This window comes from Triturus cristatus, chromosome 3_2 (assembly GCF_964204655.1).
Source record: "Triturus cristatus chromosome 3_2, aTriCri1.1, whole genome shotgun sequence".
In the NCBI taxonomy this organism is placed as follows: domain Eukaryota; kingdom Metazoa; phylum Chordata; class Amphibia; order Caudata; family Salamandridae; genus Triturus; species Triturus cristatus.
The window spans coordinates 736610246-736682334 of record NC_140584.1 but is presented as its reverse complement, the minus strand read 5'-3'; the positions used below and the strand labels follow the sequence as shown (position 1 = coordinate 736682334).

The window sequence follows — 72089 nt, the reverse complement described above, 5'->3', positions numbered from 1 at the left end:
CGGTAGGAGGAAGATAGTTGGGCAGAAGACGGCAGTAGGACGATGGAAAAGAACCCCCAGGGACCGGCTAGTTGGATTTCAAAGGCAGCGCTTGCTCGGAGAAGTGCGCTCGGAGAAACGCGAGCTGTGCCTCCTCGCTCTCAATCAAACGCCCGGCCGCTCCTCTCGCCTCTCCTGCTCTGCTCCTCTCTCCTGCTCAGCTTCCGTCGGACGATCAGCATACAAGTTATATGATCATACTGTCCAGGATTTGCAAGCTCAACCACAACTGTGCCTTCCCCTGGATTGTGTATCCATAAGGCATCCGGTGAGCAGTCTTGTTGCCGGGATTAGAGTAACAGCCTCCAGGCTCTAGGTAGGCCATTGTTGTTCAGAGGCCGCTGCCTGGGTGGAACTCCACTTCCACAACCTGAGAAACACTTCCCACTTCACTGGACAGTGGCCAATCACTCTTCTGCGAATAAAGAAACTCCAGAGCTTCCGACAAAGGTGACTACCACAGGACCAGGCTGCCCCCCCCACCTGAAAATGTGTTAACCATCTCGTCTTGTGACACAAAGAGTGCTGCTGTAATGATTTAACCTTAAATGTAATTCCACTTCCTTTCCAATTCTGATCCCTTATTCGAATTTAATATAAAGGGAATCTCTATTGCTCACCCAAAAATAGATGTGCACAATCATTTGGAATTTAGGGGTGTGCGTTTGATGTTAAATATCACAGTTCTCGTAAATGATAATACCATGTGCTTAGAGCAACCAAAGAGACCGTAAAATCAAGCTGCTTCTCTGATTCTGTATATTCACACAGACAACAATTCTAAGTGACGAGGGGCTAATACTTCATTCTGGCACCGATGGTAATTTTGGGGGAGTTCTGATTCCTCTCCCACCCTGGAAGGGGATTTACTCTTGCCACGTCCTTCCTTTCGATAAAAGAGTGTGCAAGGCAGAACATAAATTGGTTCACCACATAAGCCCAAATCCTGCCTCTCCTAAATCCCGCACCTCACAAGGTCAAAGAAGGCAGCTGGAAGTTCAACATATGGTTATGAGTGGCGAGAATCAATTAAAATGTAGCCTAGATCATCAGGCTTTTTCCAGTGGTTGCTACTTCTTACCTTTTTTTTTAAATGAACTGGTGACATTTTGACTGATCTATAAAGAAAATACTTTAAGTGTGGAGGTCCTTTCCAAACCAAACACTAAGAATTTTTTTTTTACAATGAAAAGCTTTGGATGAGTATGACAATGATGTGTTGCAAGTCACGTTCTGTGTAGATGTTTGTCTTAAAAGGGAACCATAACTTGTTGGTCATCTCAGCAGAGAGGGCAGGGTATGGAAATCCATGTTACCAATCTGAGCAGGCACAGCATACACTGGTTGGAAGACGCTGCAATACATATAATCGGACTGCTGCAAAACTACTCAGGAAGGTTGCCTCACTCTGAATGGGACAGAGCCATGATCTCAACATTGCAGGCCCCACACTTCTTAGCAGGGCTACTGAACTTTGAAAGCATTGGCGTGTGCACTTCTAGCAGGGTTGCCATACTCTCGTATGTAAGAAAATAGCGATTTCCTAATAGTGATTCCTAAAGATTCACTTTCACAAGTAGGTAATCGCTATTAGGTAATAATACTCCATTCGTTCCTATGGGCCCATATGTGCTAATGATTTTGCATTACCTAAATTGCGATTACCTAACTGGTAATCGCAATTTAAGTAATGCAATAGCAAGGGTGCCTGGGAGCCTAAGGCACTCCTGAAGCACACCCCCCAATGCACACATGTAAAGTGCACACATCTACATGGCACTTTGAAAAAAGCATTTTAGTGCATTTTTCACAATTTGTACATGGTTACCATCAACTTGGAGTCGATCATAATAGCATTTCCTAAATGCACAGTCCGCATTAAAAACATTCTTGGTACACGTGCTAAGGGAATCGCAAATTGTGATTCCCTATTTGTAGTCGCAAATATAGGTAATTGCAATTTTGCAATTGCCTAAAATTGCGACTACATTGACTTTCGTACATCTTAAGAGGCTATTCTGCATTCGAAAATGGGCCAAATTACCGTTTCGCACTTTTTGTGAATGCAGAATTATGTGATATATGTGGCCGTTAATCTTTAAATTCATCAGTATCAGGATTTGTAGGTTGCATATAAATCACCTGAAAACAAATAAAATACGCGTTAAAAAAAACAGGATTTCTAGGTAGTGTTGCTATAGTACAAAACTGATAGTTGGTACTTTCAGAAAAGAACAATATTTGAATGGGTGTTGAATATGAATCTCTGGTGTACCCTACTCCCCTTATTTCAGTAGCAATGGGATGTTGAACTCAAGGCAGCGCATGGCAAGGTTTCTACACCACACACACCCTCTATCTCATGCTCTCTCTTTCTCCATCTCTCTTTCTCCTTCTCTACAGGTAAAGTACAGGACACAGCAGGATAATATGACCTCCAGAATAATACTAATTGAGTAAAGATACTGGTATTACTAAATCCTGATTGTGTAAAGTATTCCATTCACAAATTAAAAAGAGTAAAGATTAAAAAGGAAAACGCGATCCAGTTTAGTTTTTATCGTGCCGTTTTATAGACATTGAGAAGAAAAAACGGGCATTACTTAGTGGTTTAATTTGTATCTCTCTGAGAGGGGAGGCATGCACCAGCTGAGCTGACCAGTCTACAGTACGATGTGGGAGCTATGGGATTTGATATGCAGATTTCTGACAACGTAGTGTAAATGGCACAAACATTACCTATATTGACTGTCGCCTTCAGCATGTAGCATCGCCTCGAGTCACGCACCAGCACAGTGGCGTAGCTAGGGAGGGCGGGGGCGGGGGAGTGGTCCGCCCCGGGCGACACGAGTTGGTGGGGGGCAGCCTCCCCTGCTATCACCTGCCGTCTCGGGGCAGCAACAGCCACCCCCCGCTCCTCAATGTGTTTGCTGCGAGGGGGCGGAAAACTGAGAAAATACTCACCAGTAAATCCCCCCCACGCTCTTCACTGCGGCCACCGTGGAGTCAAATGCTGAAAACACAAGTGTTCTACCCACCAACATTGCGAACTCTAACAGAGCATAATAGATGTGAGGTGAGGTCTGGGGAGCAAAAGGTGAGCACAATGAGAAATAAGAGAAGGGTGATTTTGCTGCCAAGTGTAGAGACTACTTTGTCGTACGTTGCAGGCCCCCTCTGTGCCTTGACTCCCCAAGCAGCTCTCCAGCTTTCTCATTTGCAGAGCCAGCCCTGAGAGGCTGCTGTGTACAGGAATAAATGTCTGACCATGTCCAGTGCAGTAGGGTCTCAGAGAGGCGTTCGGGAATGCAAACATATGTTTTTAGATGTTCAAAGATGCCCAGGTCATCCAGCCATGAAACACCTCAGTGTGAATAAATGCATTCACGAATGCAAAACCAACTTTCAGGAATTACAAAAGTTGTTCTTTGCTCCTAAGTGAATCTATTTCCAGGTGTAAGTCAAATTTCCATATGTCCGTAGCTTTGTGAATGAGGTCCGTGGTAAGGAACATTAGCTAAGAATGAATAATTTGCATATCATGCACATCTTTTTATCATGTACATTAATTCACAGTGAGTGGAAACCATCAGTTTACAAAAATGTTCGAAAAAGAAAGTGTCATTTTAGTCAATTTCAAACATTGTTGAAGCAAGCAATGAGCAAAAGATTATATGAGATAAAGTACCCACTTCATAAAGTATAATATATTGCAAGACACCAACGACTTCGATGACCATATAGAGGACCAAGGCCAGATGTTGGGTTCCCCTAAGGGAAAAAAAATCCGAGGTGAATTACAATATCCTTTTAACGTACAGAAAGGATATTTTATTCCTTATAATAGAAGGTCACACCATCACCCATTCCATAAACTCCTTTAAACTTTGCTGTCTTGCTCTTTCATATGAAAGAGATAGTATTTTTGCAGACGTGAACAATGCAAGAGCAATCTCTACAGTGAAATTAAACACACCAAAACATTCATTAATTTGTTGCAGAAAAAGATATTAGAATCGGCCTAATGTAACCTAGATAAAAATGTTGTAGCTCAGAATCTGTAGAAACATGCAGAGATATTCTGTCTGTCCTGCAATGACCTAATTTCTGCTGATCACTGTTCACTTGAGTAAGACATCAGAAGAAGGAAAAAACGGTTCTAGTTTTAATTGTTTGTATTACACCTGTAATTATGCTCTGTGACCTTGCCTTTCACTGTGCATGCTGGCCCTGGCAGAAGGCATTCTGAGGATACAACTCAACTGTAATAAGTTATTCTACTATTTGATCTTGGGTTGGTCCCAATAGACGAGATCATAAGCGCTAGACCAATTATGTATTGGAAGAGGCTGTGGTCCGTCCCAGAACTGGCTGACTATCGAGCTGAATTTTTGGAGATTTGGCCTACACTTAGATCTAAAGTGATCCCATGGCTTCAGCACATTAGTGCAGTTTGCATACGGCTAGGCATCTCCGGATTATGGGATACTCCGGAGACTAGCTGTACAGGGATATCTAAGAATACACTCCTTTCTCATATGTATATGCTAAACCACCAGATGTTAATGAGATCTACATCATTAGGTAGGCTGTCATCGGAGTTCCTCCTAATAAAAACTGAGCCTAAGGCCGAGGATTTCATGGACTTAATTGAACCTCCAGCTGCCCGTAAACTGTAAATTCAGTTAAGATACGGCACCCTTCCTATCAGATCTTTTACCTCTAAATGGATTAAATCGGACACTGTAGCTTGCCCCGCATGCACCCATATTATTGAGAATATCTCACATGTTCTGTTTTTTTGTCCCGCTTATTCTGTATATAGAAAACGTTGGTTGATCCCTATTCGCAGAAATCTGGGATTCTTGCATTTTACACAGGCATGCAGGATACTGACCTACGATACTCATCCTCCCATTGTGTTTGCGGTTTCCCGCTACCTGTTGTATATGTGACGCACTAGGCAGAACCTTTTAATTCAATTGTCTTAATTCTTTTACTTATTGTCTTTTTTAATGTTTCTTGTACTTTTTATGGTCTTTTTGACCGAAATAAAGTTATTACAACAACAGTAATAAGTTATTATAATTGAGCAGCTATATCATTTTATTAATACATCATTTTATTAATACAGTTGACTAGACTTTATTAAGGAAATTAGAGACAGGTTTTTATACAGGGATGACAGGCTCCCATGTATACTGAAGTAATTACTTGCAAATCTGTCTGCACAGAGCACCTGATTTAGAGTTTGTCAAACGTGTATTTCGTCACAAACTGACTGATATCCAGACCTGCCAACTCACTCGATGGCGCCATATGACACACCATATTGACTCCATCCCCATGGTCACCAGTTGAGGAGCTGAAATCCCATGGTGGCAGGGAAAATTCGATGAAAACCACTGTAAACAATGGTTTTCAGCTCGTTTTTTGGAGGCTTTGCACTGCCGACATTCATTGATGGGTGTGAAAACACCCCAGGACGTCGGCACCAGCCTCAGGAAGCATGTGTTCTTTTTTTTGCGAGGAGAGGATTTGGGGACAGATAAGGGGGCACAAGTGCTTCTTAGGTGCTTCTCAGGAAAAGGCCTGACCTTTTCACACAGTGCAATTTTCAAGTCGAGCATCAGTGCACATGTGCTGTCTGCAAGACCTCGTACTGAGTATAATCTCACCTGCTGCTTGCAGTTGGTTCAGTCCTACACTTGTCTTTCCTGTCTCCTTATTCCTTAGTGTCCGTCACATCATTTCAGGTTTTATGGCGAGGAGCACCAATAAATTGCAGTTTCCTTACACACATAAGTGTTGTGTGTTCTTTGGGGACTACTTGTTCTTTACTGTTTTTTGGAGGGGTGGTCAGTGCATTTTAAGGACAAAATAGCATTTGCAGGAAGCTTTGAGAAGCTGTGCCTCAGCATTTCAAAGATGAGCGCACGCTTCATTGCCGAGGCATGATGCTTTCAAACCACTTTTGCTAAATAGGTCACATAGTCAGCAATTACTCTTTCTGCACCGTCTCCCTTATTCTTGCATCTTCAAACGGCCTAGCAGGAATGAATGCTACAAGCTGCATTCATTGAACCCAAACAGAAAAAAGAGCCTCTACTCGACCACTCGCTAGTTTTCTTTATTTCTCTATTTTTTTGCAGCATCAAACAATATATTGCTACACATCATACAAAAATATTTGAGTGAAGGTTAGATTTCCCAGGACTCCTCAGTTTGGCAACGATTTTGACTCTTGAGAAAGTTCTGACGCATTGACAGAGTTGACTTCTCGCGAAGTCACATCTTGCAGTAACCTACTGTTACTGTAAACAACTTTAGTTTTTAGGTCCAGCCTGGGCAATAGCTTAACTCTCGCAAATGCGAGACCTATTGCTTGTTGATTTAGTTGGCAGGTCTGGGTATCCCATCCGCCTGATTGCGAGTGATTTATAAAATAATACCCCGTATTATACTATAAATAATATCCTTCGCCAATCCCTGAATCAGGCCCAGACTTTTTTCAGTAATGGCACCAAAGTTTAGCTAAGTTATGAAACACACACACTCTCCCTTCCTCCTTCGCTTCCTTTGAAATACAGTAAATTTCATAAAACTTGGCTGTTTTTCCTATGAACTGCCTGTTAAATGCTTTCGGTGTGGTGCGTGGGCTGCTTTTAATAGCGCCATGAAAGGTCAATGAACGAAAGCTTTATGTGTGATAATTACATAACTAACATAACACACAGAACCACCAATGCGTGAAAAGAAGCCATGCTCCACAGTAATTGAGACAGTTCTAAGGAAACATGCTCTTTTCTTCAAAACATATAGCAGCCGCTAATCATTGCCAAATATTCAGAAACATATTAAACAAAAAAAATCCACGTGCGGCATTAGGTTTCAGACAGAACTATCAAATGACAGATAATCCAGTGAGGCTGTCGCTCAATAAATTCGAAAAGGCATTTCCAACAGACATGTCTCTGCTGCCCTCCACAGTACCTTTGATGACAGGCCAGGCAAAGGGCATGAAGTGTATTTCTCACAATCAAAATATATTTTAATTTCTTACATCAATTGAAATAATAACGTATTTTCCATCAAACTCGTCAAAATAAAAATAAGATGTCGCCTTTATAATGGACGCAAAAGGCAACCAGTTGCACTTTCATAGAGATATAAAATTAAGTATCGAATAATTCATATGCAGAGCACACACACCTAAGGCCCTAATAGATTCTGTAGTTTGCACACTACGCATGGGAGAGTTATCCAGTCAGAGGTGAGAGTGCATTTTACAAAATGCTAGCCACGAAAAATAATAAATTTGAGAGTGAAATGCAATGGTGTCATAAAGGTTGTGGTGAATTAAACATTATGATAACATAATGCAATTCACCGAAGGCGATGCTGAATGCCAGCATTTTTTAACCTCATAATATTGCACCTCGAACCATGAAGCTACTTTAGCGACACCGAATATTTAGACATAATTTAAAAGTAGCAAAAATCAAAGAAAATGCGTTTACATTGTGCACATAGATAGAATATTGCAAAACTTCTCAATTAGCAAAACTACAATTAACTCTTCACAACCACCCCCCTCCGGCCTTGACATTCAAGTACCTGACAGATTCTGGCTGATTCACACACTGTCAGATATAACACGCCCTGACGTGCGAAGTTTTAGTTACTAAAAAACTTGTGGCCACGTGTCCTGAATGACTCTTCGTCCTCCTTCCTTTAAACCATTGCAACAGCCATCCAAAGGACCCACGACAAAATCATAAAGTTTCACAACATGTTATCACCATTCAGACCACCATTCACACTCCATGAAATGACGTGTCTAGAGGGTTGATGGAAGTTCAGTCAGTGGTTGATGTAGGCAGGTCCTAGGTCTTGGAGGGCTTTGTGGGCGTGCGTGAGGATCTTGAACTGGCATCTCTTCTGAATGGGGAGCCAGTGGAGGTATCTCAAGTGGGATGTGATGTGGGTTCATTTGAGGAGATCCAGGATGAGTTTGGCTGTGGCGTTCTGTATGGACTGGAGTCTTCTGAGGAGCTGGGTGGGGATGCCGGCATAGAGGGCATTGTCATAGTCGAGGCAGCTGGTGACGAAGGCTGGGGTGATGGTTTTTCTGGTGTTGGTTGGAATCCATCTGAAGATTCTGTGCAGCATACGAAGTGTGTGAAAGCAGGAGGAGGTGACTGCATTGACTTGTCTTTTCATGGTCAGTTGCTGTCAAAAATGATGCTGAGGTTGCGCGCATGATCGGTTGATGTGGGTGTGGTCCCATGCGGAGGTGTTCTTCCCGAAGATCCATACTTCAGTTTTCTTGGAGTCGAGTTGGAAGCAGTTGTCTCTAATCCATTTGGCTATGTTGGTCATTGGCATTACAGAAGTTGGTTTTGGCATTGGAGGGGTCCTCATTCAGTTGAGTGTCATCTGCGTACGACATTAAGTTGAGTCCATGGGATCTGACCACATCTGAGAGGGAGGTCATGTAGATGTTGAACAAGGTGGGGCTGAGGGATGAGCCTTGTGGTACGCCTCAAAGGATGTCTTTGGGTGTGGAGGATGCTTTGTGTTCGTCCTATGAAGAAGGAGGCGATCCACTTCAGGGTGTCTTGCTGGATGCCTATTTTGTAGAGTCTGTTGATGAGGGTGTTGTGGGAGACCGTGTTGAATGCAGCGGAGAGGTCGAGGACGATCAGGGTCTCAGTTTCTTCGTGGTTGAGGTATGTTCTGATGTCGTCTGTGGCAGCAATCAGCACGGTTTCAGTGCTGTGGTTGGCCCGGAATCCTGATTGTGAGGCATCCAGTAGGTGGTTTTCTTCCAGGAAATCAGTGAGCTACTGGTTGATGGCTTTCTCAAGTACGTTGGCCGGATATGGGAGCAGAGAGATTGAACGATCATTTTTGAGATCGCTGTGGATGACGGAGGCTTTCTTTAGGAGGGGTCTGATGTCAACGTGTTTTCATCGGTCGGAGAAGGTTGCAGTGGAGATGGAGGTGTTGAGGATGCTGGTGAGCTGTATGCTGATTGGGTTAGTTGTGAGGTTGTAGATGTTGTGGGGGCAGGGGTCGGTGGGTTCCACGGAGTAGATGGAAGATATATTGGCTGCGTTGGGCTGGGGGGGTGAGCAGAGACCAGGTAGTGATGATTTGGCTGCTGTTCACTGGATGGTTGATGTCATTGAGGTTGAGGGTGGTGGGTTGGAGGTAGAAAGTGCTGTAGATGTTGGTGATCTTGCTGTGGAAGTGGTCTGAGATGGTGTTGCAGAGTTCTTGGTAGGGGCTGATGGTGTTCTCTGTGGTTGTTGGGTTAGAGAATATTTTGACTATTTTTAAAAGTTCCTTTGTGTGGTTGGTAGCGGAGTTGATGCGGGTGGTGATGGCTGCTTACTTGGCTCCGTTGATGTGCCTGTGATATCCGCTGAGGGCTGTTTCGTGAGCTGCTCTGTCAGCGGGGTTCTAAGTGGCACGCCATAGTATTTCCAGTTGGTGATAGTAACGCTTGATGGTCCTAGGTTCTAGGGTGTACCAGCTGGCATGTTTGGTGGTCTTGTTGGGTTTTGCACGTTTCAATAAGGTGACTCTGTTGGCACAGTCTGTAATCCAGGCGGTGAAGTTCTGGACAGCCTGGTTGAGGTCTGTTGAGGCCTTGGGTTGGAGGGTGGTGACGGCCTGTGACCACTGAGTTTTGGTGATCTCGGTCCAGCTGCGGTGGGGGGGATTTGACGCCTGGTGATGGTGTGCGGGGCATCAGCCATGGTGAAGTGTACCTTAGTGTGTTCAGTCGAGATGAGTTCTGTGGTGTGGCTGAATTAGATTTTGTTGCTGTAGGTGAAAATGGGGTCGAGTGTGTGTCCTGTGACCAGTTGGGTGTCGTTGATGTTGTTCAGGTTCTCATGGAGTTGGCGTCATTGGGGTAGTCAACATGGAAGTTAAGGTTGCCAAGCAGGATGTAGCGGTGAGAGTTGATTGCTATGCGGGAGATGCAGTATCTTCAGTGACTACCTGTTCATGGCACGATGAGATGAATTATTGAATTCAGTCAGATTTGGAGGGTGCACCAGGGACCTCAAACATTATCCAATTGACAAAGAGGATTAATGCCCTGGAATGTTAAATAGGAATAGCTGTAATAAATAAGCACATTTTGAGATGCTTGCGAAATGTTAGGGGTTCAGTTAGAGAGTGAAGACATCTAGGGGCAGGGGTGTTCACGTTCCAATGTTTTGCTCTCAAAAAATAAACAACTGTGGCATTACACCTGGCGTTTTCATTTTTCACTATGACTAGTTGGTGAGCGGAGGCAGAGTGGAGATTTCCAGAAGCAGATCTGAGGAAAGAAGGGCCAGAGTAAGGAACATGTTTCATTACAAATGTACAAGCATTTGAAAACTGTCCATTTTTGGATGGATAGCCAGTGAATATTGGAGAACATGTATGAACATAAAGTGCATTTGAGGGGGGACAAGTGATCTGGCAGCTGTATACTGAATGCTCTGAACTTGGCCCAAAGTATGTTTGTAAGGCACAGGTTAATTGAGTTATCTTAATCTATGCAGGAGAAGAACTATGCCTCATTGAAAGTTTTCGTAAATCCAAAAGACATCTAACAACCTTAGATACGGTCTGATGCACAGAGAGATGAAGGTTTCCATCTTAGCCACCATGAGTTTAAGGGGAAAATTCCTCTCAGTTATGATATAAGTATACCGGCTGAGCTGCAAAGATACTCATGATCTCCTGGCTGATTCTCTGACTTGTGTTCGTGCCATCTGATAACGTTTGTTTAGGGTTTCTTCGGGAGAAGCAATTGCCCAACATATTTAACCGATATAAAGATTGTGTAACTTCAACTTAAAAAAAGGGTAAACATAGCTGTGAGAAAGTTACTTTTGGTCAACCTCAAAACAGTGGTTTGATTCCTTGAAGAGCAAGTGGAGATCCACCAACAATGCTACGGCCATGAGTGCTTCATGGAAAGCAGAGGATTTTTTGACCCATATGTTTGAAAATGTTAATAGAAAAGAACCTGTAAAAGAGTAAAAAACCTCTCTGTGCCAAACCAACAACTCAGAGAGTATTGGTACAAAAGTGCTCATGTGGCCATTTTCCAGAAAAGCAGAGTAGGAAAGGAGAATTTATGATAACCTTGTCATTCCTGTTTGCAACTGGGGAGGAGAGTGGGCAAACCTAAGAGGAAGCAATTTTAGGTGCTGCGTCTTTTTAGGTCTTGCCTCGGCAGGGCATGCGTGCGGTCTCTTTAAGACATGCTGTATCTACAATACAGGCTTCAGACACTGCTCATCTTTTTCATTGGTTCCTCTTACTGTCCTTCGTAAATTTTGGCTTTTGATTGGTGAAATGGCTCTTTAGTCCCTCCTTTTGGGCTTCTGTAACCTCCCATATGGACTGCCCCTGATACATGTGCTCTTACTTTTCATGTTATTTACAATACTTTTGGAGCACTCTATTTTTTTGTTGACCTACCTCTGCTTTTGTTTTTGGATTGTAGTGAAATATGTTTCTGTTTACTTCATACACCGTCTTGTTTTGTTCATGATGCAAAGCGCTTATGTGCGCTCATGCTATCTTTTTTTCTAGGTTCCACAGCGGGTGCTTTCAATTTGGCTGTTTATGCTTATGTGTGCTCATGGGATGTTTTTTTATAGGTTCCGCGGTGGGTGCTTTGAACATAGCTGTTTACACTTATGTGTCCTCATGCAATCATTTATTTAAGGTCCCACGGTGGGTGCTATGAGTGCGTCTGTTTACAGCGCAGGGCTCTTGTTGTTCTTAATCAGGCATCAGCGTGCTGGAAGCTTCAGCTCTACAACCCAAAAAATAACTTGTCCGCTCCATAGAATGTGCACACATATCTCTAATTGAACCATATTTATTCTAGTTTCTATGGAACCATATTTATTCTAGTTTCCATGGTGGGCAGTTTGAACATGGCTCTAGTGAGCCATGTGTGCAATTGGACAATGTTTGGTGCATAAAACTGACTTCAGCCAACAGGACTGTACTCTACCTTTGAATACTTCACTGCTCCGATGCCCTCAGAGAAGTGACACCTACACCTCAACTTCAGAGGACTATTCTCGTACTTTCAACTGGACTCCTGGTCTGAAGCCCCTAAGTATAGGGTCAGAGTTAAGACCTTTACTAAACTGGTCTGCAGCTTTTATTTATCTTCTTATGTCACATAAGCCTAAACGTGCATTTAAGCCAGAAACAAAATGTGAGGTATGCACCTGGAATAATTTGTATTCACTGCTAACGCTTGTAAATAACTTAGACCCTCTCTTTAAAGCACTGCTGATGAGTAGTACTAGAGAAGCTGGCAGTGCCCGTCGTCCTATATATTTGATGCACTGTGCATTTAACTTTAGCTACAGGTGGTTGCACTGCACAGCACAGTGCTGTGACACCACCAGTAGATGTTGTAGCACCCAGGATAATATGCTGCATGTCTAAACACTTATAAGGTCCTGAGGCGAGACCTATGCTTGTTATTGTAACAACAATTGCGGGCCTGCTTTGGGACTCTCACTCCAACTTTGGGAGTTTGTTTTCAAGAACAAAAATGTTTGGTGAGCGACCACATGACAAATAAAGGCCAGTCAGCAAACTTCCAGTGCCCTGGCAGTGTCCCTTTTGAATGCATTCAGATACCTGCCAAGCAGGCTGAGAATTCTAAATATGGTGGACAAGGTTCTGACATTTGTGTCCTGGTGGATGGCCGATCACCTTTTGTGGCTCTAAATAATTATTGCTTTTGAAAGACATTAGGCATACTTTGCAATCATGAAAATGACAGCAAAATGTTTAAAAATGGATACCATCAAAATCAATTTAACTACATGCATACCTCGCAACACTTGCTACCTAAAGCATGCCAGAAATCAACTATTCACATGGTATTTGTTGTAAGAAAAGATTATGCCCTTGCACTTTACAATTTTATATAGCGCGAACGTGGCCCAAGGGCATTAGACTACTTTAGATAAGAACCAGACGTTTTACGTGAGAACCTCACATTACGATATTTTTTTGAGCCATGGGGAAATTAAGTGATTTGCCCAGAATCACATGATGTTGAGCTATGATCGAACCTGGTCCCCCAGTTCCAAAGTCATCAGCTCTAGCCGCTAGGTTAATACTAGGGTACAGTACATGAAACCCTGAAAAAAAGTTTGAAAGCCTGATTTATTTTCTTGTCTCTGCAAAGATGTGACATCACTAGTCAAGTGCTTTTGTAAAACTGACCTCCCTACTGTACTGTAGAAACAGAATTCGGACTGCAATTTATTTAAACCAAAATAAAAGAGCTAAAAAATAGAGGTTCTACGATTGTGGAGAGTAGTGCATGAAATCAGACTAGCTGTGGCATTTTGAACCAGCAGTAGTCTCTTTTAGAGCTCGGCAGAAGGCCTTATATAACCAAGGGGTATATTTACAAAGAAATTCCAGAGTGTGGAGCTGCACTTAATTTGCTCAGATTTTCCAAAATGCAGGGATGCGCCATATTTCTAACAATACAGTGCACCCCTGTGTTTTCCCTAACGCTAGCGCTAAAAGTAGCTGCCTAGCACCATCACAGGTACCCTTGCACAATAGTGCAAGGGTACCTGTGTTACAGGGAATGATTGTTTATATGCAGGAAGGTGCCCCTTCCTGCACATTAACAATCCATAATAATACCCATTTGTTACTTACACATAGAAGTAGTAAATTGTCATTATGTAATGATTGTTCATGTGCTGGAAGGGACACCTTACTCCACATAAACAATCATTAATGGCATTTTACTTTTTTTATGTGTGCTGCAGAATGCACATAGAAAAAGTATTTCTCCTCGTTGCTCCATTCTAATGCCTGCTCTTGCATGGCCTACATTTTAGGTGCTGCCTCCGATTTACACCTCCATGTAAATCTGGGGCAGCATCAAAAAGCAATGAGTGTTGCAGAGGAACGCCCCCAGCAACACCCATTGCATGCCCCTTTCACGCAGATACCTGCGTGAAAGGGTAGCATATTTACAAAGCAGTGTTAATACACAAAAAGTGGCTTAAAGCCACTTTGTAAATATGGTGCAGGGCAAATGCCTCCGAATTGCTGTAGTCCAATCTAAATTGAATGGCTGTACTGACCTCGGAATGGGGTGATCTTTTTGAATATACTGTACTATTTGTTTTAGAATTTTGAGCTTTATAAAGAGCAGGAGGAGACCTTGTCACTTGGGTGTTCAAGTAGAGGGTGGAGTTAATGTAGATTTATAGGTTGCGTATCTGCTTCAAAGATTTTAATGGCGGGTTGAAGACCTCTGACCAGGCATCCTGGCTCCATTTGATACGTTTTTTGTGATAACTATTTGTGTTTCATTTGGATTTAATTGAGAATGTTGGTAACCACCATCCCCCCCTACATCTGACCATTGTAAGACTTGAAGACATGGATTTAGCTTTAACATTGTTGGATAACCCAACGATTAGTTAGTATGTTCAGCATCCGTGTAAAATTTGAACTGAAAAGCTAAAATGTAGAAGGTAAAATTTAGGGGTGATAAATATATTGCTTGTAAATGTCATAGGCACACCCCCATGCCTCAGGAGGCAAGATCCAGCTAATTTCATGCAGATTATCTCCTACATATCATGGAGACAAAAGTACACAACATGTGCAGCTGAGCCACACCACCCCGCCATTATTTCAATGTCCATGCATGTTCCTGCATCCTTTTGTTGTCTGCTTCATAGTTTGTAACGTTTGGGTTATAACATAACATTTGGCATAACTGATGGAGATCATTGAGAGACGTATGCATAGTTATGGCCTCACTTACACAATCAGTGAACCTGTTGTGAGGCTTAAGCTGGGCTGATTTCCAACTTTACTTTTATGATAATCATCATTTTCTAGGGAGGAAGGGAAACTGTTTGCTTCCTGGTTTTCAAAGGAGACGTCTGCCATCCTTGACCTATCCCATGATGCCAACCCCTTGAGTCCTGTAAGCAAGATGTGGTGGGCGATGTTGTCGAAAGCAGTTGGATGATCTAACAGCACAAAACCCCCAACACCACCTGAATCCACTGACGTCCTATGATAAGCCGGGACTGCCGGGACTGCCAGCTCGGTATTATGCCCGGGTCGAAAGATAATCCAACATTTTTTCATTTCAACATACATTTTTATCTAGGCAAATGCAATTTTTTCAATGAGCTTGTCAAAATTGGGTAACAAGAAATTTTGTCGAAAGTTGTTCATTTTCTATGGTGACAAGGATGGCTTAGGAGAGGTTTACCAATTGCTGTTTCCAGGCTAGAGGGACAAGGCCAGAGTGCAGCGAGCAGTTTAATAGGCCTAGATGTGGAAGGGCAGGGCAGTATTGCGACTCAGAATTTAAGACAGTTTGTATATTTATTCACCTATAGAGTTGATTACACTGAAGTAAGAAGCTATGTGCAGGTTCACTGAAACAACATCGATGTCACAAATATAGATGTAAAAATATCGATGAAAAAATATAGACTGCAAAAATATCGATTCCCTATACTTAAATAGGTGAGTACAAAATATTGGCTACAAAAATATTGACTACAAAATATCGATTGATACACTTAGAATTAACTAGTCCATCTTGATCTTACATACTTATTTATACAATTCTAATCATAATAATGAAACGGGGTATTTTAACCTTCAGTGATATTTTCTTAAGCAGTAAACAAAGAAATATACACGATATATACACAGGTAAGTACAAGAACAAAAGGGAAAAATAGGAACAGCGGGTCTGTCACAATTTTATATAGTCTTTTAGTCTTAGTTTGCTAACTTATACATCTGAAATCCACACCTCTTTTGGAGTAAAATTTAACACAGGAGCAGAGTTTACCCCGTTTCATTATTATGATTTAGAATTGTATAAATAAGGATGTAAGATCAAGATGGACTGGTTAATTCTAAGTGGATCAATTTTGTTTATATGACAGCCCTGAAGAAGCGCAGCTGGCGCGAAACACGTGTTGGCAATTTCTGTGATTCTCCTGTGTGAACTGTTGGCTTCTAAAAAAGAAACAAGAATAAAAACATCATGAAATAAACGAAAAAGAAGACTAATCATCTGTGGACGATTGAAAATATTGATCATTATTGTTCTCAGATGTTTTTGTGTTGAATATTTTGAATAACTCTGGTGGGGACCAGTGTCTGAGATTAAAAGCGCCGGGCAATTTACCTGTAACCCAACTGCCTTTTTGCATATACCAGCCACTGGAATGACCAAGGTTATTTGGTAACGTAAAGGAGAAAGGAGGAAGAGGGAGTTTTCTCTCTCTGGGACTTCGCATTTTCAAGCACCTATTTTTCATGCAAGGCAGCAAAGTGCACTGTGCGTTTTTATTTTGAATGCTATGCACCTTATGGAGAAACCCAATTTTTGAGACAATGTGATAAACATTTTGGTGCATTCTGGGGCCCGTAGTAGTTGCCACGGGTCAGGTGACCACTTGGGAGTTACTTAAAGACACTCACCTGTGAAAAAGGCGATGACGCCGAAACCGGTCGGAAGCAATGAGTGTTGTGAGGCTGCCTGCATGCGACGAATAAAAGTCAGCTTGTCAAGGAAGACGGAGTTGGGCTTTGCTTTCTTTGTGGTGTTACATTACCAGGATCTCCGTTCCTGTCACAAAGCCCGCCCTGCAGAGTCGGGGGCCCCCAGTAAAATGGAGCTGTTTGGAACATATATATATATATATATATATATTCACTGAAAAAACCATAGGTTTCACACACTTTATAGCTAGGAATTAGCATTTAAAAAACCTTGCAAATTCACTTAAAAAACCATAGGTTTCACACATGTTATAGTTAGCTGGACATTTCACTCGTGAAAAACCATTGAAATTCCCCCGTTATAGTTAGTGCAGGCAACTATAACTCACGCGACCGCAATCCTCTGCTGATGACGTCAGATATTACATCACTGTATTTAGACACTTATTTACCCATGTCTTCTTCCATTAATCTTTAGCTATACATATATTACAAATATTTATTGTTCAGAAAGACACATATGTCATCAGTGATGTAATATCTGACGTTATCAGCAGAGGATTGCGGTCGCGTGAGTTATAGTTGCCTGCACTAACTATAACGGGGGAATTTCAATGGTTTTTCACGAGTGAAATGTCCAGCTAACTATAACATGTGTGAAACCTAGGGTTTTTTAAGTGAATTTGCAAGGTTATTTAAATGCTAATTCCTAACTATAACGTGTGTGAAACCTATGGTTTTTTCAGTGAATTTGTACGGTTTTTTAAATGCTAAGTTATGTGGTTTTTTTAGGGTTTTTTTAAGGTTTTTCACCGTGCGCGTACCGTATGCGCACGGTGCGCTTTGCGCACCGTAAGCGGGCAGTGGGCGCACGGTGCACTTCGCGCACCACGCACCCACGTTACGCAGTTCGCAGAATTTTTCCGTTTCTACCATACGCGCACGCTACGCGTACTCCACGATTTTTTGCTAAAAAATTAAAGGAAATTTTGGTCCTTGGGGGTCCTTCCGGGACCCCCTGACAAAGGCTAGGGGGTCAGGAACCTTCCACCATGCCCCATTTCACGTTCTCCACCTTTGTTTTTCACCCCCTCAGACTGCGAGAGACAAAATGGCGGCCGACACTTCCTGGTTTCGACCGATTCGAATGTTTACTAAGATCGAACAACCAATCAGAATCGCGCTCGCGCACGGCAGCATGCGCGTACGGTAAGTTTTACCGTACGCGCACGGTGCGCGCTTATAGATATATATATTGATTTAAATGCTATTTTCTCAGGAAATACTGAACAGATTTACACCAGACCGCCAAAAGGCACATCCCTAACCTGAGGACTACCTCTCTGCAAAATTTCAAGTAATTCTGTTCAGCCGTTCGGGCTGTAGCTTGGACTAAAGGTCCTATGGAAAAATGCATGGGGAAAACGCGTTTTGGGACCCCCCCTTTTTCTCAGCCCCCGCTTGACGAATCTCCCCAAGACTTTCAGGGACGGAGCGGAGCAGAGCGCCCCACCTATTTTGAAAATTTCGCGAGGATTCGTCAATCGGCGCCAAAGTTATTCCAAATATAATGTTGCGGATTTCCTATGGAAACACGGTCCTAACTATAACTATCTACTGGCGACCGCCAGTAGATAATATATATATATATATATATATATATATATATATATATATATATATATATATATATATATATATATATATATATTAATATATATATATATATATATTAATATATTATCTACTGGCGGTCGCCAGTAGATAGTTATAGTTAGGACCCTCTTACCATAGGAAATCCGCAACATTCTATTTTGAATAACTTTGGCGCCGGTCGACGAATCCTCGCAAAATTTTCAAAATAGGTGGGGCGTTGAGCTCCGCTCCTACCCTGAAAGTCTCGGGGGGATTCGTCAAGCGGGGGCTGAGATAAAAGGGGGGTCCCAAAACGCGTTTTTCCCATGCATTTTTCCATAGGACCTTTAGACAGAGCTACAGCCCGAACGGCTGAACAGAATTTAATGAAATTTGGCAGAGAGGTAGTCCTCAGGTCAAGGAAGTGCCTTTTGTAGGTTTGGTGTAAATCTGTTCAGTAGATTCTGAGAAAATAGCCTTTAAATCAATATATATATCTGAGCCAGCTTACGGTGCGCTTACGGTGCCCTTACCGTACGCGTACGGTGACGTGCGCGAGCGCGATTCTGATTGGCCGTTAGATCTTAGTAAACATTCGAATCGGTCGAAACCAGGAAGCGGCGGCCGCCATTTTCTCTCTCGCACTCTGACAGGGGGTTGAAAAACAAAGTGCAAAAACATGTAAAGGGGCTGTTTAGACAGCTCCCAAGCACCTAGCCATGTCGAGGGAGTCCCCAACGATCCCCCAAGTGAAAAAAGGCAATTTTAATTTTTTCGAAAATTTCGCCGATTACGCTTACCGTAGGCGTACGGTAATAAATAATAAAAAAAATATATATATATCCACATTCTCCCCACCCCGTGTGCAAATGGTGCCCGAAGCGCACCAATTGTGCATGGCTTATTACAGCAAAACAAAACATATATTTTACCTGTCACAACGATGCTCATCATATGTCCTCCATGTGCGCACGGTGCGCGAAGCGCATCGTGCGTTCATGGCCCATCTAGCGTAACGTGGGCACGCGGTGCGCAAAGCGCACCGCGTGCTCACTGTGCGCGCACGGTGCGCGAAGCGCACCGTGCGCGCACTGAACGAACTGCGTTAAGTGGGCGCGCACGCCACAAATGGCGTAAAGTAACTTAGCATTTAAAAAAACGTACAAATTCACTGAAAAAACCATAGGTTTCACACACGTTATAGTTAGGAATTAGCATTTAAAAAACCTTGCAAATTCACTGAAAAAACCATAGGTTTCACACATGTTATAGTTAGCTGGACATTGTACTGATAAAAAACCAATGAAATTCCCCCGTTATAGTTACTGTAGGCAACTATAACTCACGCGACCGTAATCCTCTGCTGATGACATATGTGTCTTTATGAAAAAAAAATATTTGTAATATATGTATAGCTAAATTTTAATGGAAGAAGACATGGGCAAATAAGTGTCTAAATACAGTATTAGCATCAGCAGAGGATTACGGTCGCGTGAGTTATAGTTGCCTACAGTAACCATAACGGGGGAATTTTATTGGTTTTTTATCAGTAAAATGTCCAGCTAACTATAACATGTGTGAAACCTATGGTTTTTTCAGTGAATATATATATATATTACACATTCATGAATCCCACAATGGAAATGCTAATGAGTTGTGTTATTTTGCCATTGATCAAGCTCCAAAATCCTGGAGGGGAGGAAATAGGGAGCGGAAATTAAGACAACTTGAATCCAAATACATCATCTTATTCAACACCAGGATGCCGCATGGCCTGAACTCTGAAGAAGATTTACATGTTCATTTATAAAGTAATTCTATCAGTTAGATTTTCCTTATGTTCTTTATTTTATTGGTATTGTATTATATATTGTTTTAAAGGTCAATATTAGTCTCCACCGACACCATTTTTTCTCTACTATAAGTTTTTAAGCTTGTCGGTCCAGTTGAAAAACATCATGTTTAATCTTATTGATGTTTCAGCTCCGGTTTCTGTTCCCCACATACAACAAGATTTTATATTACAGAGGTTGGTCAATATATCAGCAATACGGAAATATGTACTTACAAGCACTTGCACTTTATGTACATGGTCTAACCACTTGATATGTATTAGTCTTTTTGACAGTTCAATAAGAAGGTATATGAACTTAAAAATAACAATAAATCTACCTATTTAGGACATAATATTTTAACAAATTTTAGATATATTTATTTGTTTATGAAAATGAGATAGTATTTTAAGCTTAAAAGGCAACAGGTGTGAAGCCTTTTATCATTCTAAAAATCTTAAATTGATTTGCCTTTTAGATTTCTTTTACAATCAAGAATATTTCAGAGAGAAAGATATGCGTTTGGAGAATACAAGGATTATGAAGTCACATCATGACACCCTCCTCAATTCATAAGTTCAATTGAAGCACTGTCAACTTGTATAAAATTAAGCATGGGAAACAGAACTGTCAGCAAATTGGGTGCCACTTCAGGCCCAGCAATGTCACACTGGAAATTAACAATCAAGTTACTGGCTGAGACTACTTGTTTAAATATGATGCTATGATAGAATTCAATTAATGGTAATCAGGAATGTGGAACGCATGCTTATAAACTAACATTTGTTGTAGGCCAAGATTATTAAGACACTGTGCCCACAGCCTACAGAGCAAAGATTTTAGATATATTTTTTATACATTATGCGTTGAGTTGCTGCATTTTTTTGCACTTGCATTATATTTGCACTCTAGGAGAGAAGCACTATGCACTTTATCTTTGCAAATAATGTTTACATGACAATAAGTCGATTGGGAACATGGTTTTTGAAACTTATGATCTAATTTCTGATTAAACAATGTCCCATTATTTATTTATATTTTTGTACGCACAGTGGTTAATATATATTTATCTAATACAAACTTTGCTCCCGCCAACCGGCTGGTTCAGCATAAATGCATCAGTCGATTCACCGAATATGAAACAATATTTGGGTTTTGATTTAGTGGCTGTGTCGATAAAGTTTGTTGTATTTAGACAAAAAATGGGAGCTATGTTTGTTTGTTTGCATTCAGGTTGACCACAAAGTCTTTTTTCTATTCCTAGTGGTCAGTAATTGGTGGATTCTATCATGTGACCCCCTTTTTTTGTAACCTTTGTTTGTGTGTTTTAACCCACACACTGAACGAGATGTCCATTGCATGATTAAGGCAGGTGATGCCGAAACGTGTCGCAAAGGAATGTAATTATTAAATCTGTGGATTTGGTGAAAGTCGTTGGTGTCGGCGTCCTTTCTTTGATTGAAGATGGGAGTTGGAGGTTGATATATATATATATATATTACCTACTGGCGGTCCCCAGTAGGTAGTTATAGTTAGGACCACGTTTCCATAGGAAATCCGCAACATTCTATTTTGAATAACTTTTGCGCCAGTCGACGAATCCTTGCGAATTTTTCAAAATAGGTGGGGCGCTATGCTCCGCTCCTACCCTGAAAGTCTCGGGGGGATTCATCAAGCGGGGGCTGAGATAAAAGGGGGGTCCCAAAACGCGTTTTTCCCATGCATTTTTCCATAGGACCTTTAGACACAGCTACAGCCCGAACGGCTGAACAGAATTACTTGAAATTTGGCTGAGAGGTAGTCCTCAGGTCAAGGAAGTGCCTTTTGTAGGTTTGGTGTAAATCTGTTCAGTAGATTCTGAGAAAATAGCCTTTAAATCAATATATATATCTGAGCCAGCTTACGGTGCGCTTACGGTGCGCTTACCGTACGCGTACGGTGACGTGCGCGAGCGCGATTCTGATTGGCTGTTAGATCTTAGTAAACATTCGAATCGGTCGAAACCAGGAAGCGGCGGCCGCCATTTTCTCTCTCGCACTCTGAGGGGGGAGCTGATAAACAAATGCCAAAAACATATAAGGGGGCTGTTTAGACAGCGCCCATGCACATAACCATGTTAGTTGAGTCTTCAAAGATCCCCCAAGGCAAAAAACGGTAATTTTTTATTTTTCGAAAATTTCGCCGATTACGCTTACCGTACGCTTACCGTACGCGTACGGTAAAAATTTTTTTTTTTTTAAAAATCCACACTCTCTCCACCCCGTGTGCAAATGGTGGCCGAAGGACACCATTTGTGCATGGCATATAAGAGCACAGCATTTCCCCAAAAAATTTCAACAGATTACCTATCACAAGGAAGCGCATAATATGTCCTCCATGTGCGCACGGTGAGCGAAGCGCATCGTGCGTACATGGCCCATCTAGCGTAACGTGGGCACGCGGTGCGCGTAGCGCACCGCGTGCCCACCGTGCGTGCACGGCACTAACTGCGTAAAGTGGGCGCACGGTGCACGAAGCGCACCGCGTGTTCACTGTGCGCGCACGGTGCGCGAAGCGCACCGTGCGCGAACGGAACGAACTGCGTTAAGTGGGCGCGCACGCCACGAATGGCGTAAAGTAACTTAGCATTTAAAAAACCGTACAAATTCACTGAAAAAACCATAGGTTTCACACACGTTATAGTTAGGAATTAGCATTTAAAAAACCTTGCAAATTCACTGAAAAAACCATAGGTTTCACACATGTTATAGTTAGCGGAAATTTTACTGATAAAAAACCAATGAAATTCCCCCGTTATAGTTAGTGCAGGAAACTATAGCTCACGCGACCGCAATCTTCTGCTGATGACATATGTGTCTTTATGAAAAAAAAATATTTGTAATATATGTATAGCTAAAAATTTATGGAAGAAGACATGGGCAAATAAGTGTCTAAATACAGTATTAGCATCAGCAGAGGATTGCGGTCGCGTGAGTTATAGTTTCCTGCACTAACTATAACGGGGGAATTTCATTGGTTTTTTATCAGTAAAATTTCCGCTAACTATAACATGTGTGAAACCTATGGTTTTTTCAGTGAATTTGCAAGGTTTTTTAAATGCTAATTCCTAACTATAACGTGTGTGAAACCTATGGTTTTTTCAGTGAGTATATATATATATATATATATATATATATAAACCAAGCAACGCTCCTGCTGGATTGCTCGACCCGAGGGAGGTGGCGCAAACGCCGGCGGAGCACGCCGGCTCGTAAATGTTTACCACAAAGTTCGATACTGCGCTCTCAGTTACCAGTAAATGCCAGAATCCAAAATAATGTCCAAAGAGGTGTTTATTCCTCACAACAACGCGTTTCAACTCTATGCCGAGTCTTGATCACGTAAGGACAAACAATCAGTGAACAACAGATAAGGTTTGCTGGAAGGGTAAACAGTGACAGAGGACAACAAATGATGTTAGCCTGTATCGGCAAACTGGCAGACATTTTGAAGTGGCAATACAAACGTAAAATTTATAAACCGTACACGCTACACATGTAAATCATAGTTGATGGTAAATACTAGGTTAGCATGAGTTAAATGCAGAATCTCCACATGTTGATGGTAAAATACATAAAACACATAAGACAAGTCCAGGCAAGTGCCAATGACCTCAACACAAGATTCATCAAGGCAAGTGCAAACGGACGACCCCAAGATACGGGGAAAGGTACTAGAAATGTCAGGAAGATGTGTCACATGCCACACTCTGGTGAGCATCTATAGTGAGGGATACACTGCTGAAATAGCAATGTAAGTGAATGTATCACTATCTTTCACTGGCAAGTGCAGAGAGTCTAAGACCAGAGTTATACTGGGCAAGTGCCCTTGTGAGCCTATTACAATGAAAGTCCATAAATGAACATAGGTATAAATGAATTGATGGCAGATCACTGTACCCTAGCACCAGAAGCCTTCATCCATATGCAGTGAAAAGTGGGGGAAAGGGTAGGAAGCCCGTGAATGTGCACGTGATTGTGATGAGCTCCTTCCTTCCCTCCTAAAAGTGAAAAAAGAACAAAAAAACAGTGTTAACATCTTAAAATCACAGAAACAGCAAAACATTAAACAATGTTGCTATTCTAATCCTGTGTACTACAGACAAGGAGGACAAGGAGGATCTAAACAAGGTTAGCCTACAGTGTATTCTATTAGACTTGCATCGGACAATTAAGCAAAGAAACAGAATGAGCTTCAATCCGTAATAGAACACATCCATTAAACATGATTAACATTATTTAAGGTGTACTGCCATCTCCTCATCCTGGTTCAATCCCCCAGGGTGTTTAGTCTGGAAATCTACGATGTATTTAGATTCCCTCTGTCGTAGTTTAAGTACTCTATCACCACCCCTGGGGTTATTGGAAATTTGTTCTAAGATGAAAAATCTTAGAAGGTCATGGTTGGAAAAATGCCTCTCATTCCAGTGTCGAGCCACCGCATATTTAGCATCTGAATGTATGATCGCCCGATAGTGTTCCAACACCCGTTTTTTCGTCATCTGGGTGGTGCTACCTATGTATCATAGTTCGCAAGGGCAGACAATCACATAAATGACAAATGTCGAACTACAGGTAAGGAATTGTGTAATTTCCTTATATATATATATTCACTGAAAAAACCATAGGTTTCAGGGGTGTTATAGTTAGCTGGACTTTTCACTCGTACAAAACCATAGAAATTCCCCCGTTATAGTTAGTTCAGCTAACTATAACTCGCGCGCCCGCAATGCACTGCTGATGACGTCACATATTACATCACTCATGACATGGTCAGTGACATCACTCATGACATCACTGATGACATCTCAAATGACATCACTGATGACATCATCCAGTGAATGTGTGTTTTTCTGAAAATTACATATGTTTCATATATGTATATCTCAAGGTCGATGGAAGAATAAATGGGTATATAAGTGTCTAAATGGATGATTTGTTTTTGAAAAATTGATTGTATAACTGACTGATTAAGTGTATCTTAGTGAATACATGGCTTAGTGAGTAATGTTTAAATATGTAAATATCTGTATCAGTCTCTCACTTTGTGTATAAGTGGCTGCATGGGTTGGTGAGTAGCTACATGAGTGTCTATATAGGTTATTAGTTGGTTTTTTGAGTATCAGTATACGTGTCTGATGTCTGTATGGTTCGGTGGGGGGTATTACGTAGTGCATAGGTGCATGAATGAGTGACTCACTGTTTGTATGTGTTGAAGACAGCATGTGTGCAGGACTGTATGGGTGGATGAGTGTGTGCATGGGTGTGTTAGTGAGTGAATGACTGTCTCAATAGTGTCTCTATGAGTAACTACATATGTTTTAAACTAGTATATGTGACTATTGGTGTATATAAGTGAGTATATGTGAGAGTGAGAGATTGAAAGAGTTCCTGTATGAATAAGTATGTGTTTCTATAAGTGATTGTTAAAAAGACTAAGTATGTGCAAGTTTCTGTAGAAGTAAGTGTGGTGGTGTGTGTATAACTGTATATGCAGGTAAACAGATGTTTGATTCTTTATTAGCATGAGTGACTATGTGTGTGAGTAACTTTATGGATGAGTGGCGTTGTGTAACAGGATGTATAGGTGTATGAGTACATATGATGAGTGAGTACATGTATGAGTGACTGTATAGGACTGTTGGTGAATGAGTGGATGTGGATCTTAAAATTACTGAATAGGTTGTTGTAACTGGTATTGGTATTTCCATTGTTTGGAAAATTTTAATTTCTATTTTTGAATGTGTGTATCAAAGGTTATATTAGGGGGAGAGGAGGTCAGCCACTCTATAACAAGGATGATGTCATCAGTGATGTCATCAATGATGTCATGAGTGATGTCACTGACCATGTCATGAGTGATGTAATATGTGACGTTATCAGCAGTGCATTGCGGGCGCGCGAGTTATAGTTAGCTGAACTAACTATAACGGGGGAATTTCTATAGTTTTGTACGAGTGAAAAGTCCAGCTAACTATAACGCCCCTGAAACCTATGGTTTTTTCAGTGAATTTCTAAGGTTTTTTAAATGCTAATTCCTAGCTATAACGTGCCTGAAACCTATGTTTTTTTCAGTGAATTTCAAAGGTTTTTTAAATGCTAATTTCTAGCTATGCCTACAGAGATAGGACATGTGAAGAAAGAAGGAAAAACGCACAGAAAGAAAAAAAAGAAATGCAGAAAGAAGCAACAGAAGTCCTCAAAGACGAAGAAAAGTGCAGGAAGAAGTATAACGTGCAGAAAGAACAAACAGAAGAGCAGAAACAAGCCTTGTTGCAAAATCATCCTGTACCCTCAACTTTTTCAGACGGATACTGGTGGTAACTGAGTCTGACTAACCAGTCCTAGAGCCAGTGCTATGTTAAAAGACACTCAGAATACAGTGAAAACACCTACATACACTATGGCACACTATGTTTTGGGGTCCCCCTGTGATTAGCATGACCTCCTCTGTAAGCCCCTAGTATATAATAGGGCAGGGGATTAAAACTACCTCTTAAAACGCACCACAGGGCGTGTTTGAACACATCACCTCATGCCCCATCCCCTCCCTTCCCCACTGTGTAAACACGCCCTGTAGCCACTTTAAGTTGAGAGATTAAGTCCCCTTGAATCCTGAGGGTCCCTAGGGTCCAACTAGACCACTAGGTACCTCCAGTAAGCGCCACAGAGCTGCGTTGCAGAGAGGTGTAAAAAGTGGCACGGCCTGCACCACCTCTCTGCAACGTAGAGCAGTGGTGCTTACTGGAAGCCCCTGGTGGGCTAGTTGGACCCCAGGGTCCCTCAGGATTGAAAGGGAATTATTTCCCCAACTTAAAAATGCGCCACAGGGCCTGTGGGCGTTCTGAGTTGAGAGATTAAGTCCCCTTGAATCCTAAGGGTCCCTAGGGTCAAACTAGCCCACTAGGTACCTCCAGTAAGCGCCACAGAGCTGCGTTGCATGGAGGTGTAAAAAGGGGCGTGGCCTCAGAACACCTGTCTGCAACGCAGCTCCCTGGCGCATACTGGAGATACCTGTTGGGCTAGTTGGCCCTCAGGGACCCTCAGTATTGAAGGGGAATTAATTCCTCAACTTACAACTGGCCAGGGGGCGCGTTTGCAGAGTACTGCAAGGAGGGGGCATGGCCTCCGGCGCGATGCCGGTCTTTTATTTATTTATTTTTAAGAAGGAGGGCTGTGTGGCCCCCTTTCTTTTTCTAATTTATTATCCCTGGGGACCCCATCCCCCAGGGTCTGCACCCTAATTTTTTTGTTGAAAAAAATTAAATTGGCCCTCCCAAGGCCTTAATCGGCCCGGGGATCCCAACCCCCAGGTCATGGCCTTTTTTAAAAAATGTTATTCTTTAGGAGGGGGGCTGTGTTGCCCCCCTCCTCAGGCCACTTATGGCCCCGGGGACCCCATCCCCCGGGGCCGGCCTTTGTTTTTTATTTAAAAAAATATATATATATTCATAGAAACACCTAGGACATGCTGGACAAACCATATGTACCTATCACCATGACGATTTGCGTGATATTCATTAAAAGGCGACTACAATGAATCCACGTAGAATGTATTCACACCACTAGTGAAGCTCTGACATGTCTGACACCCTACCGTGCCTAATCCCGGTGCCCCCGCTGGTGGGTACTCTCCAAGTAGACACCCTTGTCGTTTATTATACAAACATGGGTAGCTATTGACGGGCACATTTAATACACATGCACACCAAGCCATTCAAAGGGGATTCGACAAAAATTCGACCAAACTATGCAAGAAACCCCCTCACGGTTAATAAAACAAACATCCACCGCCGGATGTGTAATACTTTTTATTTTACTCTCTGGAAAGGAGACAAACCTCACTTGAGAGTCACAGCGTGCTCCTGGCTGAGCCCAATGCTGTGTTACACCCACCAGTGCCCGCCGAGTGCCACACACCTCTGTGTTGTATTCCACCAGCTAGTGCATATGCTATGACACTCTCTAACCCAAGTGCACTGTAACACCACCCCGTGAATATGTCATGCCACACTTGCCTTCGCACGGGTTATATTGCCCCATCTAACGTGCCTTCCTCGATGCCTATGTTATAAAGCACAGCGCTATGCCATACATATTACAATCTGGGATCCATATCTTTGTCACAGTGCATATGCAATGTTACACTACCCAGCACATATTTTATATTACAACTTTAGAGACTACTTAGGTTACACAACACTGCCCTGTGCATATTACACTCCAAGGCAAATATCACATAGCAAGCGCTAGTGCCTGTGCTATCTCGCGCTCTCCAATGAATCTGTCATTGCGCACAATGTATTGCATATTATATTTCACGCCCGGTTCATCTTATATCACACTTTTTGGTGCATAGTTTATACCATATACTATATCTAGTTTTCATTTTAAATCGTGCTCTCAGGACTATGTTCTATATAACACTGCGTCCACCTACCCTTTTCACGGGCATTACATTTTGCGATGGGGGGTGGAGGGTCAGGGGATGTTTCTGCCAAGTGAGCCCGGAGTCACAGTCCCAAACGTCCTCTTCTTCCTGAATAAAAGTGAGATTATGCTGCATATTTGTTCATATTTTAAGTAGTTCGCACAGACACACATTTTAAAAACAATAAAGTTCCTAATACCCACCTTCTATGAACGGTTAGCTTGCTGCCCCATCCACCTCCTGCCTATCCTCTGTTGTCTGAATCCATAGACTAGCCTCCTCCCTCCTGCCATGCATGGTCTGATGTGCTGCCACTGCCCTGCATTTAGCATGATGTACCAGTCCACTCATCCTGCCCTCCATTGCTCAATTCTATGGCCCATCATTGACCTCCTGCTTAGCCTCTGTGCTTTGCTTGCTGCCCCTATTCTCCTACCCCCTGCCCTCCGATGTCTTTGTGCATGCCCCTGCTCCATCCTTTTTGACCACCATGTTCCATGGACCTGCCACTCCTATCTACTCTGAGTGTTCTGTTGAGCTGCCACTCCCCTACCACCTGCCTAGCATTGTCAGACTGTAACCTGTCCCTGCCACCTCCACCCTTCCTGTCCACATGCCATGCCCCTATCCCCTTCCTCCTGTCCTCCATGGTCCATTTTATTGCCACACCCTTCTGCCCTCCCTGGTCTGTTGTGCTGCAACTGCTCCTCCTGCCTGCCCCGCGCGGTCTGTTGTGAGGCCCCTTCCCCTGAACTTTCTTGTCTGTGCCCAGGTCCTGACCCTCCCTTCTATCCTCCATGGTCCTTTGTGCATGCCCCTGCACCCTCCTTCTTGCCCATCATAGCCATTGTGCTGCCACTAACCCTCCCGCTTGCCATGCATGGTCTTCTGTGCTGCCATGGTCCCTCCCACCTTCCCTGTGTGGTCAGCTAGCTGCTCGTGACCCCCTCCCACCTTCCCTCCATGGTCTGTGTGTATGCCATCATAGTCTCACTGTTGCTCTCCATGGTGTGTCTTGTTTCTAGTGCCCATCCTGCCTGACCTCCATGGTCATCTTGCTGCTCCTGCCCTGCCCCCTTGCCCCCAGCCCTCTGTTTCCATGTGCAGACCCCTATTCCCTCCCTCCTGGCTTGTCGGTTCCATTGTAATGCCCCTGATCCGTCCCTCCTGCCCTTTATGGTCTGTTATGCTGCAGCTTTCTCTCCTGTCTGTCCATTATGGTCAGCTAGCTACCATTGCCTCTTTCCCCTCTGTTGTCTGTTGTCCATGTGCATGGTCCTGCCCCCTCCCTATTGCTTTCTATGGATTGTTGTGCTGCACTCCCGTCCCGCATGCCCTGTGTGGTGTATTGTGCTGCTGCAAACCCTGATGCCTGCCCTGTAGGGTCAGTTTGGTGCACCTCTCAATGTCCCTCCTGTCCTCTGTTATCCGAGTCCATGTCCCTACCCCAATTCCTCCTGCCTACCATGATCCAATGTACCATACTTGCGAACATTTTGAACTTGGTAACAGGGAGATTTTGAAATAAAACTGGGGTATTGATTTTCCCCTTTGAGTTACATCGAAAATGAGAAGATTGTAGACAGGAAACAGATCAAGTAAAGCCCATTTGAGCTTAAAAACATTGGACGTTTCCTGGCTGAAACGGGTCTGTTGGCATGTATGGTTGTATGACTACTGCCTCTTCCTTCTGACCACAATGGTCTATTATATTGCCACAGCCTCTCTTGCCAGTCCTGTATTGTTGGTTTGTTGCCCCTGCCCCCCTTTTCACTGCCCTCCATATTCTGTTGTGCTGCCACTGCCCTTCCTGCCTGCCTAGTGTGGTCAAATTGTTGCCTCTGCCTTCTCCTACCTGCCTTCAATTTTCAGAGTCCGTGCCCCTGGCCTCTGCCTCTCAACAGTATCCCAATGAACAACTAGATTGCTAACATTCTATATTTATTACAAAAGTGTGGAATGCCTGACGTCATCTTGATGTAATCAAAACTGTAATGCCTAGAGCATTTGCTTTAGAAATTACATATATGAGAGGGTCTTATTTGCATCAACATTATGGTTAGTGCTCTAAAAAACTAAAATGAGGACATATTTTCTGAGTTTTCAAATAGCGACAAAGAACTTTTAAATTATTTGTTATCTTTATGTTTTTTTATCCAGTTGACCACTTGATTAAATGTTGCATCCAAGGGGAGAGGGTGTGGTGTTACTTCCAGAGCTGCAGACTTTGCAACTGGGGAACCAGGTTGGAGTTTCTGCTTCAGCTCAACATTCTGTGATTCTGGTCAAATCACTTAATCTCCTCATGTCTACAACCAAAATGAATTTGATGTTGTGTGATGTAACCAATGTTCATGTAAAGCACTCCAATACCTGACAAGTCTACACTATATAAAACTGCAAATACACAAAAAATAAGTGTTTTGCACTTTTCTGTCATTGGGCTACATTTGGGCTACATCTGGGTGATATTTGGGCTACATGTGGGCTCTTTTGTCTCTGGTGGCCATTTTAGGAGATTTATTTGTTATGAAGTTTCCTAATTTCCTCATTTACTGCAGTCTCCTCAGTAGGAAATGCTTTCAGTTTTTTACTTTGATTCCATCAAGAAGGTATTCAGATATGTCACACATTTGCCATAAATTCTGAATGTTAGCACTCTAGTTGCTCATTAGATCACTGTAGTAAAGCTACTGCTCACCACGGAAGTCTGCTGCTAGTATTAGAAGTGCATGTTTCAGTCTGCATTTCAGAATTTTTTGATGAAATAGAAGAGGATTTGAGAAGTCACTCAAAATGTGCCCTAATTTTTCTTTCTTCAGCACTAATCATAATTTCTATGGCAAAATGAACCCCCTCATTGTGTTCCTTTTTAAATTAAATGTTTTAAGTGTTACCAGTTTATTCCAATCAAGATGGCTTCAGGTGTGCCATACTTTTGTCATAAGTAAGACAGTAAGCGCTCTAGTTGTTCTTAAGAACACTTTGGGACATTCTGTCATTGGGCTATACTTGGGCTACATCTGGGTGATATTTGGGCTACATTTGGGCTCTTTTGTCTCTGGTGGCCATTTTAGGAGATTTATTTGTTATGAAGTTTCCTAATTTCCTCATTTACTGCAGTCTCCTCAGTAGGAAATGCTTTCAGTTTTTTACTTTGATTCCATCAAGAAGGTATTCAGATATGTCACACATTTGCCATAAATTCTGAATGTTAGCACTCTAGTTGCTCATTAGATCACTGTAGTAAAGCTACTGCTCACCAGGCAAGTCTGATGCTGGTATTCAAAGTGCATGTTTCAGTCTGCATGTCAGAATGTTTTTATGAAATAAAAGAGGATTTCAGAAGTCAAAATGTGCCCTAGTTTTTCTTTCTGCAGCACTAATCATAATTTGTATGGCAAAATGAACCCCCTCATTTTGTTCCTTTGTAAATTAAATGTTTTAAGTGTTACCACTTTATTCCAATCAAGATGGCTTCAGGTGTGCCATACTTTTCTCATAAGTAAGACTGTTAGCGCTCTAGTTGTTCTTTAGAGCACTCTGGGAAGCTGCAGTAGAACACAAAGGAATCAACTGACAGTCTCTGCCCTTGTTGGATGTACATGTTTTACTGAGAATGTCAGACTTCATTCTTACATGACTGAGAAAGATAATGTGAATTTACAGAAAATATGCTCTCAGTTTGGCTTATAGATCAAATTCCAAACCTCTGTGGGAAAAGTATGAGAAAATAGTTTTCTCTCAAACATGGTTCGTGATATCACAGCAGAAGGCTTTTCCACATGGTAAAATCACCTTAGAACACACCACAATTCCTAAAATGAGTATGGGACCATCAACAAATGATTTATAATGTAACTAAAGTCTTAAAACCTTCTATTAACTGCAATGCTTTTTAATGAGGTGCTATCATGTACATTGGTCCCAAGATGGCTGCCAACACTTCTTGGATGAAGTGCTGACAGCCAATCAGATCTCCTGATGAGATGTGTGGCTAGGCTCCGCCCAGATATGTATGTGATTTTACTTTTGATTTTCTCAGGAACTACTGAACAGATTGACACCATATATGCAAAAGGCACATGCCTGACCTGAGGACTACCTCTTTGCCAAATTTCAAGTAATTCTGTTCAGCCGTTCGGGCTGTACCTTGGACAATTGCATGGGGAAAACGCATTTTGGGACCCCCCTTTTTTCTCAGCCCCCGCTTGACGAATCCCCCCGAGACTTTCTGGGTAGGAGCTGAGCAGAGCGCCCCACCTATTTTGAAAATTTTGCGAGGATTCGTCAACCGGCGCCAAAGTTATTCCAAATAGAATGTTGCGGATTTCCTATGGAAACACGGTCCTAACTATAACTATCTACTGGCGACCGCCAGTAGATAATATATATATATATATATATATCAAAGACAGAAACCGCTCTACTGTTGAGCAATCAGAGGACACAGCGGGGAATTTCTGGAAGACCATTTAATCACAGCTAATTAGGCACAATGCATTTCGGCGTCCATCGCCTTCTTCAGATGCCGGTAGCTCAGGGTTATCCCACCTCCCTCCTTTAAATATCATATTGGCCCTCCCATTGGCGGGAGTGAAGCTTGTCCCAATTGGTTGCTTTGCTGTAGTCCTATAATAAAGACTCCAATACCCAGCATGCACTGTAATGGTAAGTTCCACCAGCGGGACAGATTTCTGCTCACAATGAGCGCTGCTTTGCCAAACAAGAGAGGGGGGTTAATGCTTTGGGAGCGCCCTGTAATTACGTGTCCATGGGCTCCCCGAGTCCCCTACGTCCAAGCCACAATTCCAGATGTCAAGCCGAGCCGTGGATCGACGATGCAGTCATCACGATCCTCCGTGTCGTCATGGACTGTCAGCTGGCAGCAGCCCCTTGCCTGGCCTGATCTTGGGGCGGACCTGTGGGATTCAATCGCTTGAATATCAAACTGCCTGGTTGCCAATTTTCCCTCAGGTCTCTTGCTGGGCGGGTCACCTTTAGCGCGTGATTGGCAACACGCGCATAATATCAAAGACAGAAACCGCTCTACTGTTGAGCAATCAGAGGACACAGCGGGGAATTTCTGGAAGACCATTTAATCACAGCTAATTAGGCACAATGCATTTCAGCGTCCATCGCCTTCTTCAGATGCCGGTAGCTCAGGGTTATCCCACCTCCCTCCTTTAAATATCATATTGGCCCTCCCATTGGCGGGAGTGAAGCTTGTCCCAATTGGTTGCTTTGCTGTAGTCCTATAATAAAGACTCCAATACCCAGCATGCACTGTAATGGTAAGTTCCACCAGCGGGACAGATTTCTGCTCACAATGAGCGCTGCTTTGCCAAACAAGAGAGGGGGGTTAATGCTTTGGGAGCGCCCTGTAATTACGTGTCCATGGGCTCCCCGAGTCCCCTACGTCCAAGCCACAATTCCAGATGTCAAGCCGAGCCGTGGATCGACAATGCAGTCATCACGATCCTCCGTGTAGTCACGGACTGTCAGCTGGCAGCAGCCCCTTGCCTGGCCTGATCTTGGGGCAGACCTGTGGGATTCAATCGCTTGAATATCAAACTGCCTGGTTGCCAATTTTCCCTCAGGTCTCTTGCTGGGCGGGTCCTCTTTGGCGCGTGATTGGCAACACGCGCATAATATCAAAGACAGAAACCGCTCTACTGTTGAGCAATCAGAGGACACAGCGGGGAATTTCTGGAAGACCATTTAATCACAGCTAATTAGGCACAATGCATTTCGGCGTCCATCGCCTTCTTCAGATGCCGGTAGCTCAGGGTTATCCCACCTCCCTCCTTTAAATATCATATTGGCCCTCCCATTGGCGGGAGTGAAGCTTGTCCCAATTGGTTGCTTTGCTGTAGTCCTATAATAAAGACTCCAATACCCAGCATGCACTGTAATGGTAAGTTCCACCAGCGGGACAGATTTCTGCTCACAATGAGCGCTGCTTTGCCAAACAAGAGAGGGGGGTTAATGCTTTGGGAGCGCCCTGTAATTACGTGTCCATAGGCTCCCCGAGTCCCCTACGTCCAAGCCACAATTCCAGATGTCAAGCTGAGCCGTGGATCGACGATGCAGTCATCACGATCCTCCGTGTAGTCACGGACTGTCAGCTGGCAGCAGCCCCTTGCCTGGCCTGATCTTGGGGCGGACCTGTGGGATTCAATCGCTTGAATATCAAACTGCCTGGTTGCCAATTTTCCCTCAGTTTACAATGATGAACATTGATGAGGGACAAAAGAAAAAACCTGTTGCAATGTCAAAGAGAATTGGCAGACATGTTGGAATGGTCAAATCATAGGGAGTATTGTTGCGAATGCAATCTTTCATACATGAATGTGTATATTTTAAATGAGTATCAAACCACAAAAATTATGTTACTCAATATACTAACTCCGTTTTGATATCGTGTGTAATTGTCAGACATTGCTATTGCTGATGGTAAATGTCTCCATTGCCTGTCAATCAAAACAGCGCGTCTCGCATTGATGCTTCTCATACACATGTGTGTGCTCCGAATCTAATTCTATAAGTGTCAATTTGCCTGATGGCCATAATCTTCTGCAACTAGCGCAAGTGCGCGGAATGTTGAAATACAAACATTCTAATGGTCACAAGACTTGCGGTGTCACGGATTGGTTGTTGTGGCAAGTGCCCCCTGACTCAGCGCAAAGAAACATAACACGACAGCAAATAAACAGTCCAACACGTGATCGTGTAGTCCCTCCAAGTTCACCTACTGTACCAGTCCATCCACCGAATTAAGTGAAAAGAGGGGATGAGGGTAGGCTGCCCGTGAAAAGTGCACGCTGGTGTCTGGGCCCCTTCCTAGCAATGTCTGACAATTACACACAATATCAAAACGGAGTTAGTATATTGAGTAACATAATTTTTGTGGTTTGATACTCATTTAACATATATATATTCATGTATGAAAGATTGCATTCGCAACAATACTCCCTATGATTTGACCATTCCAACATGTCTGCCAATTCTCTTTGACATTGCAACAGGTTTTTTCTTTTGTCCCTCATCAATATTCATCATTGTAAACTTTATCAATCCCCATGTGTTGTGCACTAACCTTACATGAACAAGGCTTTGCAACAAGCTGAAACGCGTTGTAAGAATAAACATCCCTGTTGAAATCGATGGAACTGGAGTAATTTGATTTCTGAGAGCGCATTGCATTGGAACTTTTTGGAGACATTTACTATGCGCCACCTCTCTCGGGTCTCTTGTGTCCGGAAGGAGCAAGTTTTGGGATATATATATATATATATATATATATATATATATATATATATATATATATATATATATATATATATATATATATATATATATTACCTACTGGCGGTCGCCAGTAGGTAGTTATAGTTAGGACCACGTTTCCATAGGAAATCCGCAACATTCTATTTTGAATAACTTTTGCGCCGGTCGACGAATCCTTGCAAATTTTTCAAAATAGGTGGGGCGCTACGCTCCGCTCCTACCCTGAAAGTCTCGGGGGGATTTGTCAAGCGGGGGCTGAGATAAAAGGGGGGTCCCAAAACGCGTTTTTCCCATGCGTTTTTCCATAGGACCTTTAGACACAGCTACAGCCCGAACGGCTGAACAGAATTACTTGAAATTTGGCAGAGAGGTAGTCCTCAGGTCAAGGAAGTGCCTTTTGTAGGTTTGGTGTAAATCTGTTCAGTAGATTCTGTGAAAATAGCCTTTAAATCAATATATATATCTGAGCCAGCTTACGGTGCGCTTACGGTGCGCTTACCGTACGCGTACGGTGGCGTGCGCGAGCGCGATTCTGATTGGCCCTTAGATCTTAGTAAACATTCGAATCGGTCGAAACCAGGAAGCGGCGGCCGCCATTTTCTCTCTCGCACTCTGAGGGGGGAGCTGATAAACAAATGCCAAAAACATATAAAGGGGCTGTTTAGACAGCGCCCATGCACATAACCATGTTAGTTGAGTCTTCAAAGATCCCCCAAGGCAAAAAACAGTAATTTTTTATTTTTCAAAAATTTCGCCGATTACGCTTACCGTACGCTTACCGTACGCGTACGGTAAAAAACTTATAAAAAAAAAAAAAACCCACTCTCTCCACCCCGTGTGCAAATGGTGGCCGAAGGCCACCATTTGTGCATGGCATATAAGAGCACAGCATTTCCCCAAAAAATTTCAACAGATTACCTATCACAAGGAAGCGCATAATATGCCCTCCATGTGCGCACGGTGCGCGAAGCGCATCGTGCGTACATGGCCCACCGTGCGTGCACGGCACTAACTGCGTAAAGTGGGCGCGCGGTGCGCGAAGCGCACCGCGTGCTCACTGTGCGCGCACGGTGCGCGAAGCGCACCGTGCGCGCACGGAACGAACTGCGTTAAGTGGGCGTGCACGCCACGAATGGCGTAAAGTAACTTAGCATTTAAAAAACCGTACAAATTCACTGAAAAAACCATAGGTTTCACACACGTTATAGTTAGGAATTAGCATTTAAAAAACCTTGCAAATTCACTGAAAAAACCATAGGTTTCACACATGTTATAGTTAGCGGAAATTTTACTGATAAAAAACCAATGAAATTCCCCCGTTATAGTTAGTGCAGGAAACTATAACTCACGCGACCGCAATCTTCTGCTGATGACATATGTGTCTTTATGAAAAAAAAATATTTGTAATATATGTATAGCTAAAAATTTATGGAAGAAGACATGGGCAAATAAGTGTCTAAATACAGTATTAGCATCAGCAGAGGATTGCGGTCGCGTGAGTTATAGTTTCCTGCACTAACTATAACGGGGGAATTTCATTGGTTTTTTATCAGTAAAATTTCCGCTAACTATAACATGTGTGAAACCTATGGTTTTTTTCAGTGAATATATATATATATATATATATATATATATATATATATATATCTTCCCAAAAGATGCCCTGCAAAAAGGCAGAGATGATAATCTGTTCCATGCAAATAAATAGTTGTGAAACCCATCGGCTGGAGGAGTGCGTCTCTGTTGCGGGCATCTTTTGGGAAGATTTTACACGGCAGGTCCAGCCGTGAGAGGTCGCACCACCCATCAATGTCAAGGGATCGTCAGCCATGAATTATTCGTGGTGGTAAAGACGGCGCAGCTGATGTCAAGATTACGGAACAGGCTCTCATTTCTGTGACCCACTGGAGGGTAAGAATTGGTCCAAGAAATAAACTTTAAACATGCACGACCACTGGAGGTAAAAAATCATTGAAACATTAACTACAAGTTCCGTCATGCACTGTAATTAATTCTATTAAGAGGGGCACACCGGAAGCCTCAATCAAGACATGAAGGGAACTGTGGGTAATCTAAGAACTGCTGTGTGTTTGAATCTGCCTCTGAGGAAAGAGCGCGAACGCTCTGAAACGCGTAAGGCAAAATGGATTTAAAAAGGCAGAGATGATAATCTGTTCCATGCAAACAAATAGTTGTGAAACCCATCGGCTGGAGGAGTGCGTCTCTGTTGCAGGGCATCTTTTGGGAAGATATATATATATATAGATATATATATATATATAGATATATATATATATATTATCTACTGGCGGTTGCCAGTAGATAGTTATAGTTAGGACCGTGTTTCCATAGGAAATCCGCAACATTCTATTTGGAATAACTTTGGCGCCGGTTAACGAATCCTCGCGAAATTTTCAAAATAGGTGGGGCGCTCCGCTCCGCTCCTACCCTGAAAGTCTCGGGGGAATTCGTCAAGCGGGGGCTGAGAAAAAAGGGGGGTTCCAAAACGCGTTTTCCCCATGCATTTTCCCATAGGACCTTTAGTCCGAGCTACAGCCCGAACGGCTGAACAGAATTACTTGAAATTTGGCAGAGAGGTAGTCCTCAGGTCAGAGATGTGCCGTTTGCAGGTCTGGTGTAAATCTGTGCAGTAGGTCCTGAGAAAATAGCATTTAAATCAATATATATATCTGTAAGCGCGCTCCATGCGCTTACGGTAAGCTTACCGTACGCGTACGGTGCCGTGCGCGAGCTCAATTCTGATTGGTGGTTACATGACTGTAAACATTCGAATCGGTCGAAATCAGAAAGTGTCGCCCGCCATTTTCTGTCTCTCGCACTGAAAAACAAAGGTGGATAACGTGAAAAGGGGGCAACGAAGAGAGTTGAAGACCCCCTAGCGTTTGTCAGGGGATCCACGAAGGACCAAAAAGTACGAAAAATACATTTAATAATTTTAAAAAAAAATCGCGGAGTGCGCGTACGGTAAGCTTACCGTACGCGCACGGCAAAAAATAAAATTAAAAAAAAAACGAAATAGCAATCACATTTATTAAATAAATTGAAGGACCCGCAAGGGAGAAAAAAAAATTGTTACTGTGTAAAAAAAGGCGAGGCGCGCACGGTATGAACTGCGCAACGTGGGCGCTCGGTGCGCAAAGCGCACCGAGTGCCCACAGCGCGCGCACGGTGTGCGAAGCGCACCGTGCGCGCAGGGTGTGCGCACGGTGAAAAACCAGAAAAAAAAATAAAAAATATATACATAACTTAGCATTTAAAAAAACGTACAAATTCACTGAAAAAACCATAGGTTTCACACACGTTATAGTTAGGAATTAGCATTTAAAAAACCTTGCAAATTCACTTAAAAAACCATAGGTTTCACACATGTTATAGTTAGCTGTACATTTCACTCGTAAAAAAACAATGAAATTCCACGTTATAGTTAGATCAGGTAACTATAACTTGCGCGACCGCAATCCACAATGTGTCATTTCAGATGTCATCATTGATGTGAAGAGTGATGTCACTGACCATGTCATGAGTGATGTAATATGTGACGTCATCAGCAGTTTATTGTGGGCGCGCAAGTTATAGTTACCTGATCTAACTATAACGTGGAATTTCATTGGTTTTTTACGAGTGAAATGTACAGCTAACTATAACATGTGTGAAACCTATGGTTTTTTAAGTGAATTTGCAAGATTTTTTAAATGCTAATTCCTAACTATAACGTGTGTGAAACCTATGGTTTTTTCAGTGATATATATATATATATGTTAACCCCTTCGCTGCAGCGCTGGGGGGGGCAGGGGGGCAGCGCGGTGGGCCTGTGCTCATGACGGAGCAGCTCCGTCATGAGCCACAGTTGAGCTGTGCTCATGACGGAACGGTTCCGTCATGACTCCGCCCATTTGCGTTGTCGCCCCGCACAGGCGGGGAAACAGCGCCGCGCAGGCGGAGCGGCCGCCGACAGGATTGTCATGACGGAACCGTTCCGTCATGAGCACACGCCAACCGTGGCTCATGACGGAACGGTTCCGTCATGAGCAGGGAAGGGGTTAATAACATATTAAAATGAATAATACAAAATTTAGTAAATTTAACATTCATTTAAACAAAATATAACAAATACACTTCATTTAAATAATAAACACACAAACATAATTATTTATACATAGATCTATATTTACTTTACAATAATAAACTATAATTTTGTATTCATTTTAAAAGTTTAAAATTATATAAAAATAAAAATATGTATATCAATAATTTAAAATATGGGAAAAAAAACATTCTTTAATAAATTAAAACATTAAACAATAACAACATATTTAAACTTACATTTCCCAATACAGTCAGTGCAACAGTTGGGAAAGTGTGGTATAGCGGAGAGGTAAAAATGACTATTCTCTCTCCAATAAGTACAACAGTAGGGAAGTGTTGGATTGCGAAAGAGTAAACATTACTATTCCAACTCCGATGAGTGCAACAGTAGGTAAGTGTTGGATAGCGGAGGGACAATATTTACTATTCCAAATCCAGTCAGTACAACAGTAGGAAAAGTGTTGGATAGCGGAGAGGTGAAATTTACTATTCCCACTCCAGTGAGTGCAACAGTAGAGAAAGTGTTGGATAGGGGAGGGTTAAAAATTACTATGCCCATTCCAGTTGTTCAAAAGCAGAGAATATGTTGGGTCGCCAAGGGGTACAAAATTTCTATTCCCACTCCAATGAGTACAACAGTAGGGAAAGTGTTGGATAGCGAAGGGGTAAACATTGCTATTCTCACTCCAATAACTGCAACAGTAGGGGTAGTGTTGGATAGCGGAGGAGTAAATATTATTATTCCCACTCCAATGAGTACAACAGTAGGGAAAGTGTTGGATAGCGAAGGGGTAAACATTGCTATTCCCACTCCAATAACTGCAACAGTAGGGATAGTGTTGGATAGTGGAGGAGTAAATATTACTATTCCCACTCCAATGAGTACAACAGTAGGGAAAGTGTTGGATATTGGAGGGGTAAAAACTACTATTTCCACTCCAAAAAGAGCCACAGTAGGGAAAGTGTTGGATAGCAAAGGGCTAAAAATTACTATTCCCACTCCAGTGAATGCAACAGTAGAGAAAGTGTTGGATAGCGGAGGAATAAAATTTACTACTCACACTCCAGTCAGTTAAAAAAAATAACAAAAAACATTTAAAGTATAAAAAAATTAATGAAATAAATAAATATTTTAAAAATTAAAGAACAAATATATAGAATATATTAAAAAGACATATTATAATATTAATTACATATAACAAATACCTACAAATATTATATAAAATAAAATTAAAATTAAAATTTTAAACTAGAAAAGATTTACAAAAATACCCACTAATTATAACATACATGAATTTACTTTATTTCCTACCCTATAACACCACACAAATCACAACACACTTCTGAATTTAAAAAAATGTACTTCCATAAATACCGTAAATATTTATCAATTAAAACATATTTAACCCTAAATACCCACAACAAACACCTAAATTAAATTGTAAAATAATAAATTACACAATTAAAACTTATTTTAAAATTAAAAACTATTACTACTAAACAACTAATTATGAAGTAATTAAAATGTATCTAATACCCACCCTTTACCCCTTTAAAAGTAAAGACAACACATCAAAAATAAACAGTTACACAAAATAAATATAATTTTTTTTACATTACTAAACAACTATATATTAAATAATTTAACACAAATTTAAAGGAAAAAAAAAGGTCAAAAAGTAGCTTTATTCGATAACAAGGATCTTAAAAGCAATAACATAAAAACAGACATCATAAAAGTACAATTATGAGATAAAACATGGTCTAAAAAACATACAATCCATAAAAACTGCAATTAAAAATTTCCATACTAAGATAACAATGGGCAATTTCAGATAAAAGATTTTATATGATCATAAATTTGTTCAGTTTCAGCTTATTTTCAATTTATAGGGCAAATATATAAAAAGAAGTGCAACCGGAAATGCGTTATAAGTACAATAGTTCATCTAGGTTGTAGCGCATAGTATTTGGTGCCTTACTATCCAGGCACGGCCAAGATACCTGGCCGCGCCGCAGGCCAAGAAGGTCCGTGCATCCGTTTTCAGTATACGCAAGGCAACCCTGTGTTCACGAGTGCCCAATGAACTACAAATGGGTTTTAGCCATCTTGTTCTTGCCTTCTTATAAGCGTCGCAAGCAAACATAAAATGGGCCAAGGTTTCAGCTGGAGCCTTGCAGCACGGGCAATCCACTGTTGTCTGATGCGGGACACTCCATTTTACAGGTTATTCTCGTATCGGGAGAGTGCCTATCCTAAACTGAATATAAAGTGCCCTGTCACGTGGTGTCTGAATAAAATCTAAATAGGGTTCTAAAAATATACGCTGCTTATGTAAATAGAATTCATCTGTGAGTTTTCCTAGTCTTGAGTTGCAATGCTCTTGTGCGTCCACCCAAGCCCAGTAGCACTTTTTTAGATCGACCTTACAGGGTGGGATTTGATTTTCCCACGAGTCCTTCAAACCAAGCGCCAAAACCAGTTTTTTGAGGTTAGATAACCAACTAATCTTTTGATTGCCCTCCATAGCCATCACTTCTGTAAGCGCAGAGGCATAACTGCCAAGCTCTGGGGTACGTCGCAGGTGGGCCCAAAATAACAAGGGCCGCAGCTTAGCAATATCTTTGAAAGAGCGCCTACCCAGATCACTCATCAGGGGTTTTAGGGGTACCTTGCTGGGAAGCATCACTAGATCTCTAAAAAATGTATGTTCAGATCTGCTAATTCCATCGACAATGTTGAAGCCCCATAATTCGGCACCATAGAGAGCTGAGCTAACAGCTTTAGCTGCATAAATCGTGAGGGCAGGAGCCACAGGTCTGCTCTGCGAGGAGCGATGTTCTTTAAGTAGTGTTCCTACCACACGTTTATGGCTCAAGAGCATTTTGTCAATATGGTGCCTCCAATAAATTTTCTCAGCAAGCCAAATCCCTAGGTAATCAAACGTTAGGACACGCTCTAAGTGTGTATCGTCTAGTATAAAATTAGCTTTATGTGGCTTGTAGGGATTAAACATCATAAGCTTAGTTTTGGTGGTGTTAACAACCAACCCCCTGGATTTACAGAACAGATGGAACCTATCTAAGAGCTTCTGGAGCCCAGTCGGAGTTTTAGACATGAGGAGAGTATCATCCGCAAAGAGCAGGGTAGGAACCTTGTCTCCTGCCAGAGACGGGGCATCCGATGGAAATTCTTGTAAAAAGCTGAACACTCCATTAATAAATAAAGAGAATAGGGTGGGCGCCATTACACGACCCTGTCGGACTCCTCTATTTACGGGGATCCTGTCTGTCTTCTGTGCCTGAGATCCCCACCTTACTTGGGCATAATTGCCCGCGTGAAGGCGAATAAGCAGATTCAGGATCATAGGATCAATCCCCATCTCGCCTAGTAGTTGCCACAGCCGATCTCGGGGCACTAGGTCAACGACAGTCTTCAGGTCAATAAAGGCCAGATAAAGACTGCCCCTGCCAATTAGTACAACCTTCCAATAGATTAGCAGCAGTCTAAATGCTTAATCCACTGTACCTGTGCAAGCCCTAAAACCCACTTGATACTGGGAAAGAACAGCCTTATCATTGGGATCCCTGGATACACTTGCATCCCTTAGATTCTGCCAGTGTGTCTCCTCACATTCACGCTTAGCTTGAATAACATTATAAAAAATCAACAGGAGCAAAAACCCATAAACCTAGTTGAGACTAAGGTGAGTAAGTAAAGGAAAACAAACAGTCCCAACGGTATCATTTAAAAATACAGTTAAAGGTGCATGCAGAAAGCATTACAATCAAGGAAGGAGAGACTCTCAAAAAATTACATTTAAGCAAGAATGATTTTTTCAAAAAATGTCTTGTATTCAATACAGATGACACAAAAAGACAAACAACGGAAATTAAGCAAATTAAGGTTACAGTTGGGGGCGCTAGAGGGCGCCAAACCAAGATGGCCGCACAAGAGTGAGGCTCCCGCCAGACCGGGCGCTTTCAAGATCCTTTCTGTTATCCTGACCAAGCTATCCTCCGCCTCACCTTCACGGCTGCATCCGCTGTGACCTACGCAGCGCCCCGATACCCGCCACGTATCTAGAGCCCGCCAGAGTGCCGAGATATTCGCTGGAGTTCCCCCGGACGGGGGTGAGGGCTCGTCTGCGGCCGGCGCGCTGTGGGAGACGTGCTCCGAGGCCTTCACGACGCTGGACGGCTCCGACTGGTGGGGCTGCAGTCGACGCCGGAGGATCCTGCCTGGGCCGGGAGCCCTGCGGAAGGTAGGCGGAGACATCTCCGAGGCTGGGCCGAACTGGGGGGCCTTCCGCCCGCTCGCCCTCCGCTTGTTGAGGCCTGCACACGGGACTTACGCTCGCAGGCTGCCACAGACCTCGCTTGGATATCCGGGCACGGGCTTGGGGGCCATCCTATCCCTCCCCTCCCCCTCACGCATCCTCGGGAGGAGAGACACTTACCCGGGGCCTAGCTGCCGGATCGCACCAAGTGAGACTGAGGAGTGCGGCCTCAGTAACGCACGCTGTCCCGCATTGACCGGCGGTGCGGACTGGGAGGCCGTGACGACTGCTGCCCCCGCCTCGGCGACTGGAGCTGCGGGTGGGGAGGGTGTGCGACTCCGGGGACAGGTACTGCTTGGAGCCCTTCGCCCGACCCTGTACTGCCGGGGCCGCACCCGGACCGGCGGACTACCGACCACACCTCACTGCTGCTGCTGGCCTCCCTGGGGGGCTGCCTGGGCTGGGCGGATTGGGGCCGGACGCCCCCCCCCACTGCTATCCTGCGAGTGCGGGCTGAGACCTGCGGGGCCCTGAGACTGCTGCCTCGTCTGGATCGCCCCCCCCTCCATCTGGGCCACAGGGGGCATGGCCGAGCTTACCTACTGACGGTGGAGTCGCCCCCCCCGCCCTCCCTGGTCGTTCGGCCGCTTGGGGGCGTGTTTGAGGAGCCGCACCACCCCTATCCACTCGCGGGGTTGTGGCTTGGCCTGGACGGGGCCCTCCTTGCCTGGGCTGTCGGCGGGGTGAACTAGGCGAGTTCGACTGTCAGGCACCATGGGGCGCAACGACGCGCGACAGTCCAAGTTACCGTTTGACGCCAAGAAGGCCCCCGCGCCGGCGTCCGAGCCTGGCCCATCCGCCACCGGCCCTCCTGACGAAGACTGGAAATCTCTCCTGCTGGGATTGAAACAAAGCCTAACGACCATAGATTCTAAAATTGACACCATCACTACCAGGCTGGATGGTGTAGTGGCCAAACTGGAGCGGCACGATACCCGCATCAAAGAGACTGAGGACAGGATCTCCACATTGGAAGACGGCGCCACCTCTACAGGCCGACATGTTACCCAAATGGACCGCCTCCTCAAGATAATTGCGGACAAGAATGAGGACCTAGAAGCGAGGTCCCGTCGCAACAATGTCCGCATCCTGGGCCTTGCGGAGACCACCAACACCGGAAAAATGGAGGTCTTCATTGAGAACCTGGTGGCCGACCTGTTCGGGCGGGAATCCTTCTCCCCACACTTCATCGTGGAGAGAGCCCACAGGTCCCTCGCTGCCCGCCCCCCCCCCCCTGGCGGCCAGCCTCGGCCCATAATTGCGCGCTTCCTTAACTATCGAGACCGGGATGTGGTGCTCAGACGTGCGCAAGAGATGGGAACAGTGCTCTACTGCAACACTACGCTGTCCTTCTTCCCCGATTTCACTGCATCTGTGCAGGAGGCCCGTCGGAAATTTGCTGGGGTAAAAAAGAAACTGCAGGCCCGGGAGATTCCGTATGCAATGCTATACCCTGCTAAACTGAAGGTCTCACACCAGGGCAAACAGTTGTTTTTTCAGCAGCCGCAGCAGGTGGAGGACTTCCTCAAGCGGCATCGTGGAGACTCGGGTGGGGGGGCTGCTGGGCCGCGGCCCTCTCGGTCGCCCTCGCCGATGGAGCAACAGGACTGAACATATCGGGGGGCTGCCCCCCCCGACTCACGCTGCTGTTAGGACTGCACTTGCCCGAATGGATCAACGTCACGCCTGGTGAGGTACCTCTCTTTGTTTCATGTCAATGACACTAGGCTTGGTCGCTGTTATATTTTGTGCCCGGTCACCCACCTCCGTCCCACACTGAGGGCCTAGTGTAACTCTGGGTTCCTGTGGGTGCAAGTAGGGAGGTGGATGGCAGGTCTGGCGCCCCTAGAGTACGATCCCCCAATGGGCGCACCCCAATGCACCCCTTTCCTCATCAAGGCAGGGGTAGTTACTGTATTTTTTCTGTTGGTTAGGTTGGGTTTGATAGGGGGGGAAGGGATGGGTGGGTAATGTGTACCCGGCCAGTTGGGGAAGCCGGCGTGGGTGGTCGAATACTCCGACCTGCATCTGGGTTATCTGTCTCCTCAGTACAAGATGCGGGAGGACGGGTGGGGGGGTAGTTCACTGGGGTTTTGATATGGAATTCGTTACTGAGTGCTACGAGCAATTGCAAGTTGTGAGAACATGTCACTTATGCCTTTACACGGGGGAATGGGGGACTTAGCTGACAAGCGCCCTGCGCAGAACTTTCAGTTGCTCTCATGGAACGTGCGCGGGTTAAACAACCCGAGGAAGAAGAGGCAAGTCCTGAGCTACCTGACTCGGCAGGGAGTGTCCGTGGCCATGCTCCAGGAGACGCACTTACAACCGGGGATGGCCCCCCCATTTGCGTCACGATGGGCTGCGAGTAGGGCGTTCTCGTCTTACTCGAGTTACGCGAGAGGAGTGACCATTCTAGTGAGACGTGGGATGAGGTTTACACTGGCGGGAACTGAAGTAGACTCTGGAGGGCGGTACTGCATGGCTTGGGGGACACTACACTCACATACGATACTGTTTGCATGTTACTATGGCCCCAACACGGATGACCCTTCCGCGCTCCTCACTATGTGGGGTAAGATTCAGTCCCTAGGTATCTCCCACATTATACTGGGGGGAGATTTCAACACTGCACTCAAGCCTGGGATAGACAGATCGCACCCGCAGGCGTCGCACTACACGCACACACAGCGCGCGTTGTTGAACATAGTGGACGAGCACCGCTTAATCGATGCTTGGAGGCACTTCCACCCCACGCTCCGGCAGGGCACCCACCACTCCGCAGTACATTCCACCTGGGCGCGTATTGATTATGTATTCCTTTCATCGGGCCTCTCCCCATGGCTGGGGGGAGCGCTTCATCTGGCTCGCACATTCTCTGACCACTCTCCGGTCCTGCTTTCCCTGCGTATTCCCCTCGCGATCTCCCCATACCTGAGTTGGCGACTGAATCCTGCACACCTCACAGATTCAGTGTTTCAAGCGGAACTTGAGCAGGACATAAAGGACTTTTTTGAACGCAATATAGATTCCGTATCCAGCCTCACTACAGTCTGGGAGGCGTTCAAAGTTACCGTGAGAGGTTGGTGCATAGCTAAGGGAGGTGGTGTCCTTAAGTTTCTGCGCGGAGATTTACGCAGGCTAGAGGCTGAACTCCGTAAGTTAGAGAACGAAATGGAGCGGAATGGGCGAGAGCCTGGCACTGCGGCGCAGATGCGAGAGAAGCTAAATGAATACACGGAAGCCGCAGCCAAAGAGTGTAAGTTTCTGGGGAGACCCTTTGTCTCTCGAGTGTATGGCGAGGGTGACAGACCTGGCAGGGCATTGGCCACCGCAACTCGCTCCCCTAGGTATAGTAACTACATTACTACCTTGCTGGATGAGCATGGCACCCCGCAGCGGGATCTTGCTGACCAACTCAAAGTCCTCACGGGTCACTACACTAGGCTATACACCTCCCACAGGACCGCACCGATTGTACTGCATGAATACCTCGATGACACTGCGCTTGCATGGCTGGGCCCCACACAGCAGCAGTTCCTCCATCATCCACTAGAACTAGATGAGATAACGGATGCAATTATGTCCATGAAGTAGGGGAAGGCGCCAGGGTCGGACGGGTTACCGATCGACTTCTACAAAGCCTTCAAGCATGTGCTAGCCCCCATTCTACAGCAGGTGTACTACTCTTCATTAGAGGAAGGTTCCCTGCCAGCCACGATGCGAGAAGCCCTCATAACGTCTTTGTTAAAACCTGGTAAAGCGCCCGAATATTGCGACTCCTACAGGCCCCTTTCGCTGTTAAATACAGACGTTAAAATATTAGCGAAGGTCCTAGCCACACGCCTTAACCTCTTGATGGAGCGCCTCGTGCTCCCAGACCAGGCCGGGTTCGTTCCCAACCGTGCAACTTCTCATAACTTGCGCACACTTCAGGCGGTGATACAGGATGTTAACCCGACGAGCGAGGCTGCCGCGGTCTTTCTCGACGCCACTAAGGCGTTCGATTCCCTTGAGTGGGATTACCTCCTGGCCTTGCTGGAACGGATGGGCATGCCCTTCAATTTCCTGGATTGGATCCGACTGTTGTACTGCCAGCCCCGAGCAATGGTGCTGCTTAATGGTGCCCGCTCCCCCCCCTTCGCGATTCACAGGGGTACCCGACAAGGATGTCCCCTCTCCCCGGTGCTGTTCGCACTTGCCATAGAGCCCTTGGCGGCCAAACTTCGGCAACATCACAATCACCGATCTCTCATCTATCCTGAGCGCCAACTGCTCATTGCACTATATGCGGATGACATGACTCTTTATGTGCATAAGACGCGTGAAAACTTGAACCCTTTGCTGCGGGAAGTCACTAAATTCGGTGCCATCTCGGGGATTCAGATAAACTGGACGAAGTCGGCCCTGTTCCCCTTGACTGACAAAACTACGCAGTTCCCCCTGGATTACCCCCTGGTATGGGAACAAGAGGAGATCAAATACCTGGGCATCCAAGTGACCAGAAATCGGGAAGCCCTGATTAGAGCCAACTACGGGACTGTTGTGGATAAAATCACGGACAAAGTTACCCAATGGATTCGCCTCCCATTGTCAATGGCGGGTCGGATCTCACTGATCAAAATGGTGGTCCTCCCCAAGCTGCTGTATCTTTTTACAAACATACCATACAGCCCTGGCGCATATTTCTTCCGTGCCCTCAACTCCCAGTTATCGCGACTCATCTGGGGAGGCAAGCAAGCCCGACTCGGGCTGCGGACCCTTATGCTACCTTACCACCAAGGGGGGTTCGATGTCCCCAATTTCCAGCGATACTATGATTGCGCACAGGGTCACTTCGGCGCCTATTGGCTTCACCCCCCCCCCCTTTATGGCGCACCTAGCAGTCGAAGATGGATATATGAGGCCGGAGCAACCTTCCAGATATTTATACACGTCAGCCCGAATAGAACATAGAGACCCCACCACGGTCGACTGCACTGTCAGTGCCTGGAAACGACTGGCGGAACATATGGAAGTGAAATTCCTATACTCCCCTCGCATGGCTTTGGCACATGATCCAAGGGTGAGTGTGGCCCGTGAGGAAATTGGCCGTAGAATGCTCGCAAAGCTTGCGATTCACACCTGGGGGGATCTATACCACCAGGGGAGTTTCCGCGCAGCGACACACTTCTTCGGGGATACCACTCCTTCCGTTATGGATACCTTTCTTTACATTCGGCTCCGGCAAAATATCAAGGCGGTCACGCCCGACTTTCCGAGCGAGCCTGATACCGTGGCGCCACTCCATGCCCTGCTGCAGAAGGGAACTCCGACACATGTGGTCTCCATGTTATATAACCACGCTCAGGCAGCCCCGTCCCCCCCCCCTCTCCGAGCGCGTAATGACTGGGACTGCGATCTGGAGGAACCACTGTCGGACGCTCAGTGGGAGGAGAGTTGCTCCCATACCAGCGCGGTGACAGGAAATGCCCGCCTTCGGCTGGTTCATTTTAAATTTCTGCATCGCCTCTACTTTACACCCGCTAAATTACACCGCTTCGGACTCCGGGACAATGATTGCTGCCTACGTTGCAGAAGGCCAGGGGCGGACTTCATACATCTGGCGTGGTCTTGCCAGGCCGTTGCCGCCTATTGGGTGGAGGTGTTTGCAGCTCTCACTGAAATGATTGGGGTAAGCATTGCTCCTTGTCCTAAAATTGCCCTGCTGGGCCACTCCAACCCCGCTGTTAAGGCGCACCGGAAATGTTTAGCGATGGGCCTTCTGTTGGCAAAACGCCACGTCGCATGCAGGTGGGGGCGAGGGCGAGCGCCTAAATTTAAAACTTGGCTGGATACGATGACAACTTGGCAGGAACAACTGCACAACTATTCGGACCTTTTACCTCACAAATCGCGCCCCAGGGACCTTTGGGGTCCTCTCACTGCGTATCTTCTAAAGACGCAGTTCCCAGACACGCCTGCGACAGGCGCGAGTGGGGATGTGACAGCGGAGGGCCAGTCCACCTCGTCGGCTCCAGCACCTAATCCACTGCCAGCTGACACTGATTTAGCCCCCTCCCCTCCCGCACTCCTTTAGTTCCCCATACATACTACGCCTGCACTCTCGCTACACCCGGCTGGGCTTCACACGTCCCGTGGGATCGCCTAACATCCACAGGCTACACGGGTGGAGGGAGCTGCGAGCTTTTTGTCCCCCCCCCCCGTGACCGGAGGTGGGCGGAGCCCACCCCACTACGGCATAGCATGCACGACACTACAGGAAGTAGCATCATGTCATGTTCTCTACTAGGGCCATTGCCATACCCTCCCAGATCACTTGACGGTGCCTTGGGGCGCGGGACGTCATCGCTCTGGGTGCTGCCTGCACTCCATAGCGTGATACCCGGCCCGCACAGCCAGGCGCCACACTGCCATAAATGCCTAGTACTGGGTGTGGTGGATATCTGCTGGGAGGGCACAGTTTATGTAGCACTTGTTTGGTTACGTTATTAAAGTTGAATGAAACCTCATGTTCCTCATGCTTGATCATCTCATGCAGCTCTGATTGCTCACTACTACATGCTTAAACAGCTCTAATTCCTATGCTACGCGGCCGGCCCGTCTGGGTTGTAGGCGACATGCTGTGTAAACCAGTGGCTGCTTTTCAAAATATGCTTATCAATGCCCCCACTGCATGTTGTCGCTGCCGGCCTGATCATTCAGGATGTAGGCGTACAGCTGTGTACTATTTCTTCATGCTCAATAAAGGTTTTTTGAAAAAAAAAATAATAATTAACTAAGCAAGCTATTGTTTCTGCATCATAGGACAGCTACACACAATTATTTACCTGCGCAGCATACATGTTTGTTAAATCACAGAAATAGGCTTACTGTAATATATTATACTTCGCATGTATTTGCATGTACACCTCTGATGCCACATTACTTGAATGTCCCAGTCTCTCACTCCCTCTCTCTCTCTCTCTCTCCTCTCTCTCTCTCTCTCTCTCTCTCTCTCTCTCTCTCTCTCCCCTCTCTTTCTCTCTCTCTCTCCCCTCTCTTTCTCTCTCTCTCTCTCTCTCTCCCCTCTCTTTCTCTCTCTTTCTTTCTCTCTCTCTCTCTTTTTGTCAAGACCATAAAACCTGTGACATCTCTTTCCCTACAAGAAAATGAAAAGCCGCGTAACTCTGAGACATGTTGGGATAAAACACTTTATAATATGGAAAATAAAACTTTTTTGTTAGAGAAGTAAAAAAAAAAAAAAAAAATTAAGGTTACAGTTGTATCAGCACTGCAAACCAATTTAATTAGCATTTAAACAACCCGAAATTGTACTTGGTGCTTGGGAGTGTGAGTGACACCAGGACTAGCGACGCAAGTGACAAAGTGAGATCAGCAGGGGACAGCGCGAAGTGGAGTGCAAGTGAATAAAAACCGTGGTTCTAATCTCAGTTTTTACACAGTACAAATGATTTTTCAATTATTCATAGAACCATAAAGTAATGTTGTGCCATCAATTAAGCTGACAAGTCGACGGCGTTTCGATCCAGTTTGTTTCGGATCATCATCAGGACCGGGTTGTAAGATTCAAGCGGTGCTGTACAAGGGGGAAAAAAACCAAGGGGTAAGGATGGGGGAGGGGATGGTAAGGTTAGGTGTAAGAACAGAATGAAAAATCCCAGATGGGAATAGACTAAAATGAGGAACGGAATAAATCCTGAATTAGGGATGTCATATAACGACTTCTAAACGAAAAGAGGAAAGAAAAGCGGTGCAGGACAATTCAAAAAAAGTTTCTTTACCTTCATTGGTTGACCGACAGAGTTAGGGAGATCGGTACTTCAGTAATTCAATACGCAATCAGGATCTATGGGAGGGAAGGGAGAAGTGTTGTGAAGGGACGGGGAGCGAATCGTGAATCAAGGACGTGAGGGGGTAAGGATAAAAATTAAATACCTGGAGATCATTGAATGAAACCTTGTAATCCATGATGCGGACAATGCATGCTGATTCGAAGGTATCTAATGGAAAAACCATGGTAGAAGGGGATCAACTATCACGGAGGAAGTTCGGACGAAAAGTTGTTAAGTAGTAAAACTCACAGAGCGTACCTAATGAATAGAAGGTCGGAGGCGGGCGTCTCACTCGGCCAAATTCCAGAACATTCAATGTACGAATCAGGGCAAAACCAGGAAGTGAATTAAAAAGCGTAGCGAGAATGTGGTGTGTGCGTGCGCTTGAGGGATGGAACAATGAAGATAGAAAGAGGAGGGGAGGGGAAGGGACAGAGGGAGGATAAACAACAAGGAAGGACAAACATTTCAAGTGAAGCTCGCATTATTAACAGCTAATGACCACACAATTATTGTTTTTTCGTGGCCACACGGTTTAAAAATGGCATACAACCAAATTAGAGAGAACATTGCAAATTGTACAAACCCATTAGTAATGATGTTGAAGATGGAAACATTTTTTAATTAAAGTAAAAAACTTTATACAGCATGTCAAACCAATAGTCCGACAAAAACCTCAATTAAAGAACCGCATACGAGTGAGCCATAATTTTTGGTGGAAAGAAGGGATACATCAAAAACCAGCAAAAGGGCTCAAAATAAAGATGGAGGTGTATTTAAAACACATTTGGCTAGTACATCTTTCTGGAGTGATTTAGAGCAAAATAGTACTGTTCCATTCATCGATTGTGTTTAATCCAGAGTTAACGGAATTACAGATGGTCATCCATTTGGATTCACTTTTATTAAGTAATGCTTTGATATTGCCACCCCGATGGGGTAAAGTAGGCTGATCTATTACTTGCCAGGCAATGTCCGTTGCGTTATGGTCCTTCTCAAGATAATGAGTCACAAGAGGGGCAGTCAAGGTTCTACAGTGTATTCGACTCTTATGTTGAATGATCCTCTGTTTAATCATTTGAGTAGTCTGTCCAATGTATGTGAGGTTGCATGGACATCTAATGGCATAGACCACATTCTGGGACCTGCAATTTGTCATGGTTTTAAGCATGTACGTTTTATTACCAGTTTTAAACTCTTTAGTATTCTGTGTGAGATCACAGACAGAGCAATTCTGACATTTATAATGTCCAATAATCGGGGGAAGGCCCCACGATGCGGTAATGGTGTTTGTGTCACTGGTGTTGATGGGCCAAGTTATGGCGTGAACCAAATGAGTAGCCAGGTTTTTTCCTCGTTGGTACGAAAATATAGGAGGTTCCTTGAAGGTGTCTAAATGTCTAAGTATAGGCCAATTGCTCCTAATGATTTTAGAAACCGTGTTGCTACATGGACTAAATTTGGACACAAAGGGAATTCTAGACATACTCCTTGTAGGTTGTGGAGTGAGGAGTAATTCACGGGGACAGTACCAGGCTCTTTTGCGGGCTCTGGTAAGTAAGCGTTTAGGGTATCCTCTATCCGTGAGTTTCTGTATTAGAATGTCCGATTCATGGAAATAATGCTTGCGCCATTTACAGTTACGTAGGAACTGTCCATACGGAAGACCATCCCGGAGTGCTCGTGGATGGTAGCTGGAATATTGGAGGAGAGTATTGCGTTCTGTGGATTTGCGGTAGAGGCGGGTGCCAATTTTACCATCCTCAGCATGTATGGTGACATCCAGAAAAGAAAAGATCATTGTGTTTTGACTCACATGTAAAGTTAAGATGTTGTTGAGATTGGTTAAGCCACAACATGAACTGGTCAAGGTTATCTGTGGTACCTTTCCAAAATCCCCAGCTATCATAACATATGAATCTAAATGGCGTTTGGATAATTCTTGTTCCAACGACATAACAATATCTGATGCTTTTTCCCCTGAAGTCCCCCTTATGTAGACATTAAACAATTCAAGGGTTTTACCACCATTAGCACCCTTGAGCGAAAGCCACATAATATCCGGGCTCACACATTGCTGCACCTTTATTTCACAGTATATATTAACCTTAACCCAGACAGTGAGACCTCCAGAAGGCCGCCCCCTGCGTGGAGCTCCGCAGCCATGCGTTTCCCCCTGCACTGGCGCTAATTTCAGCTGCCTAGCGCCAACGCAGGCATCCTTGCACTATAGTGCACGGGTGCCTGCGTTGTCGGAAATGATTGTTTATGTGCAGGAATGTGCAGCACACAGAGAAGTTGAAACTCATTATTTTGAAAAAGGATTGTTTATGTGCAGGAAGAGACACCTTCCTGTACATAAACAATCATGTTTTGCAGTTTCTATGTGTGCTGCACAATGCAGCACATAAAATTAGCAAAAACGAGGAGAAATAAAGCATTTCTCCTTCTTGCGCCCTGTTAAAACCAGGTTTGCCCTGGTCTTAATTTTGGCGGTGCCCCACATTTACGCCACTCTTGTAAATATGGGGCAGTGTTGAAGTCAATGGGTGTTGCGACAGAACCCCCACCACAACACCCATTGCCCACCCCTTCACGCTACGTATAGCGTGTAAGGGTGCCTTTTTACAAGGCAGCGTTGAGCCTCTTTAAGTGGCTTAATGCTGTCTCATAGATAAGGCAAAGCCCATATCGCCTCCACAATATCCAAAAAAGTGGCGTTCCGGTGGCGACAGGGGCTTATAAATATGCCCAAAAGTACTAAAGCTGTTTGGAAAAGTAAGAGGGTATAATTGGCAAACCATGTGGCTCCCGTGATCTGGAATCTTAAGCTTTCTAAGGAGAGTTGGCACTTCTGTTGGCGATACAGGTGGACTTTTACTTTGGCATAATATATTTTCAATGTCAACATCCTGTTCGCTTTATTCTTGCCTTTTTGCAGTAAATAGAAACAACAAGTAAGAGTGCCATTGTAAAGACAATTTACATGAAGCATTGAGAAGAGCATCTGCACAAAATGGCGACTTTCTCTTCTTTGAGAATGTAAATTTAAAATTTAAACTGATAACAAAGTATATATATACAGGCCACTGGTAAATTAGGATATTATGAATATTCATTGGCATTTATTGAACCGACACCATGATTTTAAATGTTCTGGAGTCATCTCCAATTCCATTTAATGAATTACCAGCTAAATCTACGAATAGTTGACCACTGAGAACAATTAGAAACCCATGTGAACTGAATAAATAGTGTTTTTATAGACTCGAGGACGTTAAATTGCATGCTTATTTAGTATGCGTTATTTGATAAATATCCACAAGATGGCGCTAAAGAGATAAAAATATTGTGTGAAACTTTCCTTTCCTTAGGCAGCCAAGATGTTTTGCATTGCGTATTGTATGATTGATTTAAAATTGTGAGAAACAGAACAAGGATTGGAGTGGCCAGATAAATTAACCTAACTGTATCAAGAGAACTTGTAAATAGTAAGCAAGCCTTAACTGAATAGGACTACAATGGTTCAATTGAAATAAGAGTCATTTGAGTGAATGCCCGTGTTATCTGGAGAAAACTAAGGGGCATATTCTCAAGAACGTGTGATAACCATCGCAAAAGTTACTTAATGCAACCCTCAACATCGCAGTCCATCGCGTGATATTTACGCTGTGTTAACCAAGTATTCACAACACGGCGGTACCATGCGATAGTCACCAGTTAACGCGCCAAATGGCCGCGTTAAAATCAACGCCACGCCACAAAAATGCGAAACACGAACGCAAAAAAAGCTGCGATGAGGCCAACTGCGATACAAAAAGCAGCAAAAACCAGCGGCAGGCCTGCAAATCCCACACATCTGCCGGGAAAATGCACTATAAAAGCAGAACAATCCAAAGTGCGCTACAACATGGATGCACCCTGACCGAGCGCAGGGGCCAACGTGAACCCCACAAGCCCCACAGACCGCCAGCAAGGAACAACGAGCTCGGGGAAGGCCAAGGAGAAGAGGGAGGGGAAGATGGGTTGCAGTCCGCAGGAAAACAATACCAGCGTCACAGAGGTGACAGAACACAACCAGCAACTGACCCACAATCATACTACCTGGAATGAAGCCGGAGTGTCCAGGAGGCCAATGGAGGAGTCCAAGAGGCGCTGGCAGGACGTTAAAATACAAACCAGGCACAAAGACGCCACCAACAGGAAGGCAGCAACGGCGACAGAAGGTGGGAGTCCTGCGCCACAGGAGGAGCTGGAGGAAACGGAGGCCATAGTCAACAGTGCGGAGACGGTGCAAGGAGTCGGGAGTGCGGACACAGCTCGGGAGGACCTGACACACCATCAACAGGGTGAGTAAAGACCAGGGACTGGGAGGACGGGGGGAGATGGGCACAATGGCACACATGCACAAATAAGCAGAGCACACTGGACACCCACAATGACCCTGGATCATGTCCCTCATCCCCGTGGCACACTGCAGCACACACACATAGCAATAACAGCACATCCACATTGATGACAATGTGGTACAATGTGCAACCCCGACACTGCAGAACAGAGGACACAACTGGCTCCGCACATGTGCAGAAACAGGCCCACCACATCTGACAGAGCTGGAAGCGTTGAAATTGAAATGTAAGCGTAAAACCTCACACCCATCATGTAGTCCAAATGTACACTGTCCCGCATCTAAATCCTGCACCTACAAAACAGTCACAATGTACAGTCATACAGTCTGCATGTAAACAAGAACAATGTGCCAATACACATGTCAACAAAATGTCAACATGCATATCCCCTCCACATTGCAGAGGGACACACAACACCTCCAGCAGAGCACAGAAGACCACACATCAGTGATGCCAGTGAGGACCACCACACCTTCAACACAGATGCCCTACAACAGCCCATGAACATCCCACGCAACCCACCACCAGAACCAGGGCATCCAGGCTATGTAGAGGAGATCCCAGCCCCTGAAACCGACCACACAGCAGGAATCACCCACAAGCACGGCAGGCTCACAACACGTCACCGAACCACACATGGCACCTCAATGCCAGGTGTCAGAATGCTAAAAGGAGGTGACTCAACAGGTGCAGGTGTGTACCGAACCCATGAAAGGCGAACCAGAGCACATATGTGGGTGTCTATTACCCTTCAGGGACTACCTACACCCTGTGAGAAGGTGGCCTGATGTATGCTGTCCACTAGTTCTAGTGGGCACCTTGTATCAGTCCAAACAACCCCTTATGGTGAATTGGTCAAGGACAACCTTTATTGAAAGCTATCCTAGTGGTAGCTATGGAGAGCAGCCTTCAGGTTAAGTCTTGAAGGAATGTAAAGCAGCTTGTTTTACCGGTCTATAATCTCTTGAATGATCAAATGAAAGGACAACCACAGCAGGTATATATTTAAAATATATGTATTTAGGATAAAACACACCCCTCTAGTCTCTTTATGAGACTGGAGTTCGAAGTACTTAATTTACAAGTTAGCAATCAACAGTAATAGCACAAATACACGTTTGGGCCCTAGGGGCGTACCAAACTATATACCATAAAGTGGTATAAGAACCACGACTGAACTAGACACTAGGCCTAGAGCCTGTAGAATCATTGGGATCCCAAGGAACCACCCAAGGTAGTGACACAGGGGACCCACGGGGACCGTGTGCAGTGTGTGAAAAAACCCGCAGGTTCCCGTTAGCTTCTATGGGCAATATCGCGGTTGGAAATTTAAAGATTAGGGACACTTAGGATCGAGTCAGGACCAAACCCTTTTGGACTTAAGAAGTTCTAGGGCTAGCACACACAGGAGCACTGGAGTACTCGAGTTACCTCACCCAGGGAAGCCGGGTGCATAGGTGTCTTTTGGTGTCGGGTCACTTTGTCGATTGCAATGGAAGCTTGCAAAGAACTGCTGCTGCCGTGAAGAGGAGAAGTGTCCGAAGAGATCCAAGCCTGGATCTAGGATGGAAGGAACCTGAAAGCAGAGGGGAGAGAGTCTGGGTCACTAGCCAGTGACCGAGGGCAGGATGGACCAATGCCCACAGATGTCGGGGGATTCAGGTGAGTTGACGGGTGTCTTGACTCTTCAGCAATGAGGTCCAGGAGGCGTCGACGAAGTCCATGAGCCGGATTCGAGCTGTCCCATGAAGTCTGTCGAGTGCTGCAGTGTCGGCGACCAGATTGGACCCAACAAGCCTTGGCAACAGCAAGTGTCGTGGAAAGAGAAGAAGGACGTCGGTGCAGACCAGCAAGGTCTGAGGGACTCACCCAGCAAGGGTAAGTCAGGGCACATCTGGGGCAACCAGGAAAGCACAAGCAGAAGAGGAGTTGCCTTCGTGGGGACCCACTAGCCAATGGGCTAGCGATCGCGAAGGAGCCTCGAGCGGTCACACTGGAACCTGGCCCACGGGTCACTCGTGGAGTCGGTGCTCAAGGCTGGGGCTACACGGAGCCCAAAGCAGAACTTCAGGAATATACAAGAAGTTGATGTACCAGCAATAGTACGCGGTGTCCAGGAGTCACGGTTCCTCATCACCCACGATAGCCACGGGCCTCAGCTTTGCTGTGGACTCAGGGTAGCCTTGGAAAAGTCAGGAAATCTACCTCTGGTGATGCAGAGACTTCGGCGTCCAGTGGGAGCTTCGGAATTGCAGACCGGACAGTTGCTTCTTTGGTGCCTGCCAAGCAGGGGAGTAACTCGTTGACCCCAAGGGAGATTTCTTCAGTCTTCTAGTCTGGATAGAAAGTCGAAGGTGCAGGATATATATTGCAGAGTTTCGTCCAGGGTAATCTAAAGTCGCAAGGACTGGGTTCCCATACTTATACTAAGTTTGGGGGTTGGACATACTCTAGGGACCCACCTATGGGAGGGTTTGGAAAGAGGGGTGGTTACACCCATTTCCTTTGTCCAGTTTCACGCCAGAGCAGGGGCAGGTAGCCCCTGCAACCGGTTTGAGCTGGACTATGCACAGGGACACCAAATGTGCCCCCAGTGCAGGACTTCAAAGCACCAGAGAGTGCTCCCGCCCAACCCCAATACACATCTGCCTGTCTGGGGAGTTGGTTACACCTCCCTTCGACAGGAAACCTATTGTCCAGGCCTCCCCTGCCGGTCTTTCGGTCAGCAGCAGGAGGCCAGACCCGGGTCTGTGGCAGAGGCATCCATTTTGTGATGCCAGGGCTGTAGAAAGTCCTACCAGGTTAGACCAGTGTGAACATGTCTCTCCCTCTAGAAGGGTGGAATGCTACCCCCGCTGCCAGAACTGGCAGGGGGGTAGTATTCAAAAGTGTTTGCCACCAAACACAACATGTTTCCGTGCAGCCTTCCCAAAGTTAGCATTTACCGCAAGGTTATAATGCACTTAAGAGTTTATGGTCAGGCTGCACCACAAACAGCATCAGAGGAGGTACTCCGAATGCTGCAGAGGGGCTCTGCTCATGCAGGGGCACCCTCTCACATAAAAACCAAGCACTCTGCCTTCAGAATTGTTAATGCCTGCCATAGGAGTAACTTATAGGTTTTATATGTGTGTGCAATGATAGTGATATAGGTAGCCTATACCACTGTAAGGGGTGCAAGCACACCCTTACCCAGGCTGCAGTAGCAGACCTGTGGTGCCATTTTGGAGTGCTTCCCAGGGGTGGCATAATACATGCTTCAGCCCCTGGTAGGCCTCTGAGGTACCTATGCCCTGGGTACATAGTATACCATATACTAAGGGCTTATAAGGCACTCCAGAATCCAATTAGATATGTACCTAATGTACATGGAAACCATTTTAGAGAGGAAGCAGCTAGGCTGTGGTCCTGATTAGCAGGGCCACAGCCAGACTAAGGTCGAAAAACAGTGAAACACCAGCAAAAAGTGGGGGGACCCATGTAAAGCAGATCCTACTCTCCTACACACCCCACAAAGGAGACCCACACTGCCATAGAGACACATGCAGATGTTGAGAATCACTCCCAGGGGCACGCACATATCAGTCACACACCCACGTTGGCTCTGCGTACGACGGCACAGTCCACTGCCCTTACGAATTGTGTGGGGGACGACAAGGCTACATGTCCAAGCTCTATCCCGCTGCCTGTGGTGACATGTCTGCATATGCTGTACACCGCACAATGTAATGTCTCAGGGCCCGGGGCCCTCGTGCATACAATAAGACGACAGGGGGACACGCAGATATCATGTTGAATTGGCTACGGGCACGTGCGCCCGACCCCTTTATTGGCAGGGCCACATGTACAGTGACACCTATGCTGGATGTGTGTGGGGTGAGTATAAGGCAGCCGACACTGAGTGCTTGGTGCTGGCAGCAACTTAAACAGTGGACACCAGTGCAATGGAAACAGAAATCACCTGCATAACAGAGTCAACTGCTGAGCAACATGGAGGGAGCCGGAGAAAGTACAGAGGTCACCCAACATACAAACAGAAGTGTCTGTGAGTTGCAGTGCGCTGCGGTTGGGGCCCCAGAGCTGAGCGTGCTCATGTGAAGAAAATGTCTAGAATTGTGCCCATTCTGGACATTTCGGATGCAGCTGCAGTGGGGGGGGGGGGGCACACCTGCATCATCTTCCTCATCGCCGTCCCAGGTCTCCCACACTGTCTGAGGTGACATTGCTGCATGAGCTCTCCACAGCACATAACCAAAACAGTAATGGACGATGATTCATGGTGCACAGAGCTAGTAGCACCTGGAGTGCTGAGCAGGGGATCAGGCAGAAGATGGCATCCACAACAGGTGAAGGCAACTCCGTCAGTCTGCCAATACGACAGTTTCGACACTGGCAGTTGGCGGTTGGAGTTGGGCCTGGCGGTGGTGGCATGTGCCTCCTGCGGTGATGCGACGTCGGGGCCAGTCCGGACTCGATTTTCTGTGTGAGCCCTGGTGGGCCGCATTTGAGGCCGGAGGCAGTGGACAGCGCAGGGCCACAGACCCATGGCAATGATGCCACCAAGGCCATCGCCTCAGAGGCCATTCAACATCTCAGAAGAAGGGGTCCCTGAACTGACCAGCACAGAGTTAGTGGCCCCGGATGCACTGCGGCCGGAACAGGAACACTGCCACAGCACGGTGACTTATGGTGCAGTGAGATGTGGTAAATAAAATATTACGCTCTCAGAATTTCAGTATGTAAATAAGATCATGCATAAAGCAAGAGGCTGAGTCTGTGGTATCAGGTTCATAAAGGGCTTTATTCCAATAACTCGAGTCAAAGGGAGAATATTACCATCACCACAAGGGATCTGGAAGGAACTCAAAAGTATTCTCAAAACATTATTCACAGAGTACAGTATATATACATCGGAAACAAAAAGAGCAAAAGAGAATGAGATAAGAGCATGTGGGCGTGTAAGTAGGTGTGAAGGTGGGCGTCCATTGGGCGTCCACTTGATGATAATGGGTAATTTGTCATGTGTGGGTGGATACCTGGAGGGGGTTGCGTGATCTGCTGGAATTGTACTGGAACTTTGCCTTACTTGTGCTCAACTCGAGCATGACGTGTAACTGACGTGGGGAGGGTTGCTATGCAACCGAAAAAGTCTGGAAGTGAGGCCTTCAGTGAGTGAGGCCTTCAGTGTCAGGACGACCAGCACATCTTGTATTATCTGATATCTGATGTCTGGAGCAGGGACTGATTTGTGACATAGGTTGCTCATCACCAGAAGCCGATGTGGCATCTATTTCTTCATTTACTTCATTTACTGCAGAGGCCGTACATGGGGGCTATGGGCTTTTTACTGACGTGAGCTTTGCTTGCAATCTCATAAAGAGAGACAGAAAGGCTAGGCTTTTTTCCTTTGCTGATCCCTCCTTCTCCAGGCAGGAATGCAGCTCTGTAGGAGTAAGCAGATAACCGTGCTCAATACTGTCTCGGCACCTTGTGACAGGGCCCCTTTGGCTGAGGCCCAAGTGTGTAAGGCCAAGGATATGCAGCTGCAGCTTTCTGAACGTCTGAGGCCTGAAACCTCTGTTCGGGTCTAGCTGAGCCACAAACACGGGTTTGTATGTGGTGCAGGAAAACATGATGCAAAACGTGTAGGCCTCAATACAGATTTGTCGTTTCTCTCATGGGGAACTGAATGATGACAGGCCACGTTATAGCATAAGTCTCATGATAGGAAAGGCCATGGAGGGGAAATGCATAGGTTACATGCATGCGCACATAGGCGTTGGGGGGGCACATGGGGACATATAGGCCTCATAGATTTTTATTTTCCTCAGAGATAGGGGCACATGAAGTGCTGAGCGGTTCCTCGTCGATGTCCAAGGTGGACGTGGCAGAGGCTTGCGTGGGACAGTGGAAGGTGTCCTCCAGGGCATGATGCAGAGCGTGGAAACTGTCCGAAATCAGCAAATGGAGGCGTGGAATGCCACGGCATTGTTCTAGCCACAAAGTCAGACTCACCGACATGATGGCGACGACAAACCCAAGTCCATGGACTCAGTCGCCACCAAAGTTCAACCAGAAAGTGTCCATGGGTCTCGGGGAACAGACTTAGTGGCACCGGGGCTATAAGGGGATGCAGCTTGCATTGAGGCCTGTACAATGACATCAAGTCAGCCATAAATAAATCAAGACTGAATTCGAATAGTGTGTGATCTACTCGACCACAGTGGAGGCCTGAGGCAGCGGTCAGTGCGGTTCAGCGAGCTCCTCCTGGAACTCTAACACACGGCGTTGACATGACATTTGGCTGTGACTTGTGGTTGGCGGAGGCAAAAGCCCCAGAGCTGAGCGGGTGTTCAGTCAGCGACGATGATGTGTCCTGCCTGGTACGGACTGGTTTGGATTGGCTTGAGGCCTGCTGGACCGCAGTGTAGGCAGACATGTGTGGTTGGGATGCCAGGCACAGACTTTGTGTCACCACATCGAGGGAGGTATAGTGACATTCCTGATGTACTCATAGTGCAATCAAGACTCAGTCCCAACTGTGTGACCTACTCGACCGCAGTGTAGGCGGAAGGCAGCTGTCAGCAGTGGCCCACAGCCACGTGTCTTTGGCTCGTGATGCACAGAGTTGATGACACCACGGCAGTTGTCTTGCAATCTCATAAAGAGAGACAGAAAGGCTAGGCTTTTTCCTTTGCTGATCCCTTCTTCTCCAGGCAGGAATGCAGCTCTGTAGGAGTAAGCAGATAACCGTGCTCAATACTGTCTCGGCACCTTGTGACAGGGCCCCTTTGGCTGAGGCCCAAGTGTGTAAGGCCAAGGATATGCAGCTGCAGCTTTCTGAACGTCTGAGGCCTGAAACCTCTGTTCGGGTCTAGCTGAGCCACAAACACGGGTTTGTATGTGGTGCAGGAAAACATGATGCAAAACGTGTAGGCCTCAATACAGATTTGTCGTTTCTCTCATGGGGAACTGAATGATGACAGGCCACGTTATAGCATAAGTCTCATGATAGGAAAGGCCATGGATGGGAAATGCATAGGTTACATGCATGCGCACATAGGCGTTGGGGGGGCACATGGGGACATATAGGCCTCATAGATTTTTATTTTCCTCATTCCCTCCTTGTACCCTAGTGAACCCCCTATGTAACGTCTATTTTCATGAGACAGTCGATCTGTTCTTGCAGCATTATTTTTCCATTTTCAATGCTTTGTAAATGGGGATGTGGAACACATGCAGTAGCACACAGGCCACAAATGACCGGGCCACACTGCAGACACAGGCAACAACTGAATATTATTAAAAGTATCAACCCACAGACGGTCAACACTTTCCAACCCCAAGCCGATATTAATCCCCAGAGCCAACCGGACCATGTCCACGTGCCTGGGTCTTGATGTATGCTTTGGGCAATCTTGTGGAGCCTTGTTATTGCTTTGTATACAGACGGTGCGTTATTAGGTATGAAAACGCAACAGCTAGAACCGATGACCCTACAAGCCCCTCCCCTATCCGCCAGGATGACGTCAAGAACAAGACGATTCTGAAGAACGACCAGTCTCATAGCATACTGTTCCTGGGTCAGATTCCCCAGGGCCGATGCAGTCACATTAGCAACTGTTTCTAGAATCCTTGTTAGCCTTCTGATAAGTTTACTATTCTGGACGGGACCTATGAAGAAAAAGAATCCTTTATTGAAGTCTGTATATTGCTCCCAAGCTGTCTCAGTCTGGTCAATGCCAGAGGCATCGAGCCCTCGTCTGTGTCTGACAAGTGTGAGCCGAAGATCTTGGTGATAGCTCGATGGGGCCAAGAAAACGGGTGGTAGGAGAAACGATATGTAGCACGTCCCACCCCAGTCCAAGGGCAGCTGCACATAGGCTGTCTGGCCACAAATAAAGTAGGTGTGTCGTGATGCTCTGAAATAGGACTTTCCTTTGTCTTTGAATACTATTATAGTATCACACTCACTGTGCCCCAAATGTACTGAGCCTTCTTTTCTGACACACAAGTTCCCTTTCACTGGCAGAACAGTAATTGAAGGCGGACCTGACATGTGTTGGGGCTTTACGTTCAACACTATGAAATCGAGGGTCGCATTTCCTTGCAGATACTCTTCATTTTCTAGATCTGTACCTTTCATTTGGGGAAGACCCTCTTCATCTGGGAAACATGCTTCGTTCAGGACTTTATTCAAGTTACCCCATACCCACTCGCCCCTACAATCTTCCTCTCGACATTCTTTGGCATCACCGTTGATGGATGTCATTAAGGCAAACCATGCTCCGCAAGAACCATTATGGGAAAAAGGAAAAGGGAAAAGAGGCAACACTCCCTTTACCTTCTGATATGGGGGAAGTCGGCCACAGACCCAGCAGTCTGTAGCATTGCTAGCCTGATGTGAATGGTGCAGCATCTGAATAAAGGTATTGTTGCGTAACGCAAGTCGATACGATAATTCATGGGATGGCAGATCACTAAACGTGTGTTTTGTGGCATCATTAGTGGAGGAGTGTAAAAGTGAGGCAATAGGAGGAAAAATAGCATGTAGTATTAAGCTGATACATATTATCGTGATACATAGAAAAGATAGAACAATCAAAGTAACTATACATCTACCACGTAATAATTTACAGTATTTGCTTTTCATCCTGCTCTTTCTCTCGTTCGCTTTGTTCGAGATCTCATGCAAGCCGGAACGCATGTTCAACCGCTTCACCACCTAGTGGACTTAATCGATCAAACGGGTTTTGACTTATGGGATCTGAGTTTCGCTTTATATTTCTGCTGCGGAGTCTCTTCTAGTAAAGGGGGCTCAAAATCCGAGCAGTCAGTGTTCTTTTTAAAAGTACAGTCATTCCCGAAGTAGCATTTGCAGTGGTGAAGGTGTATCCAACCTTTCCGTCCCTCGACTTTCACGGCGGTCCTTGTTGTTAGCAACACCAGTTTCGGCGTTTTCCACCTCGGCTCAAGAGGACTCGATCTATCAAAGTTCCGGATTAGGACATAGTCGCCAGGAGCTATTGAATATTCTTTGACCTGGGTGTTGTCAGGAAAAGCGGCGGCAACCTGTGAACGACAAGAGAGTAGTGCAGACATCAAGGAAGCCAGGTAATCCGTCAGCATGTTACTATCAACATCAGTAATCTTTTTAGGCATTGGAGTGCCCCACATATTCGGTGGTCTACCGATGACCACTTCATAGGGAGATAAGCCTGTTCTAGAATGAGCTACCATTCGCATGTAAAAGAGGGCAACTGGTAGGGCTACCATCCAATCCACGCCTTTGTCTGCGCAAATTTTTGCCAGTTTTATTTTTAAAGTCTGATTATGTCTTTCTACAAGGCCTGCTGCTTCAGGATGTCGCACACAATGGAACTTCCAGGTATACCCTAACAGAAGGGACACTTGTTTCATGAGTTCAGAGGAGAAAGGCTGACCGTTGTCGGAATATACGACACGCGGTAATCCATAACGTGGGAAAAACTCTCGTACCAATTGTCTGGCGGTAGTTACAGCAGTGTAATCAGGGACTGGGTAGGCTTTGGTCCACCTGGATAATGAACATACTACTACCAGGACATATTTGTAACCTCTACATCTATCCATTTGGATATAATCCATTTGGAGGACCTCAAAAGGATGGTCAGGTGGATGGAATCCACCTTGTTCCATTGGAATGCCTTTGCCTGGATTGAATTGGCAACAGATCATACATGTTCTAACCTTTTGTTTCGATGCTGCACGCAGGTGCTTGTTGAACCATATATTCTGTAAGCTGTCTAGCATTGCTTTCTCTCCTAAGTGTGCAGGACTATGTGTGGTATCTATGATTACTTGTACCATTGAATCAGGTAGAAACCATGTGGAGTGGCCCTTAGTCATCCATCCCTGATCAGTCAGTACCCCTCCTTGTTCCGACCATTTCTTTAATTCATCTATAGTAGCATGTGTCTGTATGTCTTGTACATCCTTGGAAGGATCCCTGACTGTCATGGCTTTGGACACTGATGGTACCTGTGACTTTGTCATGTCTAGTGGGGTCTGAGCTGTCTGTTTAGCAGTTCGGTCTGCGAGATCATTACCTTGGGAAATGGTATCTGTGGCTCTAGTATGTGCTTTACATTTTAGGATAGCTATGGCTGTTGGTAAATGTATCGCTTCCAGAAGGGCTTGAATAAGGGGGCCATGCTGTATCTTGGCCACATGAGAGGTCAAGAAACCTCTTTCTCGCCAGAGCACCCCGAAATCATGAACCACCCCATATGCATATTGGGAGTCGGTGTAAATGTTTACTTTCAGGTGCTCAGCTCTTACGCATGCTCGTGTTAGGGCGATGAGCTCTGCTGCTTGTGCTGATAATATGTCTATTCTTTTAGTCTCTATTATTTCCGTATCAGTAGTCACTGCATATGCTGCCACTAATTCTCCCGCCCCTGTCCTCATGCATGAGCCGTCAACATATAGTGTTAGGTCGGGGTCTGGGAGTGCAACGTCTGTCAAGTCTTGTCTTGGCTTAGTCACGGTATGTATTACTTCAAAACAGTCGTGTGGTGAAAGGCTTTCTGTACTGGAGGGCAATAGAGTAGCGGGATTCAGTATGTTGCATCGTCTGATCTCTATGTGTGGTTGAAATAACGTCAGCTCATAGCCTGTCAGTCTAGCTACAGTCAGGTGTTGGGTTTGTGTCCGGTTCAAGAGAACTTCTACTGCATGTGGTACTTGTACTGTCAGAGGGTGGCCCAGCACTATCGAGTCACTTTGTCTTATGGCTAAGGCCGTTGCTGCAACTGATTTTAGGCACGCAGGCAAAGCCTGTGCTACTGGGTCTAATGTACTAGAAAAATAGGCACAGGGCTTGTGTTTTCCTGCATGATCTTGTGTGAGGACAGATAGTGCTGTTCCATCCCGCTCTGTCACAAAAAGCATAAACGTTTTGTTGTAATCAGGGATTGCTAAAACTGGTGCTTGACATAAAGCTCTCTTTAATTCTTCAAATGCCACAGTGTGTTCTTGTGTCCAAGGGAGGACTTTAGTAGAGGCTGCCTCCTGTGTCGTCAACTGTATTAGGGGCTTGGCTATGTAAGCATACTGGGGAAGCCACTGCCTGCAGTATGAAGTGAGGCCAATGAATGCACGTACCTCCTTTTGTGTCATGGGCTGTGAAAGACCTGAAATCAATTGTATCCGTTCAGGTGTCAGTCTCCTACCCTCCTTGGAGAGCAAGTGCCCAAGGTACGCCACTTGCTGTTCACAGAATTGCAACTTCGAAGGGGACACTTTGTGCCCCTTGTCAGCCAGGAAATGCAAAACCATAAGGGAAGCATCCTCAAAATCATGGTCGGAACGTGCAGTGACGAGAATGTCATCGACATACTGGATCAGTGCCGTAGAGCTAGGCATATGGATACTATCAAGTTGTCGTTTCAGAGCCTGGCTATAAATGCTAGGACTTTCCGTGAAGCCCTGTGGTGCTCTTGTGAATCTGAAGCTGCGACCTTTTAAACTGAAACCGAAAAGATATTGGCTGTCCGGATGTATCGGAATACTAAAGAATGCGTTCTTCAGATCTATTACTGTAAAGAACGTAGCACTCGCATCAATGGCAGTCAATATCGAAGAGATGTCCGGGACCACAGGGTACTGTGGTACCACACATTTGTTTAATTCTCGCAGGTCCACAACCAATCTATATACAGGTGGTATATTGGGGTCTGTTCTTTTGAGAATAGGAAGCACCGGTGAATTACATATGTTTGAATCAGTCTCAATCACCACCCCTTGTGCAATCAGGTCATCTATCATTTTTAGTAAACCTACTTCAGCCTCAGGTGGTATTTTGTATTGTCTGATCCGGGGTAGCACTACACCGTCCTTGAGGGTGACCTGGTGTGGCGTAATGTCCATGTAACCTACGTCAGTTGGGCCTTGTGCCCATAGGTGCTGCGGTACATCTCGAAGCCTGATGTCCAGTTCCTTCATAACAAAATGTCCCTTAAAATCACGTAAATACAGTCGAACTCCTTCTGGAGAGCAACAGATTACTGCTCCTAGTTCTTTTAATGTCTTTATACCAAGCAAGTTTTCCGGACATGATTTAGTAAGTAGTAAGTCTGTAGTGTGTATCAGTGGACCAACCCCTAAGGAGACTGGTTCTGAAACCTCATTAACGATAGGTCTACCCGAAAATCCCAGGGATACACTCTTTGAGCCCGAGAGGGGTGCCCCGGGCACCTCGGAATGACTAATGGTAGTTCTACTGGCCCCAGTGTCAATCAAAAACCTTTTATTTTGTCCCAGTAACCGTGCATTTACATAGGGACCCGCTTGGTCCACAGGAACTGGAATGAGGGGCAAGTCGAATTCCCTCTCTGGGCAGCTTCATGAATATGCCTGGTATTCTGGATAGTTATTTTGTGCGTGTTCATACATTTGTGTTGTAGCTCGGGCTGGTGCAGGTGCATGGACAGGCGGTGGCGGCGGTGGAAATGTATCTGTGTTATTGTCCTTGGGATGATATTGACGAGGCTTCGTTTTACCTAGCGCTATATTGTTTTTCAGCACTGCGCACTCATTTACGAAGTGGCCTGCCTTCTTGCAATAATGACAAATGCCACCATTTTGTTTTGTGCTATTCTTGTTCGTGTTAGAATTCGTCGTTGCCGGCGTCGATTGGGCAACCAGCATCTTCATCTTTGTGTCTTTCATGCGTCTCTTTTCTTGGTCATGTTCCTCTCTAATTCTATTCTGGTGGTACTGTAACATCTGTAACATTTGGGAAGGGCTGTTAGCTTGCCAAGTACTCTCAACTTTCAGTACTCTATACTTTACCTCTGGCAAGGAATTTTCCACTAATTTGCTCACAAAAAGATGGGGATATGAATCACTACCGGGCTTAAGGCCACTGTTGATAGTGAAACATTTTTCAAACCTAGAATAAAAGTCGCTAGTGTCCTCGTCTGGCTTCTGTTTACAAGCCGAAATAGCATCCCAGTCTTCCTTTTTGGTAATTAATAATCTTGGCAGAACTTGTACAAGGAGTTCAGGCAATTCTTTAGCTCGGGGACCCAGACCAACCCCCGGGCCTCTTGCATTTTCTTCTGTTTGTAACACATCCCAGCTAATCTTGCTCTCTCCCACCTCCCAGTCTTTTTCTTTAAGTTTCTCGTAAATACCAGCAGGCAATAGTACCTTTAATAACTTTAGAACGTCCGCATATGTATATTCCCCTAAGCGGAGAATGTCTTTTAATTCCCTGTGAAAACCCCCCGGGTCTTTTTCATGAGAGGGCAACATTTTTTTCATTTCCAGTATCTCTAATTTTGACAGAGGGGTGTAGACATACACCCGTTGTAGTTCATTGTTTGCATCCTTTACGGGATGTACCTCTCGTAGGGGGTTCAGTTTGTCGTAGGTCTGTCCTTTAACCTGCGGTGGGACGGGAAGCAGGGATCTAGTTACATATACTATGTATTTGTGTCGCTGGTCCAAGATGACATTAATCAGTTCAGTACCCAAGTTCATCCATCTGTCGAGTATTATGTCGTCCAGTAACCTATACAATATACCAGGACCAGAGTACTGACTTTCATATAACGTTATTAAATGTTGGACCATGTAAACACCAGCTAAGCGCTGTTCATTCGGTGGAAGGCTCAAAAACGTCTGTGCAACGACATCATTATTATATAAATCGTATTGGGATACCCACAGAGTGGCTGATCGTGCTAATTCGAGTTCGGTCGGGGTTAAGGGCTGTTCATTACCTAACCATTCATTCACCGCTTTGTCGGTGATTTGGAACAAATTTTCAAGGGAAAATCTCTTTTTTATAGCCGTTCCCTGTTTACGGTAATTCAGGCCTTTGGGTTTCTCGAATCGTCGGGCATGGCCCACGTATTGTATTTTATCTTGGTCCCCTGTTTCATCATCAGATGATAAGGCAGCTTTATCGTGCGGTCCTGCTTCGTGTGATGCTATTATTGCTTTTCGGATTTTGGTCAACATGTGGTCTGTCTGTCCTGATTTATCATGCTGACCGGCATCTATGCGATCACTCCAACCAGTATAACGATGGTCTACATCCCCGTTTCCTTCGTCTTTTTCTCTGATCAGACAATTAATTAGGAAGCGAAGGATGTAATTTTTAACAACCACTTTTCTATTTTGTATAGCATCTGCTATGCTCTCAGGACCTTCCCCTGTTCTTATGAATGTGTACATTTTCTTTAGATGTTTATCCATATCTGGTAGTTTTTCCAGATCTGTGACTGCTCTTCTAAGCCGTAGTGAAAACACAAGCATCCTGCCCTTCCCTGGGTCTGGATCATATATACATTCGGGGATGTCTACTTTTACTGTCGACACCCCTCCTGACGCTGTCCCGGATCCCCCCTCCCCGCCGTCATCGAGCTCCTGGAGCTGTTCTGGCGTTGGTGGTGCAGGGAAAGATCCGTCCACGTAGGCTGGTGGGGATTCCTCTAGATAGGTGTCAATAAACCTGTCGGATGCTATTTTTAATTTTCGGGGTACTGGCGGAGGCTCTCTACTGGGTCCTTCTACTGGAGTCACTTTTGCTAGTTCCTCTGAAAGGACGGGGTAAATACCAGCAACGACAGTATTCATTTTTCTTTCAGTCTGCTCTCTTTTTACTCGTTCCCCTTCCTCTCGTACGTTCTGTTCTTTGGCTTTATCTGATTCTTGCTTGCTTCTCTCTATTTTGCGGAACTCTTTTTCTGTTCTTCTATGTGACTCCTTGCGCCACAACTCAATGGCATCTTTCTGAGCAGGTCTAGATTTTCTCTTCCATATCTCTTCCTCTACTTTCATAATGCTTTCCGAATCCCACGTTCCCGTGATGGGCCATCTGTATTTTGTCTCTAAATCCTTCGTGTAATCTACCCATAGTTCCAAGAACAACACGGCATCTAAACCATGCTTACAGTACATGAAATGTCCGGGTGTGTCCCTAGGAGGAATGTTAACTGGTTCCTCTAGTACACCTTTTCTGGTACATATTTTACGTAGTTTCGATAATAACGGCATGTTGGAATGTAGCCAAAAACAAAAATCACAATAGCGCTGTAAAAACAAAAACTATAATAAAACAAACATACATAAAACCTGACACAATCAAACCTAACTGAACCTCACTATGACATTAACATTCATACAGTTATTTTGGTGCACCTTGAACATTATGAGGTCTCTACTCGTAAAGCATGCACTTGAACTTGAATACAGGTCTCACAAGTAAAAACCCATCTTGATTGCAACCCCCATGAGAAAACTCACCGGGAAGCGGAACTTGAAAACTTGAAAACTTGTGCTTGACATCGAAGGCCTCCGGAACTTGACGCTGCGCGGGGAATGGCGTAACCTAGGTGGATCTCCAGAAACCTCGGACACAGCTCTCTCGCAGGTGGGCTCTGGGTAGGACAATCTGCGTTCCTCACCGCCTCGTGTGGATGCCTGGTCGCAGTCCGTCTCCTTCGCTGGCCTGAGGGAGTTGGCGGGAAAACCCGCGACGTGCGCACTTGAAGTCCGTCACGGCTGTGGAAGGGG

The 72089-nt window shown here is 45.1% G+C and overlaps 1 long non-coding RNA gene across 1 annotated transcript; it reads right to left on the bottom strand.

Annotated features, from left to right (window-relative positions):
- Window positions 1-23386: 23386 nt before the first annotated feature.
- Window positions 23387-52503, bottom strand: LOC146858022 (uncharacterized). The gene is made up of 4 exons (XR_014979979.1): window positions 52372-52503; window positions 52217-52281; window positions 52063-52127; window positions 23387-24111 (listed from the first exon to the last, which is right to left on the bottom strand). It is a non-coding gene; the product is annotated as an uncharacterized LOC146858022 (long non-coding RNA).
- Between the last annotated feature and the right edge of the window lie 19586 nt (window positions 52504-72089).